We start from the raw sequence: 72,089 nt of genomic DNA on the forward strand, positions 1-72,089 counted from the left end.
ACCTGATAATTTGAATCGGACGGATTAAGAGGTTGTCTGAAATAACCTTCCTTGGGATAAGAATTGTCAGAAGTGGGAGAGGCCTCAGATCGGCGCTTCCGAACCGGGATATCAGGTAAACCGGCCGAAGTGACCTGTTGGCCACTATGCCGGGTTGTCCGGCGAGCTTCATGCTACTGCGCCTTCAAAATAAATGTTGGATCCAAGTAAGCAAGAGGATGAGAAAAGCTTACTTTCCGGACTGCTTGACGGGTTTTTTTGTGTTGGCATAGAGTCTGAACCGGAGGAAAGGGTAATTACCTCTACATCATTAGCATGGCTGCCTTCTACGTCCTCCTGATAAAGATCATTGTTAATGAGGTGCATGAAAAGGGAGCCAAGTGAGTCAAGTTCTACCTCAACTTCCGGATCATCTGCATCTTCATCAAGTTCCATGTTGATCCGGTCAGCCATTTTCCGCTTTGAGGTACGCTTGACGGCTTTGGTTTTGGGACCGGATGGCTTTGCCACTTTATCTGTGGATTTCCGCTTCCAGAAGGGATCATCACCCTGTTCATACACAAATAGAGGAAAGTTTATAAGTTGAACAATTTAAAGATATCAAAGATAAAAAGGAAGCATAGTCCTTAGAGCATGCGGTTTATTTTGCGTGTAGAAGGGGTTCAAGCCGGTTTGGCGACAGACTGATTCCGGTTCATTCAAAATTTTCTTAACGCCTTCAGTGACCTCTTCATCGGTTATCTGAATGTTGATGTGGCGTTGGGGGTCTTCTAACTAACTGGTATACTCATACATTAAACCGGGGTGGTGGCTTAGCGGCAAAACGCTCCAAGATATCCAGCAACGCACAAAATCAACGCCTGATAAACCGTTGGCCATAAAGGCCCGGAGCTTGGCGAGTTGAGGGGCATATTTGGCCCGTTCTGCAGAACTTAAACATTGCGGCATTGGATGAGTGTTGGAAAGCCGGTGATCACGGTAGCCTGGAAGAGGGTTCTCATCTTCAGGAGAGGTATCTATGCAGTAGAACCAAGTCTGGTTCCATTCCTTAGGGTGACTGTGCAGTTTGGCATGAGGGAATTCAACTTCCTCCCGCTTTTGAATAGAGACACCACCAAGTTCAGTGTTGGGACCATTTACAAATTCTGTACGCCGGTTCAGATGAAAAAAGTCCCGGAACAGCTCAGCAGTTGGTTCTTCTTGTAAGTACACATCACAGAAGACTTGGAAGTTGCATAGATTGGACACCGAGTTGGGTCCGATATCTTGAGGATGGAGTTGGAAACTGGCAAGAACATCTTGGAAAATTTTTGACCCGGGCGGTTTGAAACCACCGCCTATGTGGTCGACAAAGACCACTACCTCACCCTGCCTCAGGGTAGGAGGATTCTCTGTTCCTGGAACTCACCACCGAATTTCTGTTTTCTTGGGCAAAGTGCCGATACTGACCATTCCATTCAACTGTTCTTCGGTGATCCGGGAAGGAGCCCAGTTGCAAGCGGCAAACTGTTTGGCCATTGTGAAACGAAAAGCTGAAAAAGAAATGCCGGTTTACAAATCATTCATGGTGGTGCGCAGGATGCAATGGAATAAAGATATACAGATGTATGAAATTGCGTAAACCGGAGACTAATACAATAATGACTGACAAGGTCATTTCAAGGGTATACATGTGTTGTTAAACCGGATTGTTACAATGAATGTAAAGGGGGTTCGCCGGTTTACCAGGGGACTAATGGTATGAGATAGATTGTTTTTACATGGGTAAACCGCCTACATGGTAAAGAGGATACAGATCTAAGGCGAAAAAGGGCTAAGTAAGGTAAAACAGATTTCACAGTTTGGCATGGAAATTTCAGATCTGCCATGCGTTGGATAATCAAAATATATTCTGTTATAATTTCAAGTGCTCAAAAGGTTCAGTAAGTTCAGATGAGTTTGATATCAAGCAAGTTCCTTAACAAGAAGAAGGGAGTTTAAACTACAAAGGGCACTGAAAACGATCAGATCTAACTAGCCATTGGTGTTACTAAAGGAGGAACAGCTTCAGGTTATGAAGAACACCGAACCCTAATGACAGATCTGGGGTGAGGAGAAGGGAAACTTACTGGTACAGGAGGAAGCAACGGAGGATCACCATGTGTCTCTGGTAACGGTCAGGTTGATGCAGCGGCCTTTGTCGAAGCAGAAGTGAAGCTCGGTGACGGCAGCGGCGCTCAGGGGCAGAGGTGTCGTGAGGAGGAAGACGAAGTGAAGGAGACGAAGGGGAAAAAGGAGAAGGACACGTGCTCCTATTTATAAGGCGACGCGATAAAGAGACAAGTGTGGAAATCGAGGAGCTGGAAATGGATAATTATTAAAGGATGACGCCTCGAGGGTTGAAACAATCATTAATGAAGAGCATCTTCGGCTTCAACAGGTAGATGACATCATAACGATTGGCTGCGGATTTAAAGGATGATGTCACGGTGATTTACCAGATTTATACAAAGATGCCAGAGCAAGAATTTTTCTAAGTGTTGAAGATTGACATGAACAAGTTCAAACCAATCTGGGTCCTAATGTTGGGGATATTACTACTGGACGTAAACCGGCCAGGAGTAGCCAGATTAACTTTATGAAGATTAGAAGCCAATGAAGACGTGAGAATGATGGCGCTTTATGAAGGCCCAAGGCCCAAAGGCGAGTTAAAGCCTGTAGATGTAAACCGACCTTATTATGTAACTTGCATTGTAAGATAGGAAGTATAGAGACCGAACCGGACACATTTATGATCCGGCTTCGGGACTCTGTAAACCAGCGGGCGTCAACCTGTGTATATAAAGGGACGACCCGACGGCAGTTTAGGGAAAACACACAACAACTCGAGAACCAGTCAAAGCGGATTCGCTCCCTAGTCATCGAAACCCTAGCAATACCAATCACAACTAGACGTAGGCTTTTACCTTCATCGAAGGGGCCGAACTAGTATAAATTCCCCGTGACCCCTTGTCCGGTTTAACCCCTTTAAGCTAATCCGTTGCGATGGCTCCACGACTAAGTACTTTCACAAGGACATCTGTCGTGACAAACCCACGACAGCTTATGTAAGCGTGATCAGAAGCTTCATAAAAGGGCCGTGAACTCCATTGAACCGGCGGTACCTCGTTATCTGCGCTGGTCTGAATAGCCCATTCTGTGGAGTCGAGAGGATCATCCACCCCGGGTTGACAATCCGGGTCCTCCGGCCTTGGTGGTGGCACCTCAGGTTGGGGGGTATAAGTTTACCAAGGTGCTTATGGATGGAGGAAGCAGTATCAATATCCTTTACTATGAAACCTTCCGTCGCATGGGGTTAACAGATAAGAATCTTAAACCGTCGAACACCGTGTTTTGTGGTGTGGTTCCTGGTAAATCGGCATACCCGGTTGGCAAGATAGCTCTGGAGGTTGCTTTTGGAGATGATCATGATTCAAGATTAGAGGTGTTGACTTTTGAAGTGATGAAAATCAGGAGTCCATATCATGCCCTATTCGGACGGCTGGCCTATGCTAAGTTCATGGCAAGGCCTTGTTATGTGTATCTGCAGCTTAAGATGCCGGGTCATAAGGGGACCATCACAGTGCATGGGAGCCGGCAGATTGCTTTGGAATGTGAGGAAGGTGATGCGGCTTATGCTGAATCGATTTGTGCCACAGAGGAGCTGAATTTTTATAAGGACAATGTTGATCCGGCGGATATGACTTCTCTGAAAAAGCCAACTATAGAGCATGATCCGGCGCTGAAATTTAAATTGGCTGAGGAGACTAAGCTGGTTGACTTTGTCCTGGCGATTCATCCAAGCAGTTCAGCATCAGCGCTAACTTGGATCCGAAATAGGAAAGTGCACTCATCGAGTTCATTCATGAGAACCGGGACATCTTTGCATGGAAGACTTATGACATGCCAGGTGTACCGAGGGAACTTGCTGAGCACACTCTTAATATAGATCCTGAGTTTAAACCGGCCAGGCAGTTTCTCCGCCGCTTCAACGAAGAGAGGCGTAAAGCTATTGGTGAGGAGGTAGCCCGGCTCTTGGCAGCAGGGTTTATTGTGGAGGTATTTCACCCTGAGTGGCTAGCTAATCCGGTGCTAGTACTTAAGAAAAACGACACTTGGCGTATGTGTGTGGATTACACAGACTTAAACAAAGCCTATCCAGATGACCCCTTTGCTCTTCCTCGTATCGATCAAATCATTGATGCTACGGCAGGTTGTGACCGTTTGAGTTTTCTGGATGCTTATTTTGGTTATCATCGGATCAAAATGGCAGTTAAGGACCAGGAGAAGACAACTTTCATAAATACCTTTGGAGCCTTCGGTTATGTATCTATGCCTTTTGGGCTCAAGAGTGCCCAGTCGACTTATCAGCGCTGCTTCCAGAATTGCCTGCATAAACAGATTGGGCGCAATGTTCATGCATATGTGGATGATACTGTGGTGAAGTCCAGAAAGGAGGAAACATTGATAGTGACTTGAAGGAAACTTTTGATAACCTCCGGGTTTATAAGATGATGCTTAATCTGGCCAAATGTGTCTTTGGTGTACCGGAAGGCAAGCTCTTGGGTTTTCTGGTGTCTAAGTAACAGGGGCATTGAAGCTAATCTAGAGAAGATCACAGCTATCACATACTTGTCTAAACCGGCGTGTATCAACGATGTCTAGCATTTTGCGGGCCGGATTGCAGCCCTAAGCCGGTTTATCAGTCGCCTTGGGGGGAAGGCTATCCCTTTGTATCAGATGCTAAAGAAGACAGATGACTTCGTCTGGAGTGATGCTGCTGATAAAGCGTTTGAGGACTTGAAGAGACAGTTAGCCAAGCCACCTGTACTTGCGGCTCCGGTCGATAAAGAGCCCTTACTGCTATATGTGGCTGCTAATGCCCGGGCTGTTAGTGTGGCTATCGCGGTGGAGCGCAAGGAGGCCGGAAAAGAGTATCCGGTTCAACGGCCGGTTTATTATATCAGCGAGGTACTTACTGAGTCCAAACAGAGATACCCACATTGGAAGAAGCTGGTGTATGGAGTTTTCATGGCAAGTCGGAAACTCAAGCATTATTTTCAGGGTCATCCTATCACAGTGTTCAGTTCAGCCCCCTTGGGAGATATCATCCAAAACAGAGAAGCAATTGGCCGGATTGCTAAATGGGCTATTGAGCTTGGACCTCACGGGTTAAAGTATACGCCTCGCACATAAATCAAATCCCAAGCACTTGTGGACTTCATCAATGATTGGACGGAGTTGCAAGCACCAGAGGAAAAGCCAGACAACACTTATTGGACTATTCATTTTGATGGGTCCAGACAATTGGAGGGCTCGGGGGCTGGAGTCATATTAATTCCCCAAGAGGTGATAAGTTTTGTTATGTTCTCCGTTTAATGTTCCCTTGTACTAACAATGCAGCTGAGTATGAGGTCTTGCTCCATGGTCTTCGGATGGCTAAGGAAATGAATTTAAGCCAGGTTAAGTGTTTTGGTGACTCGGACCTGGTGGCTCAACAGGTATCTAGCACTTGGGATTCCAAGGATCCACTCATGGCAGCATATATATGAGAGGTGGATACGATGGCTGGTCATTTCAAGGGTTATCAGGTTGACCATATAGACCGGCGAAAAAATGAAGCGGCAGATGCTTTAAGTCGCATAGGCTCTAAACGTAAACCGATGCCACCCAATACCTTTCTAGATGTGCTACATAATCTGTCAATCAAGATACCTACGGAGAAGGATTTGGCTGTGCCTGACCCAGAGGCTCAATTGGTGGCGGATCTTCATGTTATTATGGATTGGGCGGTCCCGTACCTAGCATACATGAGCCGGGGCGAGTTACTAGACGATGAAACCTTGGCCCGGCAGATAATCCGGTGATCTAAGTCAAAGACCATTGTCAATGGGGAGCTACATCATTCCAGCGTCATAGGAGCGTTTCAACGTTGTGTGTCTCCTCAACAAGGTTGTTAGATTTTGCATGAGATCCACAAAGGAGATTGTGGTCACCACGCCAGTTCAAAATCCTTGGTGGCTAAGGCCTTTCGTCACGGCTTCTATTGGTTGACGGCTCATGCTGATGCTGAGGATTTGGTAAAGAGGTGTGACGGTTGTCAGAAGTTTGCACGCCGCGCTCATGTTCCGGCTCAAGAATTAAGAATGATTCCAATCACTTGGCCGTTTGCAACTTGGGGGCTAGATATGGTTGGACCCTTTAAGAGGTCCAAGGACAAGAAGACCCACCTGCTGGTGGCGGTTGATAAGTTTACCAAGTGGGTAGAGGCAGAGCCAGTCAGTAAGTGTGATGCGGCCATGGTGGTTCAATTCATTAAAAAGGTGATATTCCGGTTTGGTTTTCCACACAGCATTATAACTGATAATGGTACTAATCTGTCCAATGGTGCTATGGAAGAATTTTGTCAACGTGAGCACATCCAGCTTGACGTGTCATAAGTGGCTCACGCCCAATCTAATGGTCAAGCAGAGAGGGCCAATCAAGAGATTTTGAGAGGTATCAAACCCCGGCTTATGGTTCCTTTAAAGTGGACGCCGGGTTGTTGGGTGGAGGAGTTACCTTCCGTATTATGGAGTATCAACACCACACCGAACAAATCTATGGGTTACACGCCGTTCTTCATGGTTTACGGAGCAGAGGTAGTTCTCCCTAGTGATATCCGTCATGACTCGCCCCGCGTGACGGCTTATGTTGAAGCTGATAATGAGAAAGCACGTCAGGACTCACTAGACCTGTTAGATGAGGAGCGTGATCTTGCGGCGGCACGTTTGGCGATTTATCAACAAGATCTGCGACGTTATCACAGCCGCCGGGTTAAAACCAGAACTTTTCAAGAAGGCGATCTGGTGCTCCGGCTCATCCAGGATCAGACTGATATGCACAAGTTATCCCCACCTTGGGAAGGGCCTTTTGTGGTCAGCAAAAATTTGCACAATGGATCATACTACCTTATCGATGTTCGAGAGCACAAAGACTCACGTAAATCGGAGGAGGAGACCCAGCGGCCATGGAATATAGCTCATCTTCGGCCTTACGATATTTGAGCCATAGGCTCCTTTTATGTACATAATTATGACAATGTATATATTATGATCAATATAATAAACCGGAGCCTCAACTAAAGCAGGGTCTCTGTTGTTTTTACATCATGTGCGTTTACATGGGGGCTTCTATTCATAAAGTGGAGTTCTGTTGATCCGTCTTATAAAGCCACACATATAAAAGGAAATCACTAGGGGGCTTGGTCGTGTCCGAACCTTAGCTACGCCTCTTGATCGGCTTAAGGCCAAAAGGAAATCATTAGGGGGCTTGGTTGTATTCGCACCATAGCTACACCTCTTGATAGGCTTAAGGCCAAAAGGAACTTATGTGGGGCCAAAGAGAGTGTTGCACCAACACAGCTCAAACATAGGCACCCACCGAGTACAGCTCAAATGTTGCTTGGGGGCTCTTTGCTTCTCAAAGAACAAAGAGTTTGCACCCTTGCAATAGGCTATCAAGCCAGGCTTGGAAGCCAGATGTATTCACCTAAAACCCCGGGTTATCCTGCCTCTTTAAGTAAGCCACTCCGTCCAAGTAAACCTGGTATGGCCCGTCGAACGTTTGACAAGTCAATCTCATAGAACCTGAACTTATCAAAGTTAAAACGATGATTGGTTAAAGATTGAGGTCCATCTTAAAAGGCTTTGAAAAATGGTTTAACTCAGTGGCCTGGCAGCCCATGAAAAGCCTCGATTTAGGGCCTGGCCGCCCATGAAAAGCCTTGCATATTCTTCTTGTGTTTTTTGCAAAGTTTTTTCTCTATTGATAAGATTCATAAATATTTTCTGATAAACCAGCGTTTATTAAAACCCGGCGTGGCTTACAATGCTAAGTTGTCAGTACATGATCAACTATAATCCGGCGCTTATTTATCCGGTCTGGTTTTGACTACAAGTCACCAGTATTATACGGATAAAACCGGTGTTTATCATAACCCGATACGGTTTTATCATCAACCAGCAAACATGGAAGGAGTCATCAATACTCCAAATTGGTGTTATCACCCTTATTATAACAACTGTTGGTCAACCAACGAGGTAATGCTACCTCTTGAGCTTGTGTTGGTTTTCCCCAAAGAGGAAAGGATGATGCAGCAGAGTAGCGTAAGTATTTCCCTCAGTTTTTGAGAACCAAGGTATCAAACCAGTAGGAGGCCATGCGCAAGTCCCTCGTACCTACACAACACAAAGAGCTCAATGCAACCAACGCGATTAGGGGTTGTCAATCCCTTCACGGTCACTTACGGAAGTGATATCCGATAGATAATATTTTTGGTATTTTTGATATAAAGATGCAAAGTGAAAAGTAAAAGGCAAAGTAAAAACAAAGCAAGATTAAAGTGATGGAGATTGATATGATGAGAATAGACCCGGGGGCCATAGGTTTCACTAGTGGCTTCTCTCAAGAGAATAAGTTTTGTACGGTGGGTGAACAAATTACTGTTGAGCAATTGACAGAATTGAGCATAGTTATGAGAATATCTAGGCATGATCATGTATATAGGCATCACGTCCGTGACAAGTAGATCGAAACGATTCTGCATCTACTACTATTACTCCACTCATCGACCGCTATCCAGCATGCATCTAGAGTATTAAGTTAAAAACAGAGTAACGCTTTAAGCAAGATGAAATGATGTACAGAGATAAATTCATGCAATATGAAATAAACCCCATCTTGTTATCCTCGATGGCAATGATACAATACATGTCTTGCTGCCCCTTCTGTCACTGGGAAAGAACACCGCAAGATCGAACAAGCTAAGCACTTCTCCCATGGCAAGAACTACCAATCTAGTTGGCCAAACCAAACGGATAATTCGAAGAGACTTGCAAAGATAACCAATCATACATAAAAGAATTCAGAGAAGATTCAAATACTGTTCATAGATAGACTTGATCATAAACCCACAATTCATCGGTCTCAACAAACACACCGCAAAAGAAGAAGATTACATCGAATAGATCTCCACAAGAGAGGGGGAGAACATTGTATTGAGATCCAAAGAGAGAGAAGAAGCCATCTAGCTAATAACTATGGACCCGAAGGTCTGAGGTAAACTACTCACACTTCATCGGAGGGGCTATGATGATGTAGAAGCCCTCCGTGATGACGGCCCTCTCCAGCGGAGCTCCGGAACAGGCCCCAAGATGGGATCTCATGTATACAGAAAGTTGCGGCGGTGGAATTAGGTTTTTGGCTCCTGTTCTAATCGTTTGGGGGTACGTGGGTATATATAGGAGGAAGGAGTACGTCGGTGGAGCACTAAGGGGCCCACGAGGCAGGGGGGCGCGCCCTGTAGGGGGGGGGGGGCGCCCCCTACCCTCGTGACCGCCTCCGATACTTCTTGGAGTAGGGTCCAAGTCTCCTGGGTCTTATCCGAGAAGAAAATCACGTTCCAAAAAGGATTTTTCTGTTTGGACTCCGTTTGATATTCTGTTTCTTCGAAACACTGAAATAGGCAAAAAAACAACAATTCTGGGCTGGGCCTCCGGTTAATAGGTTAGTCCCAAAAATAATATAAAAGTTGAAAATAAAGCCCAATATAGTCAAAAACAGTAGATAATATAGCATGGAGCAATCAAAAATTATAGATACGTTGGAGACGTATCAGGCATCCCCAAGCTTAATTCTTGCTCGTCCTCGAGTAGGTAAATGATAAAAAGAGAATTTTTGATGCGGAGTGCTACTTGGCATAATTTCAATGCAAAATTTATTAATTGTGGTATGAATATTCAGATTACAAAGATTCAAGACAAAAGTTCATATTGACATAAAGAATAATAACACTTCAAGCAAACTAACAAAGCAATTATGTTTTCTCAAAGTAACATGGCCAAAGAAAGTTCATCCCTACAAAATCATATAGTTTAGTCATGCTCCATTTTCATCACACAAGATTGCTCTCATCATGCACAACTCCGATGACAAGCCAAGCAATTGTTTCATACCTTAATAATTTCAAACTCATAAACTTTCACGCAATACATGAGCGTGAGCCATGGATATAGCACTATGGGTGGAATAGAATATAATGATGGGGGTTGTGTGGAGAAGACAAAAAAAGGAGAAAGTCTCACATCAACGAGGCTAATCAATGGGCTAGGGAGATGCCCATCGATTGATGTTAATGCGAGGAGTAGGGATTGCCATGCAACGGATGCACTAGAGCTATAAATGTATGAAATCTCAACAAAAGAAACTAAGTGGGTGTGCATCCAACTTGCTTGCTCATGAAGACCTAGGGCACTTGAGGAGGCCCATTGTGGGAATATACAAGCCAAGTTCTATAATGAAAAATTCCCACTAGTATATGAAAGTGATAACTCAAGAGACTCTCTATAAGAAGAACATGGTGCTACTTTGAAGCACAATATATGAGACTCGCTATATCATGGTGCTACTTTGAAGCACAAGTGTGGAAAAAAGGATAGTAACATTGCCCCTTGTTTTGGGCCTTCTTTTTTTCTTTGGCCTTTCTATTTTTTTTGGGACAATGCTCTATTGAATGATGATCATCACACTTCTATTTATTTACAACTCAATGATTACAACTCGATACTGGAACAAAGTATGACTCTATAAGAATGCCTCCGGCGGTGTACCGGGATATGCAATGAATCAAGAGTGACAAGTAAAAATTATGAATGGTGGCTTTGCCACAAATACTATGTCAACTACATGATCATGCTAAGCAATATGACAATGATGAATGTGTCATGATAAACTGGATGGTGGAAAGTTGCATGGCAATATATCTCGGAATGGCTATGGAAATGCCATAATAGGTAGGTATGGTGGCTGTTTTGAGGAAGATATAAGGAGGTTTATGTGTGAAAGAGCGTATCATATCACGGGGTTTGGATGCACCGGCGAAGTTTGCACCAACTCTCAAAGTGAGAAAGGGCAATGCACGGTACCGTAGAGGCTAGCAATGATGGAAGGGTGAGAGTGTGTATAATCCATGGACTCAACATTAATCATAAAGAACTCATATACTTATTGCAAAAATCTACAAGCCATCAAAAACCAAAGTATTACGCGCATGCTCCTAGGGGGATAGATTGGTAGGAAAAGACCATCGCTCATCCCCGACCGCCACTCATAAGGAGGACAATCAAATAACACCTCATGTTTCAAATTTGTTGCATAATGTTAACCATACATGCATGCTACGGGACTTGCAAACTTTAACTCAAGCACTTATCAAATTCACAATTACTCTACTAGCATGACTTTGATATTACTACCTCCATATCTCAAAACAATTATCAATCATCCAACTTTTCTTAGTATTCAACGCACTCAAAAGAAAGTTTCACAAATCTTGAATACCAAGCAAGTTATTATTAAACAAATTACCATGCTATTACGACACTCAAAATAATTTAAGTGAAGCATGAGAGATCATAGTTTCTTTAAAACAAACCACCACCGTGCTCTAAAAGATCTAAGTGAAGCACCTAGAGCAAAATTTCAACGCTCAAAAGATATAAGTGAAGCACATAGAGCAAAACTACATAGCTCAAAAGATATAAGTGAAGCACATAGAGTATTCTATCAAATTTTAATTCATAGATGACTCTCTCAAAAGGTGTGTACAGCAAGGATGATTGTGGCACACTAACAAACAAAGACACAAATAATACAAGACGCTCCAAGCAAAACACATATCATATTGGTGAATAAAAATATAGCTCCAAGTAAATTACCGATGGAAGTGGACGAAAGAGGGGATGCCTTCCGGGGCATCCCCAAGCTTTGACTTTTTGGTGTCCTTGGATTATCTTGGGGGTGCCATGGGCATCCCCAGACTTAGGCTCTTGCCACTCCTTGTTCCATAATCCATCAAAAGAACTGACCCAAAACTTGAAAACTTCACAACACAAAACTCAATAGAAATCTCATGAGCTCCGTTAGAGAAAGAAAACATAAAACCACTTCAAGGTACTGTAATGAACTCATTCTTTATTTATTTTAGTGTTAAACCTACTGTATTCCAACTTCTCTATGGATTATAAACTATTTTACTAACCATAGATTCATCAAAATAAGCAAACAACACACGAAAAACAGAATCTGTCAAAAACAGAACAGTCTGTAGTAATCTGTAACTAACGCAAACTTCTGGAACTCCAAAAAATCTACCAAAATTAGACGACCTAGATAATTTGTTTATTGATCATCAGCAATTGGAATCAGTGTTTTATCACGTTCTGATGATTTTTAGTAATTCGGGCACTGAACGCAAAGTTTCTGGAAATTACAGCAAGATCAAATAACTATCATCCAAGAAGATCCAATAGGTCTAGCTTGGCACAAACACTAATTAAAACACAAAACCACATCCAAACAGAGGGTAGATGGGTTATTTATTACCTAACAGAAGAAAAACACAAAAAACAAAATAAAATAAAATTGGGTTGCCTCCCAATAAGCGCTATCGTTTAACGCCCATAGCTAGGCATAAAAGCGAGAATAGATCTAGGTATTGCCATCTTTGGAAGGCAATCCATAAGTGGCTCTCATGATGTTTTCATATGGCAATTTTATTTTCTTTCTTGGAAAGTGTTCCATGCCCCTTTTTAATGGAAATTGGAATCTAATATTCCCTTCCTTCATATCAATAATCGCACCAACCGTTCTAAGGAAAGGTCTACCAAGAATAATATGGCAAGAAGGATTGCAATCTATATCAAGAACAATGAAATCTACGGGCACATAATTCCTATTGGCAACAATAAGAACATCGTTAATCCTTCCCATAGGTTTCTTAATAGTAGAATCCGCGATATGTAAGTTTAAAGAGCAATCATCAAGATCGCGGAAATCTAGCAAATCACACAAAGTTTTGGGGATAGTGGAGACACTAGCACCCAAATCACACAAAGCATAAAACTCATGATCTTTAATTTTAATTTTGATAGTTGGTTCCCACTCATCATAGAGTTTTCTAGGGATAGAGACTTTCAACTCAAGTTTTTCTTCATAAGATTGCATCAAGGCATCAACAATATGTTCGGTGAAGGCTTTCTGTCGACTATAAGCATGCAGAGAGTTTAGCACGGATTGCAACAAGGAAATACAATCAATCAAAGAGCAACTTCCATAATTAAATTCATTGAAATCCAATATAGTGGGTTTAGCAACATCTAAATTTTTATTTCTTTCAATCCCACTTTCATCAATTTCATCATAAAGATCTAAATACTCCGAATTTTTGGAACGCCTTCTAGGTAAAGGAAGATCATATTCAGTTTCATCAAGATTCATATTGCAAAACAAAGATTTTATATGGGACACATCAATAAATTTTAAATCTTCATCTTGATTTTCATAGGTATTGGAAGAACACGCTTTAATAAAGGCATCTTTTGAAGCACGCATCCTAGTGGTTCTTTCCTTGCACTCATCAATGGAAATTCTCATAGCTTTGAGAGACTCATTGATATCATGCTTAGGAGGAATAGATCTAAGCTTTAAAGAATCAATCTCAAGAGAAATTCTATCAACGTTCCTAGCCAAATCATCAACTTTAAGCACTTTCTCTTCAAGCAAAGCATTAAAATTCTTTTGTGAATTCATAAACTCTTTAACACTATTCTCAAATTCAGAGGGCATCTTATTATAATTTCCATTAGAGTTGTTGTAGGAATTTCCATAATTATTAGAAGGATTACTAGGATATGGCCTAGGATTAAAATTCCCTCTATAAGCGTCGTTACCAAAATTATTCCTACCAACAAAATTCACATCCATAGATTCATTGTTATTCTCAATCAAGGTAGACAAAGGCATATCATTAGGATCAGAAGAAACACTCTTAGTAGCAAATAATTTCATAAGTTCATCCATCTTTCCACTCAAAACATTGATTTCTTCTATCGCATGCACTTTTTTATTAGAAGATCTTTCAGTATGCCATTGAGAATAATTAACCATAATATTATCTAGGAGTTTAGTAGCATCTCCTAAAGTGATTTCCATAAAAGTGCCTCCCGCGGCCGAATCTAAAAGATTTCTAGAAGCAAAATTCAATCCGGCATAAAAATTTTGTATAATCATCCACAAATTTAAACCATGAGTAGGGCAATTTCGTATCATTAATTTCATTCTCTCCCAAGCTTGTGCAACATGTTCATGATCAAGTTGCTTAAAATTCATAATATCGTTTCTAAGAGAGATGATCTTAGTGGGAGGAAAATACTTAGAGATAAAAGCATCTTTGCACTTGTTCCAAGAATCAATACTATTTTTAGGCAAAGACGAAAACCAAGCACGATCTCTAAGCGAAAAAGGAAATAGCTTCAAATTAATGACATCATTATCGACATCTTTTTTCTTTTGCATATCACATAAATCAACGAAGCTATTCAGATGAGTAGCGGCATCTTCACTAGGAAGGCCAGCGAATTGATCTTTCATAACAAGATTCAACAAAGCAGTATTGATTTCACAAGATTCAGTATTGGCAAGAGGAGCAATCGGAGTGCTAAGAAAATCATTATTGTTGGTATTGGTGAAGTCAGACAATTTGGTAGTATCTTGAGCCATCGTGACAAACAAGCAATCCAACACACGAGCAAACAAAAGGCAAGCGAGAAAAAGGCAAACGGAGAAGGAGAAGGGGAAGGAGAAAGAGAGGGCGAATAAAACGGCAAGGGTGAAGTGGGGGAGAGGAAAACGAGAGGCAAATGGCAACTAATGTAATGCGGGAGAGAGGGATTGTGATGGGTACTTGGTATGTTGACTTTTTGCGTAGACTCCCCGGCAACGGTGCCATAAATTCTTCTTGCTACCACTTGAGCTTGCGTTGGTTTTCCCCGAAGAGGAAAGGATGATGCAGCAGAGTAGCGTAAGTATTTCCCTAAGTTTTTGAGAACCAAGGTATCAATCCAGTAGGAGGCCACGCGCAAGTCCCTTATACCTACGCAACACAAAGAGCTCAACGCAACCAACACTACTAGGGGTTGTCAATCCCTTCACGGTCACTTACGGAAGTGAGATCCGATAGATAATATTTTTGGTATTTTTGATATAAAGATGCAAAGTGAAAAGTAAAAGGCAAAGTAAAAACAAAGCAAGATTAAAGTGATGGAGATTAATATGATGAGAATAGACCCGGGGGCCATAGGTTTCACTAGTGGCTTCTCTCAAGAGCATAAGTTTTGTACGGTGGGTGAACAAATTACTGTTGAGCAATTGACAGAATTGAGCATAGTTATGAGAATATCTAGGAATGATCATGTATATAGGCATCACGTCCGTGACAAGTAGATCGAAACGATTCTGCATCTACTACTATTACTCCACCCATCGACCGCTATCCAGCATGCATCTAGAGTATTAAGTTAAAAACAGAGTAACGCTTTAAGCAAGATGACATGATGTAGAGAGATAAATTCATGCAATATGAAATAAACCCCATCTTGTTATCCTCGATGGCAACGATACAATACGTGTCTTGCTTCCCCTTCTGTCACTGGGAAAGAACACCGCAAGATCGAACCCAAAGCTAAGCACTTCTCCCATGGAAAGAACTACCAATCTAGTTGGCCAAACCAAACGGATAATTCGAAGAGACTTGCAAAGATAACCAATCATACATAAAAGAATTCAGAGAAGATTCAAATACTGTTCTAGATAGACTTGATCATAAACCCACAATTCATTGGTCTCAACAAACACACCGCAAAAGAAGAAGATTACATCGAATAGATCTCCACAAGAGAGGGGGAGAACATTGTATTGAGATCCAAAAAGAGAGAAGAAGCCATCTAGCTAATAACTATGGACCCGAAGGTCTGAGGTAAACTACTCACACTTCATCGGAGGGGCTATGATGATGTAGAAGCCCTCCGTGATGACGATTCTCTCCGGCGGAGCTCCGGAACAGGACCTACGATGGGATCTCGTGGATACAGAAAGTTGCGGTGGTGGAATTAGTTTTTGGCTCCTATTCTGATCGTTTGGGGGTACGTGGGTATATATAGGAGGAAGGAGTACGTCGGTGGAGCACCGAGAGGCCCACGAGGCAGGGGGCGCGCCCTGTAGAGGGGGGGCCTACCCTCGTGACCGCCTCCGGTACTTCTAGGAGTAGGGTCCAAGTCTCCTGGGTCTTATCCGAGAAGAAAATCACGTTCCAAAAAGGATTTTTCTATTTGGACTCCGTTTGATATTCTGTTTCTTCGAAACACTGAAATAGGCAAAAAACAACAATTCTGGGCTGGGCCTCCGGTTAATAGGTTAGTCCCAAAAATAATATAAAAGTGGAAAATAAAGCCCAATATAGTCCAAAACAGTAGATAATATAGCATGGAGCAATCAAAAATTATAGATACGTTGGAGACGTATCAGGTAACAGGTATCATCTACTTTATATCTGGCTTGTTTTTAAATACAGCCTTGGCTCTACACCTAGGCTATATATTTAGGCATCATGACCCGTCCAGCGGTAAACCGCCAGGACACTTTCAATCTCTTGTATGCAGGAACAAATTAAAATACAACTGTCGGTGTCAAAACCGGCGGATCTCGGGTAGGGGGTCCCGAACTGTGCGTCTAGGCCGGATGGTAACAGGAGGCAAGGAACACGATGTTTTACCCAGGTTCGGGCCCTCTTGATGGAGGTAAAACCCTACGTCCCGCTTGATTAATATTGATGATATGGGTAGTACAAGAGTAGATCTACCACAAGATCGAGGAGGCTAAACGCTAGAAGCTAGCCTATGGTATGATTGTTGTATGATGAAGTTGTCCTACGGACTAAAACCCTCTGGTTTATATAGACACCGGAGAGGGTTAGGGTTACACAAAGTCGGTTACAATGGTAGGAGATCTTGAATATCCGCATTGCCAAGCTTGCCTTCCACGCCAAGGAAAGTCCCATCCGGACACGGGACGAAGTCTTCAATCTTGTATCTTCATAGTCCTGGAGTTCGGCTGAAGGTATAGTCCGGCTACCCGAACACCCCCTAATCCAGGACTCCCTTAGTAGCCCCTGAACCAGGCTTCAATGACGATGAGTCCGGCACGTAGATTGTCTTCGGCATTGCAAGGCGGGTTCCTCCTCCAAATTATTCATAAAAGTTTGTAAACACCAAGAGTAGTGTCCGGCTCTGCAAAATAAGTTTCCACGTATTGCCACAAAGATAATAATATTAACACAAATCTAATATGCTGATGTGTTCCACAGCGTGACATCACACTACGGCCAAGCCTTTATTCGAATCGTTTTCACTTTTCCACCTCAGCGTGTTTTGCGAGGCGGTTTCCTTGGCACGTCTTGTCAAAGCAGAGATCGTGTCCCCCATTTACGGGATTCTCATCAATACGGACGTGGGTAACCCAACCACGCCATTTATCATGGCGCTTGGGAGGCAAGCGAGTTTTACTAGGCTGGTGGGGACGCATAGTCGCATCCGCTCATATAAGGGGATAAGGATCCACCTTTTTACCTACGCCTTCTTCCTCTTTTGACTATTCATCTTCTGCGCACCCGAGCTCCAGCGCCCAAGCCCGCACTTCCTACCTCAACCTTCTCCAACAATGTCCAGAGCGGGAGGCAAGTGGATGGTCTCCTCCGTCACGGAGGGCCATGTCAAAAAGCTAAGGAAGGCCGGATACATGTCCAAAGACATCGCGCACCGGCTTCCTGAGGAGGGGCAGCTTCTCCCCACCCCAAGGCCCCATGAGAGGGTAGTATTTCTTCCCCACTTCCTCCGCGGACTGGATTTTCCTCTCCACCCATTTGTCCGCGGGCTCATGTTCTACTATGGCCTAGATTTCCACGATCTGGCCCCGAACTTCATCCTCAATATCTCGGCGTTTATCGTCGTGTGTGAGGCTTTCCTCTGCATCCGCCCCCATTTCGGCCTCTGGCTCAAGACCTTCAACGTCAAGCCAAAGGTGATGCGCAGCAACCAGGCGGAGTGTGGAGGTGCCATGGCGGGTAAAATAGCCAACGTCCTATGGCTCGAGGGCTCCTTTGTGGAGACCTTGAAGGGGTGGTAGTCAGGGTGGTTTTACATCACCGAGCCATGCGATCCGATGTGGATCGCAGCCCCTGAATTCTGATCCGGACCCCCTACGCAGCTCACGTCCTGGAAGGAGACGGGCTTGTCGTGGGGCGACGAAGAAGAGGTGACCGGACTGCAAAAATGCATCCAGTCCCTGGTGAACAAGCAGCTCAAGCTTGTCAACGTAGTCCAGGTCATGCTCGTCCGCCGGATCCTTCCGTGTCAAGAACAGGACTTCGATTTGTGGGAGTTGAACCCGGCGCAGCACCGAACTCTGAGCAGGCTCTTCGACACAACGTACGAAGATGTATGGAAGGGGCTAACCAAAGGCGCCGAGGCTCCCACATCCGCCTCTGAAGACCGCGGATTCAGCTTGCAGCGTCCTGCTGGCGAGGTAAAATATTTTCATCTTTTACAGGATGTTAAGTTTTCTTCATAGTTTGACTCTATGCGGGATCTAAACTCCCTCACCTTTGACAGGATTGGCAGGCGAAGTCCGGACTGATTAACTGTCCGGCTCCTTTGCCCGAAGACCCAGCCCCTGCTCTCCTCGTGAAGCTGCTGGTTCCGGCACCTTATGTGGTGCCGGAGAAGAAGGCCAAGAAGAAGAAGGCCACGGGGACTTGAAAGAGTTCCCGGCATATGGTGGTGTCGGACTCGTCGTCCGATGAGTCCGAGACGCACTCCTCCCGTGAAGACGAGGAGGAGGAAGAAGAGACCTCTCCCCCTCCAACGGGGGCAGGAAAGAAGAGGAAGGCCCCCCTAGTAGGGGAGGTCGAAGGGTCCAAGAAGAGGAAAACCCCTCCGCCGGACTACGCCCCCGACGCTGACGAGGAAGAAGAGGAGTGGCCGGACAGGGCCAAGCGTCCGGCGAAATCGTAAGTGTTCGGATACCAGAGTAACTCATGATATTCCTTTTGTTGCACAGCTTTCCCTAATGTCGAATATAATCATGCAGCCCGCCCAAGGACGGGCTCGAGGAGTCATCGAGCGGTTCCCTGGATTCATCAGACGTGAATTCAGTTCCGCCCGCTGCCTCCCCCTGTGCTGCAGATGACGCCGAAGTGGCGTCGCGACAAGCTCCGGGGCAAGAGGAGGTGGTCCAGGAGGAGCCGCGAGGCGACCTCCCGGACTCCAGGAGTAAAGGGGACAAGACCCCCCAGGGCTCCAAGTCCGGCTTTAAGCCAGACACCGCGCCGGAATCATCAACGGTTCTGGACCGCGGCAGGCGAACTCCTGCCAAGAGGAGCAAGCCTATTGAGCCGGCGTCCTCCGTCCAACCGGAGGCACCGAACAATCTGCTGGAGGTGCTTAAGGGCGCCTCCATCGACGAGGAGCACCGTACCATCATGAGTACGATGGTCCAGAAGGTTCGGTCTGCCAAAAGCGGACTTACTGAAGCTTGTGCTAGCCTTCTAACAGGCTTCGAGGTAAGTAGAAATATGTAAAAATATTACCGCATAGACAGTAGCCCCTGATGCTCTGTTTGGCGTTCGGAAAGAAAAGCCGAATAGAGGATCTATTAAATATCGCAGGAGTCTAACTAAAAAGGAGTCAATATACGTATGCAGGCTTCGCTGCTGGCCACCGCCGCACTGACTGCGGAGGTGGGTGCCCTGAAGCAGGGCCTCAAGTGGACCGAGCAAGAGCTCGGCCTTGCCAAACGACAGCTCGAGGAGAAAGAAGGTAAGAGATACCTTATAGAAAAAAATGCCTATAAGAAGACGCAATTGCAAAAAATGACAGGAGTATACTGCTTATTTTAGGGGCCACAACTGAGGTGGCGACCCTCAAGCAGGCGCTGTCCGAGGCCAAGAAGAGAGCGGCCACGGAGCGCACCGAGCGGGAGAAATTTGAGGCGCAGGTCGGCGAGGTGCAGCAAGAGCTTCAGGCTCTCATGAAAAAACATGAGAATTTGGAGCTCGACTCGAAGACGCGAGCGTCCGAGCTTGTTGCGGCCCTTAAAACTGCCAAATCTGCCAAGGCCGAAGCCCAGAAGGCCCTCCAGGAATAGGATGCGGTGAAAAAGATAGCGGCGGGTAAGGCATTCTCTATGCAAAGCAGACATATAAAAGTAAACTACTTGTTACTTACCCGAATCCGGAGCTCTCTAGGGGCATTCGCAGATCTTCCCCGCAGCGTATCCGATGCCGCCGCATTCTACCGAGCCGAGGAAGGTAGCTCGACGGAGAAGGTGTTCTGGTCTCAGTACGCTAAGGCCGGACACCCTGTGCCCTTGAGCGACTAGCTGAAGCAGCTGGTCGAGCTCCACAAGGCGGCCGAACAGGCCCTGAAGGGCTTCATAGTTCGATTGTGGCCTGGAGAGGCCCTGCCTGGGAGCTACTTCGGACTGGTGCGGCGGCTGGTGGAGGCTTGCCCAAGGCTTGAGGTCATCAAGCGCTCTGTCTGCATCGAAGGTGCCCGTAGGGCCCTTGCCCGTGCAAAGGTGCACTGGGGTAAGCTGGACGGTGAGAAGCTTGTGAGGGACGGGCCGCCACCAGGGAAGGAGCATCGCAAGCCCGAGAACTATTACAAGGATGTTCTGGCCGGTGCCCGCCTTATGGAGGATGAATGCACCAAGGATGTAATTTTTGAATGAACTCGCTCGTGTTATCCTGTGCCCTGAAAACTTTTTCATATGCGCTAAGCAATGCTTGAATTTAAAATATTACTTTCTATGCAGCCGTTTATCAAAAAATTGGGAGATGGCCAGTCGTCGGCTTCTTCCCCCATGCCACTAGTGCTGGGGTGTTCGGGATAAACCTGAGCGCTCTTTTTCCCATGATTGGGTCCGTCGAGGGAGGCGCTCAGCACAACGAACAAGGCGATCGGACTATAATGCTTGAACACTCTCACTTAGCCATAGAACTCTATAATTTTAAATTTCGGCGAAGCCCCTAGTATTCGGAAGACCGAGTTCGGGGCGCTATCCACGCCTTGGCCGGACAAAGCCGGTTCCTCGCTCGAAGCGGCATAAGTCTTTAAGGACTCGAAAAACCTCTCGAACAGCGACCGGTCTCTCGCCTCATCATGACAGTCATTTTTAGCTTTCTCTACTGAGGTGCTCAGCCCAGCTCAACTGGGGCACAATCGCAGTAGTTCTCCTAGTGCTACCTTAGCCGATATAGCAGAACGTAAGGCACCAAAACATAGGAGCCAGGCAAACCCAACTATTGACCCAAATCATGATTCGGAGCCGATGCATATAGTGCTATAAGTTCGGGGTGCCGCACTTGTGAAAGTGTATGGACTTCTCACGCCATATTAATGGGTACTGAAGCCCCTGGCGTATTTTTGCCGTACCACAGTGTACGGATGCAACATGTTATTGATAAACATATATATAAAAAGAGGATAATGCAAAAAGTAGACAAAAAGCTATGCATTGTTTATAGAAAGGCTGCTATGAAAGCGGAACGATACAAATAGTGCGATAAGCAAAAGAAATTGGACTATTTAACATGTCCTGGCCAGGGGCAGGCCGCGGAATTGTATTAAATAACAGGTATACTGCTCGCAATAGAGACCACCTGGGAGTTCCATAATGCGGCGTGGCTTGTCTGCTTTCCTGGATCTTGCATCGTTTGGTGCGGCAGTAGAATTGCTGAATGGGTCATCCGAAGTATGGAGTCCTGAGAGTAAGAGAAAAAAATAAAAAAAAAGGAATCCGGCAGCCCCTGGTGCGGTTTAAGCCGTATTTCGGGCGTGCCGTGATAGTGCCCCTTCCCCTGTGCCCATGGTATTTCAGGAGCGTAGTTATGTACGCGAAGCACTAGTTTCGCTATATCGCGAGGGCTAGGGTTGGGGCCGCATTGCTACGCTGGCTCAGAACGTGCCAGGCGGTCTTGTTGTAGGGTACTCCGGACGCGCTTGACAGTGTCCGGCCTTTTGAAGGCCGAACTGGAGAACTGCCTATAGAGGCTGCTTTGTACTTCTGCTGCGAGCACTGCCGTGTGCTCTTCCGTTCGGAGGGTGCATTCAGTGTTCCCATTGATCGTGATTACTCCTCTAGGGCCTGTCATCTTGAGCTTGAGGTATGCATAGTGCAGTACCGCGTTGAATTTTGCGAATGTGGTTCGCCCAAGCAGTGCGTGATAGCCACTATGGAACGGGACTATGTCGAAGATTAACTCCTCGCTTCGGAAGTTATCCGAAGATCCGAAGACCACTTCCAGTGTGACTGAGCCTGTATAGTTGGCTTCTACACCTGGTATGACGCCTTTAAAGGTCGTTTTGGTGGGCTTGATCCTCAAGGGATCTATGCCCATTTTTTGCACTGTATCCTGGTAAAGCAGGTTCAGGGTGTTGCCGCCGTCCATGAGGACTCTTGTGAGATGAAATTCGTCAATGATTGGGTCTAGAACCAATGCGACGAAACTGCTGTGACGGATGCTAGTGGGGTGGTCCCTTCGATCAAAGGTGATCGGGCAGGAGGACCATGGGTTGAACTTTGGGGCGACTGGCTCCATCACATATACGTCCCGTAACGCACGCTTCCGCTCCCTCTTGGGGATGTGGGTTGTGTATATCATGTTCAACATCCGCACTTGCGGGGGAAATCCCTTCTGTCCACCGTTGTTCGGCGGCCTGGGCTCCTCGTTGTCGCTATACAGCCCCTTGTCTTTGTTTTCGGCTCTTAACTTGCCTGCCTGCTTGAACACCCAACAATCCCTGTTGGTGTGATTGGCTGGCTTTTCGGGGGTGCCATGTATCTGGCACAAGTGGTCAAGTATTCGGTCCAAACTGGACGGGCCCTGAGTATTTCTTTTGAATGGCTTTTTCCGTTGACCGGATTTGTAGCCTCGGAATCCGGCATTAACTGCCGTATCCTCGTTGCTGTCGCTGTTAACGCAGCGCTTTTGTTTGTTCCGACGCGACCTGTCGCTTTTGTCCTTGGTATTTGAATTACCAGGGTTCTTGGTTAAATTGTTGCTACGAGCTAGCCAGCTGTCTTCTCCCGCGCAAAAGCGGGTCATGAGTGTGGTGAGGGCTGCCATAGATTTCGGCTTTTCCTGTCCCAGGTGCCGGGCAAGCCACTCGTCACAGATATTATGCTTGAAGGCCGCTAAGGCCTCTGCGTCCGGACAGTCGACTATCTGGTTTTTCTTTGTTAGGAACCGTGTCCAGAATTGCCTGGCCGATTCCTCTGGCTGCTGAATTATGTGGCTTAGGTCATCGGCGTCCGGTGGTCGCACATAAGTGCCCTGGAAGTTGTCAAGGAATGCGGCTTCGAGGTCCTCCCAAGAACCGATTGAGTCTGCTGGCAACCTGTTAAGCCAATGCCGGGCCGGTCCCTTAAGTTTGAGTGGGAGGTATTTGATGGCGTGCAGACCATCACCGCGGGCCATGTGGATATGAAGGAGATAATCCTCGATCCATACCGCAGGATCTGTTGTGCCATCGTACGATTCGATGTTTATGGGTTTGAAGCCCTCAGGGATTTTATGATCCATTACTTCATCTGTGAAGCATAGTGGGTGTGTAGCGCCTCTGTATTGGGCTATATCACGACGCAGCTCGAAGGAGATTTGTCTGTTGAGTTCGGCCCGGCCGGATTTATTGCATCCGGAGTGACGATCATCGTCACGTGCCATGGGGCACCTGCGCGATCCGTAGATCGATCTTGTTTGCCTTGCCTTGTCCTCCAGTATGTCGCGCAGGTCGGGCGCATTTTCCCGTGCCTTAGTATGCTTGACGCGGCGTCGGGGCATGGCTTGACTGGAGGGCCAAGAGCCCTCTCTGTCGCGGCCACGAGGTGGCCGGTCGGCCATGTCATGTGCTGGTGATGTAGGTGCTTCCTCCTCTAGTCGGGGTAGCAGCCTGCGCTTTGGGTAACTCTTGGAGGGGCGTTCGAGTTCATACTCTTCGGCCGCAAGGACTTCAGTCCATCTGTCAGCTAGAAAATCCTGATCAGCTCTAAGCTGTTGCTGCTTTTTCTTGAGGCTGCTTGCCGTGGCCATAAACCTGCGTTTAAAACGCTCTTGTTCGGCGAGATCCTCTGGCACGATGTACTCGTCGTCGTCGAGGCTTGCCTCGTCTTCGGAGGGAGGCGTATAATTATCGTCCTCAACCTCTTGGTCCGCCGCCCTCTCGTGAGGGCTGGCTTCTCTGTCCTCCTATGCTGAATCTTGCTGGAGGGGGTGTTCTTTGGCGCTATCCGGAGTAGTATTATCTCCCGTGCCGGAATCACCGTTATTGCTTTGGCGGGATTTAGAGCGGCGCCGCTGACGCCGATGCTTGGGCTGTCTCTTAGAGGTATCGTCCCCCGCTGTTCCATCGCCATCTCCATCCTTTGGAGTGTCCACCATATATATGTCATATGATGAGGCGGCCTTCCAGCGCCCTACAGGTGCTGGTTCTTGTTCGTCTCCTGCATCGTCGTCCATGCCGTCGATGTCTTTAGAGTCGAAGTCAAGCATGTCGGTTAAGTCGTCGACAGTGGCTACGAAGTGGGTGGTGGGTGGGTTTTGAATTTCTTCATCGTCCGTATCCCAACCTTGCTGACTGTAGTCCGGCCAGGGCTCTCCTTATAAAGAGAGAGACTTTAGAGAATTCAGGATGTCGCCGAAAGGCGAGTGCTGAAAGATGTCCGCGACGGTGAACTCCATTATCGGCGCCCAATCGGATTCGATCGGCAGGGGCGCGGGGGGCTCGGAGTTCGGAGAGGAATCCGGCTCCTCAGAGTCACGGGCCATGCAGAGTGTGGGGCTGGAGTTCAGCTCGATCGCCTCTGAGATCGCAGCCCCTGAGGCAGCGTCCAACCGCTGATCCTCGATCGGCGCAGTAGGCTCCGAATCAATGGTTGGAACCGATTCGTGTGCGGCCTCCAAGGTGCTGTTCGGCGGCAGAGCTATATCATGCCCATCGAGACAGTGCGGCGCGCTTGGCTGTGGCTCGAATCCGTCGAAGATCAAGTCCCCGCGGATGTCAGCTGTGTAGTTTAGGCTTCCAAACCTGACCTGGTGGCTAGGGGCGTAGCTTTCGATCTGCTCAAGGTGGCCAAGCGAATTGGCCCACAGTGCGAAGCCGCCAAAGACGAAGATCTGTCCGGGGGAAAAGTCTCACCCTGGACTGCATCGTTGTTGATGATCGAAGGAGCCATCGGGCCTAAAAGCGACGACACAGAGGAACTCTCAATGAAAGCACCAATGTCGGTGTCAAAACCGGCGGATCTCGGGTAGGGGGTCCCGAACTGTGCGTCTAGGCCGGATGGTAACAGGAGGCAAGGAACACGATGTTTTACCTAGGTTCGGGCCCTCTTGATGGAGGTAAAACCCTACGTCCTGCTTGATTAATATTGATGATATGGGTAGTACAAGAGTAGATCTACCACGAGATCAAGGAGGCTAAACCCTAGAATCTAGCTTATGGTATGATTGTTGTATGATGAAGTTGTCCTACGGACTAAAACCCTCTGGTTTATATAGACACCGGAGAGGGTTAGGGTTACACAAAGTCGGTTACAATGGTAGGAGATCTTGAATATCCGCATCGCCAAGCTTGCCTTCCACGCCAAGGAAAGTCCCATCCGGACACGGGACGAAGTCTTCAATCTTGTATCTTCATAGTCCTGGAGTCCGGCTGAAGGTATAGTCCGGCTACCCGAACACCCCCTAATCCAGGACTCCCTCAACAACCACTGCGGATTATACATATAATAGATCCCAAAAGCATGGCGAGTTAACAGTATCAAACAAAAAAGTATGCTCGACGGCATAGCAGATTAGTGTTCGAACTAGCCTATTCCAAGGCGTTTTCATGCCCACACAGAATAATTGTTTCAGCAAGAGTGGTAGACTGCCATAGGCTAAACCGGGCCCCGGTTTACGATTCATCACCAGGACGACTTGAAGATTGGGGTCATCTTGCGTTGGTGCATCTTCCTCCTCCCTACCCAGTGGCTGGAAATCAATGGTTGCCCAATCGATTTCAGGTAAGGCTTGGAACACGGCTTCTTCACTTATAAGGTTGGAAGGATCAATGTCAGGGGCATAGGTATGCATACGGATTGGTGGCGTAAGATCTTCTATGTCATGTGTCGGTGCAGGCAGTCTTTTGTGATCAGCATCATAAACTAGCTGGTAGTGGGCGAGATCTGTCTCTGCGGCCAACTTGCTTGCTATAGGGCGCATTTCTTTTGTCAGCCTCCTAAGATCATCTTTGTTAAACTCGGAGCCGTCCTCTTTTATGCTAGGATAGCCTCTGCCAATATCTGACGAGTCAAGATCCGGTATCCATGCCTTCGCCCAAATTAGTGCAGTCAGTGCACCGGCTCTTGCACTTGATCTCTTTAACCCATCCAGACGGGCAGGAAGCATTGACAGTTTCTCAATGGTCTCCTTTATTAAAGTTGGAGGCGGTTTGTTATGCGCAGCAGTGCAGATGGCCTGTTGAGCTCCGGAATATAACTGGTCTATCAGTGTATAGGCAGCTTTTAGCTTCATTCGCATATCAGAGCTCAGGTGGGTAATGCGGGTTCCTGTGTCATTGCAGGCATCAGTAAATCGGCAGCTGATGATATAATGTTTATTAAAAAGCTCCAGGAGAGATACTTACCAAAAACAACATAGGTCATTGCATTGATCTGCCATTTTAAACCGGTCAGCTCTTCGACCACCGGTTTAAGAGCTGCCTCTGCGTCTTCAGCTCTCTTTTGTAAAGAGGATCTCCGTGTGCCCCTGTCTGTCTGTTCCATCTTCAAAGTTTCCTTCAGCTTCTCCATGGCTGTTAAAGCGCTGGTCAATTCTTCTTTGGCCTTGGAGGTTTCTGCTTGCTGAGTTTTGATATTTTCTTGAAAGTCGGCGATTTGGGCTTCCTTTTTGCTCAGCCCAGCCTATAATAGAAAGACATATTATGAAGCGACAGTAAAATTTGGAAGTCCCAAGCACATAACAAGTTATACACTTGGCACTTGGGGGCTAATGCCTACTTGCTTCATTCTCAGAATTTTTTTTCAAGTCCCAAGTGTAATACAAGCATTATTCTTGGCACTTGGGGGCTAATGTACATTTGTTCAAAGTAACAGTGGTTAAAGTCCCGGTTCACCTTGGAAAGATAAACTGGCCCTTGGGGACTACACAGGTGAAAGTTACAGGATTACAATGCTAAAGTACCGGTTCATTTTTAAAGGATCAACCGACCCTTGGAGGATAAGTATGCAGAGTTGAGATATTACAAAGTCCCGATTTTTGATTGCCATCATAAATCAGCCCTTGGGGGCTACTAGAGTTGGTATTTACAATTGGACTTAAGAGAGAAAAGGTTATGCAATTACCTCATAACGCTCCTTCATCAGGTTCACTAAACCGGCTTCATAGTCACGGTTTGTGTACATGCGGTTTAAAAAACCAGAGTGGAGTTCCTGGGCATTGAGGTGGGCATTGCTTGATAAATCGGTGCTTCATTTGCCTTTTTCCATAGCAGAACGTTCCTCCTTGGCGCTATGTTTTGATAATGCAACAGGATGGCCAGGGGAGGTGTGGCCTATGCCAGTAATGATAACATCATCTTCCTTGTCACCAGCAGCCTTCACTGGAGTTGACTGAGTATCAGCAGCTTTAGCTGGGCTGGACAGCTTATCCTTAGCTGGGACTGGACTTGTCGGTTTATCAGCCTAAACTGCTGTATCAACTTCTACTTGTTCAGTAAATACATGATCTGGGGTTGGCAGGTCGTGAAGCGTGGCATCAGCATTTGCTCCTTCCGGTTCTGGAATTGTCTCCGGTTCAACAATCACATGGCCGTCAAACGGTTTATCTACACGACCCTTCTTGCTGGGTCTGGCCTTGGCTCTGAAAGTGAAAAGATGGCACGCCCTATAGGAGCCGACAGGATCCTCCGGAAATAGCTGAAACAAAAAAAGGTCCGATCCTAAAACTCCCCACCCTGATCCCCTACTCCCCGCACAACACACACATCCACCCCCAATTGGCGACGCGCCACCATCCCGCCCCCAACTGCCGACCGGAGACACCGCCACAGCCTCGCCACTAACCGCCGCCGACTGCCGCCACCACCAACCGCCGTCGACCGGCGACGCCGCTGCCACTTGTCGGCAACAGGAGACTCCGTCGCCACCTACCCTGCTCCCCAACACCTTAGATCCGGCCACCATCGCCTTCTTTCGCAAGCCGCCACCAAGGATCCAGTAACCACTACTGCCTCCTCGCGGCGCCGATGCGGTTCCAGTTACCACGATCACCCACGCGCGCGGATCCACCTAGGGCCGGCAAGCCCCACTCTCTCAATCCCCTGTCCATGATCCCCTATAGTGGCCTCTTCTTCCTAGCACTGCGCCCCTGCAACGTCCAACAACAACCGTCGTGCAGTCCAACATCGTCTCCGCGAGCAGTGCCTCCTCACCTGCTCGCTTGTGTAGATCCTTCATGGGACACCGTCTGTGTGCTACTCAGCTCTTCCTGCACCTCCTCCTACTACCAACCACTGCAATGCATGATCAGGAGTTCCATGACAGGCCATGGGTGCTACGGGAATAACTAGATTTTCACTTTAAATAGGGAGTTCCATGACAGGCCACGGATGCTGGTCGTCGGCCCATCCATCGTCGTCACCAACCTCCACACAAGTAGCCCTGCCCCTGCGTCTCCGGCCGAATCGACCTCCTGGTGAGGCCCACTACGACCTTCCCGAGGAAGGTTCATCCTTAGGGTGGCTACTGTAGAGGGCTGCTACAGAGAGCGGCCTCCGATCCAAGAGATGGGGGTGGGCTCCCATCCCGACGACCTGTTCTACATCAGAACGGTGATGAGCACAACAAGGTGCCCTCTGGACAGGTCTCCTCCTTTGTGCAATTCTCTGGCCTTCCTCTTGTGCGATACAAGCACAGTTTTCATCTCTAGACCTGAATTGCAACACATGCTTGAATTTAATTGCCTGCATGCAATCGTCTAGAGGTCAAACATCTATAAACCTGAGCTCTTGCTCTGTCCCGAAGAAATATTGAGATGCTGTCATTGTGCTGGTTACGTTGGATAGCATAGCGCAGTGGTGGAGGCTTTGCCAACATGTAGACTGGAAAAAGAGAGAAACAAAAACAAGGAAATGGTGTTGAGTTTAGAGAAGCGAAAGGATAAAATTTCGGCATCGTTATCCCCCGATGCACCCTGCATCCTCCATGTAGTAACACTACTTCTAATACTTTTGTTTTTCATTCGTGGGAAACAGTATACTACTTCAACGGTGTCCCATTTCTTCTCTAGTCAAAATTGACTTTTCTTCTGAACAAAGGTTTTTTCAAGTTCCTCTTCTCTTCTTCCATCGTAAGTGTGAGCTGTGTGAAAAAAATTAGCCTCGCCCTTCTGACCTACTAGCTTTATGTGCTACTTTTTATTAAACAATGATACTAGCAAATGATTGTAATTAGCATTACAATGTCCCAGTTTTTTGTATGATCAAGTTGTACTATATTGGAGCATTTATATTTTTTAGTGTGTATCTCCCAGAAAATTCAGTCATAAAAATACAGAAGTTCAGACTGTTCTGCAACTTAGAATGGCTGCAGGCCAATGTTTCTATTTTATGCAGATATTGTAGGACTGTAACCTTTTTTTGCAAGGCCCTCTGGTAGCTAGAAACTTGTTTTTTCTGTGGTTGTGATAATGCTACATAGAGTGGGGGAGAAAGTTCTACTTCTCCTGTGCCTGCACTGCTAATAGTATAAATATAAATATCAATTTAGGAATTCACATAAGTTTGGGATGCTTTAAAAAAGGATATTGAAGTTAATTTACCAAAACAAATGATTTGCTATGCAAAAGAACATGAGATGTTTAAAAAATAAAGGAAAATGAAAAGTATAAATATAACTATCGAAAAACCATCACAAAAGTTTGTGTGTTAAATGGCGTAGAGCGTTAGAGCAATAATTGTTAACATAGCCTCACCCATAAAATGTAACTCTAGAAGTTTTCAATAAACCAGAGAGTTTGAAAATAATGGGAAAAGAAAAAAGAGACACCTACTTGTTTGTATAGATTCACCCCCATGGATTTCCTCGTTACTAAACATATTTTTATGTATTCAAAAAAAATCTTGTGAACCATCGCGCGTATGAAAATATGACCAACATGGGAAAGTTGTGTGTTTTCAACAGCTTTCCATCGGTATATCATTTGCTCAATTCCGGTGGGTGGGTGGGGAGTTACGGGCAAAAAACAACACACGAAAAAAGAGTGAAGTTCAAATTGACATGGCCCAGAAGTTCAACTTCTGCACACAGTGCACCTCTGAACACTCTGTTTTGGCGATGAAAACAGAACGCATGATTTCATCATTTCCAAAATTTATAGAGAAAATGGAATTTCCCCGTTCTACAAAAAAACCTAGAGGTTCAAATTTAAATTCGGGAAGTTCAATGTTTATTACAATATCAAGAAGGTCAAATTGAAAAAATCAAGCAGTTCAAAAAGTTTATAAAAACAAAATTTTCCTTCTTTTAAAAATAAGACCTAGAAATTCAACTTTAAATAATTGAGCAATTCAATATTTGTTACATATGTACTCCCTCCATTCCAAAATATAGTGCGCTCGCGCTTCCCGAGGTCCAACTTTGACCATAAATTTAACCAACGAGATCAACTGCGGCGGGAGAAAAAAATTATATAATTGAAAACTTCTTTCGAATACGAATTCACTGATATTATTTTTGCTCCCGCCGCAATCGCTCTTGGTAGTTAAATTTACGGTCAAAGTTGAAGCACGTGGATAGAGGAAGCACTACATTGTGGAATGGAGGGAGTAGTACTTTTCCCGTTACTAATGAATAACACCAAGAAGTCCAAAATTTAAAAAATTGACGTTTTTTAATGTTTATAAAAATTCAGATTTTCCCCAATGCTAAAGATTAAAACCAAGAAGTTCAATTTAGAAAGACGGAGTAGTTCAATTTATATAAAAAACACTAGTTTTCACGTTACTAGTGAATAAAACTAAGAAGTTCAATTGAAAAAGGCGGAGCAGTTTGATATTTATTTGAAAAAATGGATTTTTCTAGTTACTAAAGAATGAAACCAATAAGTTCAATTTCAAATAACGAACACGTTTGATGTTTCTAAAACAACCTCTAATTTTCACATTTCTAAAAAAAATACACAATGAAGTTCAAAAAAAAGGGTAGAGCGGTTCAATGTCTATAAAAAACTCAAATATTTTTACATAACCGGGAGAAGTTTAGATTGATAATTGCCAGAAATTCACGTACTACACGGTGTGCATTTTGTATTAAAAAGGATAAAAGGCAATGTCCAAATCTTTTGTTGTTATAAGTTCAAGTCCTCCAAAAATTATTGTGAGAGAGGTTTGTACAAAAGGATTATCATTTGTGCAACACTGACGAATGGATTAGAAAAGTACAAACGAAAATACGTCACAGAAGTTCAATGTGAAAACAGCAACAAGTTCACCTACTATACTGAATGAATTTCAGATGAAAAACTTTCAAAATCGTTAGTAAAATCTGAGTTTTAATGTCATTGGTGCGGCGCAACTGGCTCAATGCTTGTTACAAACCCAAAGAAGGTCACTAAAAAAAGCATCTCAAACAATTTTATAACAAAGATTTTCTCTCTTAAAATAAACCTAGAAGTTAAAATTTTAAAATAGAACGGCTCAATGTCTATCAAAAAGTAGGATTTTTTCCGTTACTAAAAGAAATAAAACCAGGAAGTCCAATTTAAAAAGATGGAGAAGTTCGATGATTATAGAAAACTCATATTTTCCTTATTATTAAATAATGGAAATAAGAATTTCAAAAAATAAATAACAAGAAATTCACCTTTTAAAAATAGTGCGCTTCAAAATTTCATACAAAAGATTAAGAAAAAACCAGGAAGTCCATATTAAAAAGATGAAGAAGTTCGATGATTATAGAAAACTCAGATTTACCTCGTTATTAAAGAATGGAAACAAGGAGTTCAAACATAAAATAACAATAAGTTGAACTTTTAAAAATAGAGCTCTTGAGAATTTATTAAAAAATGATTAAGAAATTCAGATTAGTAATCAGAAAAAACTCAGATATTTTCACGTAACCGAGAGAAGCTCAGGTTGATAACTGCCAGAAGTTCACGTACTACATAGTGTGCATTTTGTATGAAAGAAAAAGAATGAAAAAGCAAAGGCTAAAAAAATGTTGCTAGAAGTTCAAGTGCTTTGTCCGGGGAAGTTCAAAAAATTTTGCGAGAGAGGTTCACCTTGTATTTCCATGTTCAAAAACACAAAAAAGAAATTGTTTTTTGCGTTTTAAAATAATTCTCTCAATCCACAAAGAAGTTCAGTTATTATTTGGGAGCAATTTGATTTCAAAAAGAAAATACAAAATTCAAATTATAAAAATGGAAAAAGTTCATGTACTACATGGTGTGTGTTTAATATGAGAAAAATAAATTAAAAGGCAAGGTCCATTTTTTTTGTTGTTATAAGTTCAAGTCCTCGGTCAGAGGAAGTTAAACAAATTATTGTGAGAGAGGTTTGAACAAAAGAAATATCATTTGTGCAGCACTAACGAATGGATGAGAAAATTACAAACGAAAATACGTCATAGAAGTTCAACGTGACAACAGCAGGAAGTTCAACTACTACACTGAATGAATTTCAAATGAAAAACTATTAAAACCGTAGTGAGTATGAAAAAACGATCAACACGGGAAAGTTGTGTGTTTACAACAGCTTTCCATCGTTATATCACTTGCTCAATTCCGATGAGTGGATGGAGAGCTACGAGTAGTGGATGGAGAGCTACGAGTAGTGGATGGAGAGCTACGGGCAGAAAAGCACGTGAAAAACAGAGTGAAGGTCAAGTAGACATGTCGAGAAGTTCAGGTTCTTCACGCGGTGCATTTTCGAAGAATCTGTTTCGAGATAAAGGCAGAACGAAGGATCTCGCCATTTTCGAAATTACTTGAAAACGGCAAGGAATCACAGAAAACCATCAACATGAAAAAGTTTCGAATTTTCTGTAGCTTTTCACCGGTATATTATTTGCCCCAATCCGATAAAGTTTGTAAAAATTACGGCAAAGATACGGTTTTAGCCATTTTCAAAACTGACATAAAACCGTAATGAATTAGGAGAAACAATATATACAAAAAAGTTTCGCATTTCTTCAAGCTTTCCAATGCCATATCATTTGCTGGATTTGAACATACGGTTAAAAATTAGCTCGAAAATACGAACTCGGTGGAACTTGTACCGTTTTCTAAATTACTTTTAAACCGTTCAAAATTAGAAAAAACTTTTAACATGAAAAATTAGCACATTTTCATAAGCTTTCCGACGCCATATTATTTGCCTCAATTGGATTAGCCGTTTATAAATGGCATCAAAAATACAAACTCGGGTGTTCCATTTGCGAAATTCTACAATTTTTCGAATTACTCTTTAACCGTAGGGAATTAGATAAAACTTTCAACATGTGGAAGGAGCGGTTTTTCAGCAGCTTTCCAACGCCATATTATTTGCCTCATTCCGATAAACGGTTTAAAAATCCGATCGAAAATACGATTCACGTTTTTTGTATGAAGAAAAAACGGTTTTCAAAACTGCTCTTAATCCGCTTACATTTTGCCAAAAATTTAACTTGGGTCATGATACTGATGTCCATAGCTTTCCAACGGTATGTCGCAAGCCCCATTTGGACACCTTTTAGCTGAAGTTCAACCTAGTACTCGGGGAAGGTCAGGCACGTTACTCGGGAAGTTCATGCTGTAATCAGAATATTATTCTGATCCCGTGATCAGAATAGTGTTTATATATATAGCACATAAGTATAAAGTGTCAAAAAGAGAAAGCTTAAGGTGTTTACCTAGGGATGGTCTTGAAGGGCGGAAGCTGTGTGGCAGTTGATTCGCCGGATGATGAAGGTGGCATTCCCTGATAATTTGAATCGGATGGATTAAGAGGCTGTCGGAAATAACCTGCCTTAGGGTAAGAAGTATCGGAAGTATTTGAGACCTCAGATCGGCGCTTCCAAACTGGCGTGTTTGGTAGACCGGCTGAAGTGACTACTTGGCCGCTATGTCGGGTTGTGCAGAGAGCTTCGTGTTGCTGCTTCTTCAAAAGAAAGTTTGGGTCCAAGTGAGCTAGGGGGTGAGAAAATCTTACTTTACGGACTGCTTGACGGATTTTTTGTGTTGGCAGAGGGTCTGAACCGGAGGAAAGGATAATTACCTCTGCGTCGTCAGCTTGGCTGCCCTCAGCGTCATCCTGATAAATAGCATTGTCAATGAGGTGTATGAAAAATGAACCAAGAGAGTCAAGTTCTACCTCTACGTCCGGTTCATCAGGGTCATCATCAAGATCTAAACCGATGGGTTCAGTTGCCTTCCTCTTGGCAGGTCTCTTAACAACCTTCGTCTTAGGTCGAGGGGCCTTAACCGTTTTCTCCTGTGGTTTCTTTTTCCAGAATGAGTCATCACCCTGTTTAGAAGATGGGCAGAGCGTATTAAAAGTTGCACAGTTTAGAATACCAGATATAAAGCGGAGGCAAGACAACTCTTACAGCTGGCGGTTTGTTCCGTGTGTAAAAGGGGCTTAACCCAGTCTTGCTATAGACAGCTTCCAGTTCATTCAGCATTTTCTTGACAGACTCAGTAACTTCATCATCTGTTAGCTGAATGTCAATATGACATTGATAGTCTTTTGAGTCACCAGTATACTCGCACATTAAACCGGAGTGGCGACTTAATGGCAAGATACTCCAGGATATCCAACAACGAACAAAGTCCACCCCTGTTAAACCGTTGGCCATGAAAGCTCTGAGCTTGGCGAGTTGTGGTGCATACGAGGCCCGTTCCTTGGCAGTCAGTCATTGTGGAAGTGGATGTGTGTTGGTAAGCCGGTGAGCACGGTAACCCGGCAGAGGGTTTTCATCTTCAGGGGAAGTATCCCTACAATAGAACCAAGTTTGGTTCCAATCCTTAGGATGACTGTGAAGTTTGGCGTGAGGGAAGCTAACATCCTTCCTTTTCTGAATGGAGACGCCACCAAGTTCAGTATTGGGCCCGTCTACGAATTCAGTGCGATGGTTTAAATGGAAGAAATCCCGGAACAGCTTGACAACCGATTCTTCTTGTAGGTAGGCTTCACAAAACACCTGAAAGTTGCAAATATTGGACACAGAGTTGGGTGCAATATCTTGAGGGTGGATCTGAAAGCTGGCAAGTACATCACGGAAGAACTTGGACCCAGGCGGTTTAAAGCCACGATTCATGTGATCAACAAACACTACTACTTCGCCATCTCTGGGGGTAGGAGGGTTTTCTGGACCGGGGACTCGCCACTGGATTTCACTCCGGTTCGGTAAATTGCCAATTTTGACGCATCCATCCAGTTGCTCCTCAGTAACCCGGGAAGGGACCTAGTTACAGGCATAGAATTCTTTGGCCATTGCAAGTGAAGAGCTGGAAAAGATTACTATCGGTTTATGATTCATGATTGACAAGGTATAAAGCGCAACAAGTTAAGAAAAAGGAATTTAAGCATGTAAGATCGTGAAACCGGAGGCTGATGCAGTTATAAATGGTAAAGCGACGAGCGGTTTGCAAGGGGACTAATGGCATATGATAAGATTATTTTCTACAAGGATAAACCGCCTACGCAGATAAGGAAGGTACAGATCTGAGGCAAAAAATGACTAACTGAGGAAAAACAAGTTTCACAAGATCACATTGGCATTTTGGATCTACCACAAGTCAGGAAAATAAAACGATTTAGACCTAAAAAAGTTGGTCCTGGAGCAGTTCACAAAAGTCCAGATCAGTTTTTATGCGTATAAGGCTTGGTTTGATAGCCAAGATAAAGACTATTATAGCTATCGCACAGAACACATCAAGGTTGAGGTCTGTTGTGTATGGACTGACAAAGAACGCTATGAACCCATGTGAACCCTAAGTGGATCTACAGAGGAAAGAGGGAAAGATCTACCGAAGTGGTTGAAGCAGCAGAGGTGCGCCGCGTTTTTCTGGTGCGATCAGGTTGATGCAGCGGCCGATGGTGAGGCAGAGGCGAAGCTCGACGACGGCGGCGGCGCTCGGGTGTAGAGGCATCGCGAGGTGGAAGAAGAGAGGAAGAGGCAATGGGAGGAAAAGGAAAGGGATCTTCAGCCCTATTTATAAGGCAAAGAGATAAGCGACAGGCACGGGAATCGAGGAGCCCAAAAATGGATATATAACAAGGTTGTCGCCTCGATTGTTGAATGCTCATTAATAAAGGGTATCTTCGGCTTTAATGAACAGGTGATGTCACGGTGGTTCACTACAAATCTGGAGGATGACGTCATGGCGGTTTACAAGATTTATGCGAAGGTGCAAAAGGAGGAATTTTTCGAAGTGTTGAAGATTGACATGAACAAGTTCAAATCAATCTGGGGCCTAATGTTGGGGATATTACTATTAAGTATAAAACGGCCATAAGGGGCCGGGTTATGTTCACAAGGAGTTAGTCATGTTTGAAGCCTATGAAGACAAAGATGGTGGCGTTTTATGAAGGCCCAAGGCCCAAAGGCGGGTTAAGGCCTGTAGACATAAACCGACATTAATATGTAAAGTTGTGTTGTAAGATAGAAAGAGTAGAGACCCAGCTGGACACGTTTCATGAGCCGGCCTCCGGATTCTGTAGACTCGCGGGCGTCGACCTATGTATATAAAGGGACGACCCGGCGGAGGTTTAGGGACAACACACAATAACTCGAGAGCCAGGAAAAGCGGATTCTCTCCCTGGTCATCGAAACCCAAGAAATTCCATCACAACTGGACGTAGGCTTTTACCTTCACGGAAAGGGGCCGAACCAGTATAACTCTTGCGTCCCTTGTCCGCTTTAACCCCTTTTAGCTAACCCGTCGCGATGGCTCCACGACTAAGTCCTTCCACGAGGACATCTGCCATGACAAAACCACGACAAAAAGCATTAGGAAAAGTAGATACGTTGGAGACGTATCAGGGCCATAGGTTTCACTAGAGGCTGCTCTCTTGAAAGAAAATAATACGGTGGGTGAACAAATTATTGTCGAGCAATTGATAGAAAAGCGCAAAGTTATGATGATATCCAAGGCAATGGTCATGAATATAGGCATCACGTCCGTGTCAAGTAGACCAACTCCTGCCTGCATCTACTACTATTACTCCACACATCGGCCGCTATCCAGCATGCATCTAGAGTATTAAGTTCATGAGAACGGAGTAACGCCTTAAGTAAGATAACATGATGTAGAGGGATAAACTCAAGCAATATGATGAAAACCCCATATTTTTACCCTTGATGGCAACAATACAATGCGTGCCTCGCTACCCCTACTGTATCACTAGGTGAGGACACCGCAAGATTGAACCAAAAACTAAGCACCTCTCCCATTGCAAGAAGAACCAATCTAGTTGGCCAAAACAAACCGATAATTCAAAGAGAAATACAAAGATATTTGATAATGCATATAAGAATTAAAAAAAGACTCAAATAATATTCATAGATAATCTGATCATAAATCCACAATTCATCGGATCTCGACAAACACACCGCAAAAGAATATTACAACGGATAGAACTCCAAGAACATCGAGGAGAAGATGGCATTGAAGATCATAGAGAGAGAGAAGAAGCCATCTAGCTACTAGCTATGGACCCATAGGTTTGTGGTAAACTAGTCACGCTTCATCGGAAGGGCAATAGAGGTTATGTAGATGCCCTCCGTCATCGAATCCCCCTTCGGCAGGGTGCCGGAAAAGGCCCCAAGATGGGATCTCACGGGAACAGAGGCTTGCGGTGGTATAAAAGTATTTTCATGGATGCTTCTGGTGTTGGGGGAATATTTGGGTATTTATGGAGCAAAGATTAGGGTTAGGAGGTCTACGGGGGGCCCACAAGCCTAGGGGTGCGCCCTAGGGCTTGTGGCCTCCCCGTAGGTCTTCTGGCCTCCTCTACAAGTCTCCTGGGTTTCTTCTGGTCCAAGAAAAATCACCATAAAGTTTTTTCCCGTTTGGACTCCGTTTGATATTCCTTTTCTATAAAACTCAAAAACAAGGGAAGAACAGAAACAGAAACTGGCACTGGGCTCTGGGTTAATAAGTTAGTCCCAAAATAATATAATATAATATAGAATAGAATATTAATGCATATAAAACATCCAAAACAGATAATATAATAGCATGGAACAATCAAAAATTATAGATACGTTGGAGACGTATCAATTATTCACTTTTCTATCAATTTCCCAACAGGAATTTGTTTACCCACCATATGGCCCCCATGTCTATCTTTATGATATATTAAAATCATAAAATACCTTGCTAAATTTTTTTTAATTTTTTAATTTCATGTTTTTTATCTCTATCACTATGAGATTTCATCCTTGCAATTAACCGCCAAGCGATTGAAAATCTCTTGTTTGCGTTGGGTGCAAGTATTTGTTATTTTGTGTTTAGGTGCTTCTAATGAGGTGTTGCGTGGTTCTCCTACTGGATTGATAACCTTGGTTCTTAACTGAAGGAAATACTTATCTCTACTGTACCGCATCATCGTCTCCTCTTTGGGGAAATCCCAACGCAACTCACAAGTAGCACAGAGCAACAGTAATAACTTGAACAAAGACATAGTATTAAAGCGTAGGCATGGAGTAGCGATGGATATTTTGATGAGATTCAATATGTAACTCTCACAACCTAGAGCAACACAAAATAGCTCCCATTCATCAATCATATGTAGGCATGTATTCCGTGTATAGTCATACGTGCTTGCGATAAGAACTAGCATAACATCTTTTTTCTACCCTCCTGTGGTAGCGGGGTCCTAGTGCAAACTAAGGGTAATTAATACGCTCCTTTTAGTAGGGAATCGGAACAAAACATTAATACATAGTGAATACATGAACTCCTCAAGTTAAAGTCATCCCCGTTGATATCCCAATTATTGTCACCTTGGTATCTAAGGCTCAGAATGATAACAGGTGCATACAACTTGCATGTAAGATCAGCATCTCAATTATATTCATGAAAGCATATATGTTCATATCTGAAATCATGGCACTCGAGCCCTAGTGAGAAGCATTAAGCAGAGCGACATCAATATCAGAGCATAGTGGATATTAGGGATTAAGCCCTAAAAAATTGACACAATTACATAGGAAATCTCATCCATCTTGGTCTACCTCTAGTATGACTACAAAGGAATTACTCACACATGGTGGTGAGCATCATAAAATTGTTGATGGAGAAGGGTTGGTGATCAAGAAGGCGACGAATCCCTCTCTCTGGAGCCATGAGCAGACTCTGGGTTAGGGGTCCCGACGAAGAATAGGAGGTGACAATGGCTCCATATCGTAAAACGCAATGAAACTTTCTCTCTTATTTTTTCCCGAGAAGGCGTAACTTATAGGATTGGAATCAGGCTAGGAGGATTTCCAGGGGTCCCACAGGCCGGACCAACGTGCGCCTGGGTAGCTCTCCTCTGGTAATTCTTGACACCAGTGGTTTTTATACATTCCGTAAAAAATATCTAAAGTTTCCTCCAATTTCGAGAACCTTTTATTTATGCACAAAAATAACACCAAAAAAGTCCCGCTGAAAACAGCGTTAGTCCGGGTTAGTTTCATTCAAATCATGCAAATTAGAGGTTAAAACAAGAGCAAAAGTGTTTGGAAAAGTAGACACGATGGAGACGTAACAGAGCACACCAACCACTCGGAGCCCAACAGGGTGCTTTTGCACAAGCTTAAGAAGATCGCCCTCCATCTCTCCAAGTGGAGTCGGGGACTCTTCTCCAAATCTAAGCTTCATCTCCACACCGCTCTCTTGGTTATCCTTAATCTTGAAATTGCCCAAGAGGGTTGCTCTCTCTTCGGGGAGGAGCTTGACCTTCGCTCGAGGCTCAAAAGAAGGGTCATTAGCTTGCCAGTGCTTGAGAGCTCTAAAAAGAAACAGTGTGCAAGAATGCCTTATTAAAAAGAAGGGGATGCAAAAACAATTCACCATCAGATAAATGCAAGGAGAAGAAAGAACTATATCCATAGGCTCAAGCACAACCATAGTTGAGTCACTGAGCACGAGCTAAAAGAAGAGATGATTTACGTATATTTATCAAATGTGATGGCTAAGGGGACCCTGAGTGATAGACTTTAATTGGGAGAATCTTGACATTGGCATGCAAGATTTGCATGAGCTCGTCGACCCCATCAACTAGGAGGAAGTGAGGGATGCCATCAGTGATATGCCTTGTGACAAGGCTCCCGAGCCCAATGATTTCATGGTGGCCTTTTTCAAGAAATATTGGGACATTATTAAAGATGACATCTTATGAGTAATCATCGGTTCAACTAACTCCATGCGGCCAACTTTCATTGGTTCAACTCTGCCAATGTCAATATTCTACCAAAGAAGGATGGGGAGAAATGGATCTCGAACTATAGGCCAATTAGCCTCATCCATGGGATTGCAAAAATCATTGCAATGGTCGTCGCCCACCAGCTCAGGCCCCATATGAACTTGCTTGTCTCCAATGCTCAAACTGCCTTTATCAAGAGGAAAAATATTAAAGATAATTTCATGTATGTGCTAAATTTTGCTTGTTTGCTTCACAAAAACAAGACCCCATCCTGCCTCTGCAAGTTTGGAATTGGGACGCGACACTTCTTGGCTCCTCCATCTCCTCGTGCATCATTGTGAATAGCATGTTCGACCCTCCTCCCTGATATGTCCATTTTGCATCATCCTTTTATTGTCGAGGAATGTAGTAATAATTCAAAATTTTCCTACGTGTCACCAAGATCAATCTAGCAAATGCTAGCAACGAGAGAGAGGGAGTGCATCTTCATACCCTTGAAGATCGCTAAGCGGAAGCGTTACAAGAACGCGGTTGATGGAGTCGTACTCGCGGCGATTCAAATCGCGGAAGATCCGATCAAGCGCCAAACGGACGACGCCTCCGCGTTCAACACATGTACAGACCGGGGACGTCTCCTCCTTCTTGATCCATCAAGGGGAGAGGAGAAGTTGAGGGAGAACTCCGGAAGCACGATGGCGTGGTGGTGATGGAGCTCGCGGTTCTCCGGCAAGGCTTCGCCAAGCACTACAGAGGAGGGGAGGTGTTGGAGAGGGGGAGGGCTGCGCTAGGGGAAGGGTGCAGCTGCCCTCCCACCCCCCCTCTATTTATATGGGGAAGGGAGAGGGGGCCGCCCCCCTAGATGCATCTAGAGGGGGGGCAAGGGGGGGACTTGCCCCCCAAGTTAGGTGGGAGGCGCCCCCACCCCCTAGGGTTTTCAACCCTAGGAGCCTTGTACCCTTGGGGGCGCACCAGCCCACCAGGGGCTGGTTCCCACCTTTTTTCAGCCCACTTGGCCCACCGGGGCAGGTGGCCCCACCCGGTGGACCCCAGACAGCTTTCCATGGTCCCGGTACAATACCGATAACCCCCGAAATTATTTCGGTGACTGAAACAGGACTTCCCATATATATTTCTTCACATCAGGACCATTCTGGAACTCCTCGTGATGTCCGGGATCTCATCCGGGACTCCGAACAACCTTCGGTAACCACATACTATTTCCCATAACAACTCTAGCGCACCGAACCATAAGTGTGTAGACCCTACGGGTTCGGGAACCATGCAGACATGACAGAGACATCTCTCCGGCCAATAACCAATAGCAGGATCTGGATACCCATGTTGCCTCCCACATGTTGCATGATGATCTCATCGAATGAACCATGAGGTCGGGGATTCAATTAATCCCGTATACAATTCCCTTTGTCCATTAGTATGTTACTTGCCAAAGATTCGGTGGTCGGTATCTGAAAGTGAAACTATCCCTGGGTGGTTTTGGTAATTCCTAACAACATATAGCTCATTGAGCTCATGCTATTCCAAGATGAATATTTTAGGAAAGCTCAATGGTTGGCATGGCATGGATTAGAAAGTGGACCCTTCAAAATGCTAAGGATAAAAGATTGGCTCAAGCTCAAAGCACAAGACTCTACCTTTTCTATTTTAGTGATCCAAGATCACATTGAGTCTATAGGAAAAGCCAATACTACTAAGAAGGGATGAGGTGTTGCTTCATGAGGTGCTTGCTAAAAATGCTTATTGATATGCTCCAAAACCCTTCACTACTTTCTCATATCCACATATGTCCCACACCAAATATCCAACTCGGCCCCACCAATTTTTTCTATCCGGCGCCACCAAGTTCAGTTGACATAGCTACTGCCAGAAACCCTAGTCTTTTCGGTCTCACCGATAGGGATCTCGGTCTAAACGAGATGGGGTTGTAATCTCTCTGTTTCCCTTTGTAACGTTTCAGTAAAACCGAGATGAGCGATCGGTCCCACCGAGATTGCAGTGGAAACTCTCTGTTTCCCTTTCGTAACACTTCGGTCCAACCGAGATGAGCGAATCGGTCCCACCGAGTTTGCCAGACCAACTCTCTGTTAGTCCATTACCAAAATCGGTCTCACCGAGTTTGTGTAATCGGTCTCATCGAGATTACATTATGCCCTAACCCTAACGAAATAGGTCCCACCGAGTTCACATGTCGGTCCGACTGAGAATCCTAATGTTCACATTTTGAACTAAATCGATCTGACCGAGTTCTCTGAATCGGTCCCACTGAGTTTGGTGATTTGTGTGTAACGGTTAGATTTTGTGTGGAGGCTATAAATAACCCTCCACCCACTCTTCATTTGTGGAGAGAGCCATCAGAACATGCCTACACTTCCAATACATATTTTCTAAGAGAGAGCCACCTACACTTGTGTTGAGGTCAAGATATTCCATTCCAACCACATAAATCTTGATCTCTAGCCTTCCCCAAGTTGCTTTCCACTCAAATCCTCTTTCTATCAAATCCAATCCTATGAGAGAGAGTTGAGTGGTGGCGAGACTATCATTTGAAGCACAAGAGCAAGGAGTTCATCATCAACACACCGTTTGTTACTTCTTGGAGAGTGGTGTCTCCTAGATTGGCTAGGTGTCACTTGGGAGCCTCCGACAATATTGTGGAGTTGAACCAAGGAGTTTGTAAGGGCAAGGAGATCGCCTACTTCGTGAAGATCTACCCTAGTGAGGCAAGTCCTTCGTGGGCGACAGCCATGGTGGGATAGACAAGGTTGCTTCTTCGTGGACCCTTCGTGGGTGGAGCCCTCCGTGGACTCGCGCAACCGTTACCCTTCGTGGGTTGAAGTCTCCATCAACGTGGATGTACGATAGCACCACCTATCGGAACCACGCCAAAAATCTGCGTGTCAACATTGCGTTTGCTCCCTCAAACTCCTCCCTTTACCTTCATATGCAATTGTTTTACATTCCGCTACTATACTCTTAGAATTGCATGTGTAGGTTGATTACTTGTTTGTGCTAAGTTGCTAAAATCTGCCAAGAACTAAAATTGGGAAAAGGCTAGATTTTTATTTGGTCAAGTAGTCTAATCACCCCCCTCCAGACATACTTTTGATCCTACAAGTGGTATCAGAGCTTTGGTCTCCATTTGCTTTGATTTCCATAGCTTTTGGTGGTCATAGCATTGGTTTCACAACCTAGGAGAGTATGGCGTCTAGCGAGGGAAATTACCACCATGGAGGTCCTTACTTTGATGGTACAAATTTTGCTAGTTGGAAGCATAAGATGAAAATGCATATTCTTGGACATAACCCTGCCGTTTGGGATATTGTGTGTGTTGGCTTGCAAGGTGAATTCTTTGATGGGAGAGAACCAAACCGTGAAGCTACCGCGGAAGATTTGAAGATGCTACAATACAATGCTCAAGGTTGTGATATACTCTTCAACGGATTGTGCCCCGAAGAATTCAACAAAATCAGCCGTCTTGAGAATGCAAAGAAAATTTGGGATACTTTGATTGATATGCACGAAGGTATCGACTCTGTCAAGGAATCAAAATTGGATGTGCTTCAAAGTCAAATTGACAAGTTCAAAATGAAGGATGGTGAAGGTGTCACTGAAATGTATTCTAGGCTTGCTCTCATCACAAATCAGATTGCCGGCTTAGGAAGTGAAGAGATGACCGACAAATTCATCATCAAGAAGATCCTAAGAGCCTTGGATGGAAAATATGATACCGTGTGCACATTGATCCAAATGATGCCCAATTACAAAGATCTCAAGCCAACGGAAGTCATTGGAACAATTGTTGCTCATGAGATGTCACTCAAGGATGAGGAAGATCTTCACAACAAGTCAAGTGGTGCTTACAAAGCCTCATGTGATGCTCCCACATCATCAAGCGAGGAACAAACCTTCAATGAAGAATTGAGCCTAATGGTAAAGAACTTCAATAAGTTCTACAAGAGTAGAAGCAAAGAAAGAAGTTCCAAGTCAAGGTCCTACAATGACAAAAGATCTTCAAGTCGTGAGCGTAATTGCTACAATTGTGGAAGACCCGGACACTGCTCCAATGAGTGTACGGCTCCCTACAAAAGAAGAGAAGATTCTCCCAAAAGAAGAAGTATAAGGGAAGAATCACCACCAAGAGAAAGGAGGAGTAGATATGATTGTTATGAATGAAAACCCTCTCGGAGAAGCAAGGATTCGGAAAGGAAAGAAAAATCATCAAGGAGGTACACAAAAAGAATACATCAAGCTCATGTTGGTGAACGGGTATCCGGCTCCGACTCCCACAATCAGTCCGAAAGAAGTTATCACTCTGAATCCGAATATACTCAAGATGAAGGTGTTGCTGGTCTAGCACTTGTGTCAACCAACTCCTACGACATCTTTGACTCACCAAATAAAGGAATTGGAAAGTGCTTCATGGCTAGAGGTCCAAAGGTAACACATCCCGAGTATGTTGATTTCAATAGTGATGAAGATGATTTGCTAGGTGATGACGATTTACTTGTTGACAACTCTAGTGGTGAAAACTATGATGAAATGTCAATTAATCATGCTAATCAAGATAAAACAAATGATGATGATAAGAAGGAGATTGAGCGTCTAACTAAAGAACTAAACATTCTTAAGTTAGCTCATGAAACTACCTTGGAAAATCATCGAGAACTTTTAAAGACTCATGATAAGCTACGCTTTGAGAAGCTCAACCTTGAGCAAGAGCATTAGTTTTAAAGGCAATCAATGATGATCTTCGCAAGAAAAGTTCTTCTTACATTGCCAAGCGTTTACTCTTGTCTACTTACATGCCACAAGTTAAATCTAGCAACAAGAGCAAGAAAGATTCTTCATCTAGTAGTAACAACAATCATGCTAAATCCAATATTGTTGCTTCTAGTAGTTCTCTTGATTCCACTAATGATTCTCTTAGCCAAGTTACACTTGAGCAAGAAAATAGCTTATTGAAGGGAATTATAGAGAATTGTGTTTACAAGAGCCTTGCCGGGAGTAAGCAATTTGAGGAAACTGTACGCAATCAAGGAAGACACCGGAAGAATCAAGGTGTTGGTTTTGAATGAAAGTTCAATGCCAATGGAGTTGAGTGGGAAGAAGATCAATACCCCAAGACGAAGTTTGTTCCTCAACAAGAGAAGTATGATCCTACTTCTTTTAAAGGGACACAAGCTCAAGATGATCTTCCACCACAAGACCACAAGCAAAAAGGCAAGGACAAGCTTCAAGAGGAGATTGATGCATTTGAAGAAGCACCCAAGGCTTTGGTCAAGTGGGTTCCCAAGACCACATCAAGTTCTACTTCTTCAAGTACAACTACAACTCCAAGGGTTCCCATCAAGATGGTGTGGATCCATAAGAAGAAGAACTAGAGAGTTCTTGAGGGTGACTCCGCCAACATACTTCACTCTTATCATTTTGGCGAGGACAAGTGCAAACAACTTCCATATCTTGTACTAGTTCAAGGAGTCACAAACCCTCTTGTTGGTAAGACAAGGGACAAGGTAACCTAATGTTTTCATGGGCATCATCTTGTGTATGCATCACTCTATGTCTATGGATATCCTTGTTTGTTCCTTGTGGGACTAACCCATGTAGGTATTGAAAGTGCAACTCACTCCAACGGATTGCTCCAAATGATCTACATCAACATTGAGCATCTACATCTTAAACACCTACATGAAGTCATCATCAATAAAACCCAAGGTTAGTTCATCCCTCTTAGGGGGGATATCACATCTAGGGGGAGCTTTGCTCTAACCAATTGAGCTAAAGCAACTCTAATGGTGTGAACACAACAATGCTTTATGTAAAAGTGGTAACCCCACTTGTGCTTAAAGGATGAGTATGACCTATGATCAAATGTTCTCATTTGATTCCTAAGTCAATATACTCATATATAGATGACCTAGTCATCGCCAAATTGCTTGATAGATGCTAGAGTGTTTGTGCATGCTTTGTCACATATTTCATTTGCCATTTTATTGTGTGAGCATGTTGGTTGCATATTTTACTCATTTGAGGACATCCATTTGTTTTTTTGATTGTTTGGCTCTTTCTCTTTTTCTAAATGGATGGACAAGAATGCTTAAGAACTCCCTCTAGCTATCTATGTTTTCTCATCTCAAACTTTATTCATGCTACATCACAAAGTTTGAATAAGTCAGATTCGAACCACTCTATGTGAGGAGCACTCGGAGTTCCCGATTCGTCATAGACTTAAACTTCCAAAACCTCTTTGTGTATCTCGGTCTGACTGATTCATCTTTTCGGTCCTACCGAGTCACTAAGTTGATCTAGGGTTGTCAATCTCAGTGCAACCGACTAGAACCTTTCGGTCACACCGAGTTGCAGTAACTTCCTGCAGTTTTGCATTTCGGTGCCACCGAGTCGTTCCACTTGGTCACACCGATAGGGCCATGTTATATATACCGACGGGCCAAAATTTGGAAAATTTTCTGAACCCCCTCGCCCGCGCATAAGCTACTCTACCTCCCCGGGTCTCCAGATCGTCCTCTCGTCGCCAGCGACCTCCCGCCACTGGTCTCCGTCGCCGTCAACAGAAATCTTCACCGCCGTTCCCGCCGTAGCAAGTTCATCGCCGAACTAGGGTACAAACTTGATCAATCTGGTAATCCTTAACTCCGATTCTTAGCACATTGTTTTTCCATGATTCTTGCCCCCAATGAAATCATCCTGTCCAGCGAAAACATCCCATAGATTAGTTTTGATTTCAAAATTTAGGGTTAGGTCTCCGCCGAATTCATCTCGGACCGACCGAGTTGTAGAAATCGGTCTCACCGATTTTGGCTTAGGCCAGAGCACACACGTTTTCGGTCTGACCGAAAATTGCAAATTGGTGTGACTGAGTTCAATTCTCTGTGAAACCCTAGCAGTCTCGGTGCCATCGAACTGTGACTCGGTCTGACCGAGTTCGCTAGTTTAGGTTCCAAAAACTGCTTCAGTATCACCGAGTTTACAAATCGGTAGATCCGAAATGCTTTCTGTGAAGAACTAAAACTAAGTTTTTGAGTCAATTATTTTGCAAAACTCCTGTACTTTCTGATGCTCATCTACTCTACCTCCTCTATAATCTATTCACAGGGTCTACTGACAGTTTTCCTGCATGATGTCTGACCAAAGTGATAGCCAGAACAAGTCTAAGGAGCAAGTTCAACTGAGTGATGGCACTAGTCTCTCTAGCACATCTGATGATGGCCAGGAGCACACCAAGTAACTTGCCAAAGGCAGCCACCAGAACAAGAAAGAAGAAGACCTCATATTCAGAGGATGAGGATTATGTGGTTGTTGAGGAAGAAGTCGGCTCCAAGAAAAAGGTGCTGAAAAAGGAGTATGGCTCAGCTGCTACAGTCAAGACAGGGATGCATAAGAAGGCACCAGCAAAGAGAGTCCCCATGTCTAAGGCCAGAGCATCCACTGCTGAAACCTCCAAGCCATCTGAAGAGGCAGTTGGAGAAGGCAAGAAAAGGAAGGAAAGGGTCAAGAAGACCATTGCCAGAGTGCTTGGCAGATCATCAATTATGAGAGATGATGTTGAAAAGGAAGAGGATGCTGCACCAGCAACTAAAGCTCAAAAGCTCATGGGAGATGCAATCAGATCAGGGGCTGCTCCATCTAAGCCCAAAGCTGCTCCCAAGGCATCTGCTCCAGCTCAGAAGCCCAACAGAAGCACTAGAAACATTTCTGCCGAGGAAAAGAACAAGGCCCCAGTGCCTGAAGCTGCTGAAGAAGATGAAACTCAAGTGCTAAGGAAGCTGAAACCCAAGATCCCTGACCACAATGATGCACATCCAGTTGCAGAAAACATGAAAATCAGGAAGGATGCAGGATTGAGGATATGGAGAGAGTCTGATCCATATGCTATCAGGAGAAGAACTGCTGTGGACTACATGTTTCACACTAAGGAATAGCAGGACTTCTATGAGACAGTGTTGCTTGACAAGAAGTCCATTGTGTGTGACATGAAATGGGTAGACTGGGAGTACATCCAGAAGAATGAAGATCACTATCCTGGAGTGTATGGCAGTTTTAAGGCATGTGGAGTTGATGAATTCGTTGCACAATAGCTCACCAAGTGGAATGATGAGCTGATCATGCAGTTCTACTCCACTGCCCATTTCTATCCAGATGGGAAGATTGTTTGGATGTCTGAGGGTACCAGGTACCAGTCGACTTTTGATGAATGGGCTCAGTTGATCAATGCCCCAAAAGAAAGTTAGGATGACTTGGATGTATATGCTGAGAAGAATAAAGACCACAACACTATGGCCAACATGTACAAGGAGATCCCAGATGCTGCTTTGGATACACATAACTTTGGATCTGTCCATTACCAGTTGTCTGGTCTGACTACCATAAACTGGATTCTGAGGCACACACTGCTACCCAAGTCAGGTGATCACAAGATGATCAGAGGACATGCTATAAACTTGCTTCACATATTTGATGTCCCACAGAAGTTCAAGGTTATGAGCCTGATTGTTGAGACAATCAAGAGGACTGTTGTTGACCAGAAGAGAAGTTGTGGGTATGCCCCACAAATTCAGGAGCTCGTTAACTCCAAGATGGGTACAAGAACATATCTTTTGGACAAGGAGCACCTGCCCATCTATCCTGAATTTGAAGACAACAATGTGGTGATGGATGAAAATGAACCATCTTCAGCTCAAGCACATGAGAAGAGAGAGAAGGCAAAGGCAGAGAAACTTACAAAGATGCCAACTGTTGAAGAGGCATCTCAAGTGTTCTTGAAATCCAAACAAGATCAACTTGGATATCTGATCCAATCCACCCTGAGGATTGAGAAGGGCTTGGCCACCCTGACTAAGAACCAGGAGAGTTTGGAGAGGATCATTGAGCAGAAGTTCTATGATCTGGATGTCAACGTAACTAAGATCCAAACTGCAGTTGAGCAGCTACAGGAGGAAGCAGAGGAGAGGAAGGGCAAGTCTACCACAGATGCTTTTGCCAGAGTGCCCAGAGGACAGAGATCTGCTGTAGTGCCAGTGACAGACACTAGAGCTACAGCATCAGCACCAGCAGCCATAGCTCCAGTGCCACCTCCATCCCGAGAGTCATTTAGCACTATGCATTTTTGAACTTTTTGGTAACTTGTTGCCAAAGGGGGAGAAAAATGTATAGATCATAGGCTTCGAGAGAGAGAGAGAGAGTGTGTTGGTTTTTATCTCTTTTGCTATTTTGTTTGAAACTTTATTGTGTGCTTGTGTGAGCTACTTGTGAGATACTTGTTGATCATGTGTTTGATCATATGCTACCCTTAATGTTTGGTTAAATGATGCTATCTTTTATATATCTTATATGATCAATCACCTGCTTGGTGATGAGTGCATGCTTTTAATCTCTATCATTTTGAGCGCTCAAGCAAGATGTATGTGACATGGAAGAGTAACCCATGGTCCTAATCGATTGTGCATTTGCATTCAAAAGCAAATTTTAAATAATGCACAAATTTAGGGGGAGCTCTTGTTATCACATACTTCTCAAAGCGACGATGTCTTTTCAATCTTATTAATCATTTGCCGAAGATTTGATCTATATGTTGTCATCAATTACCAAAAAGGGGGAGATTGAAAGTGCAACTATCCCTAGGTGGTTTTGGTAATTCCTAACAACATATAGCTCATTGAGCTAATGCTATTCCAAGATGAATATTTCAGGAAAGCTCAATGGTTGGCATGGCATGGATTAGAAAGTGGACCCTTCAAAATGCTAAGGATAAAAGATTGGCTCAAGCTCAAAGCACAAGACTCTAATTTTTCTATTTTAGTGATCCAAGATCACATTGAGTCTATAGGAAAAGCCAATACTATTAAGAAGGGATGAGGTGTTGCTTAATGAGGTTCTTGCTCAAAATGCTTATTGATATGCTCCAAAACCCTTCACTACTTTCTCATATCCACATATGTCCCACACCAAATATCCAACTCGGCCCCACCGATTTTTTCTATCCGGCGCCACCGAGTTCAGTTGACATAGCCACTGCCAGAAACCCTAGTCTTTTCGGTCTCACCGATAGGGATCTCGGTCTCACCAAGATGGGGTTGTAATCCCTCTGTTTCCCTTCATAACATTTCGGTAAAACCAAGATGAGCGATCGGTCCCACTGAGATTGCAATGTAAACTCTCTGTTTCCCTTTCGTAACACTTTGGTCCAACCGAGATGAGCGAGTCGGTCCCACCGAGTTTGCCTGACCAACTCTCTGTTAGTCCATTAACAAAATCGGTCTCACCGAGTTTGTGTAATCGGTCTCACCGAGATTACGTTATGCCCTAACCCTAACGAAATCGGTCCCACCAAGTTGACATGTCGGTCCCACCGAGAATCCTAACTTCACATTTTGAACTAAATTGGTCTGACCGAGTTCTCTGAATCGGTCCCACCGAGTTTGGCGATTTGTGTGTAACGGTTAGATTTTGTGTGGAGGCTATAAATACCACTCCACCAACTCTTCATTCGCGGAGAGAGCCATCAGAACATGCCTACACTTCCAGTACATATTTTCTGAGAGAGAACCACCTACACTTGTGTTGACGTCAAGATATTCCATTCCAACCACATAAATCTTGATCTCTAGCCTTTCCCAAGTTGCTTTCCACTCAAATCCTATTTCTACCAAATTCAATCCTATGAGAGAGAGTTGAGTGTTGGGAGACTATCATTTGAAGCACAAGAGCAAGGAGTTCATCATCAACACACCGTTTGTTACTTCTTGGTGAGTGGTGTCTCCTGGATTGGCTAGGTGTCACTTGGGAGCCTCCGACAAGATTGTGGAGTTGAACCAAGGAGTTTGTAAGGGCAAGGAGATTGCCTACTTCGTGAAGATCTACCCTAGTGAGGCAAGTCCTTTGTGGGCGACGACCACAGTGGGATAGACAAGGTTGCTTCTTCATGGACCCTTCATGGGTGGAGCCCTCCGTGGACTCGTGCAACCGTTACACTTCCTGGGTTGAAGTCTCCATCAACGTGGATGTACGATAGCACCACCTATCGGAATCACGCCAAAAATCTGCGTGTCAACATTGCGTTTGCTCCCTCAAACTCCTCCCTTTACCTTCATATGCAATTGTTTTACATTCCGCTTCTATACTCTTAGAATTGCATGTGTAGGTTGATTACTTGTTTGTGCTAAGTTGCTAAAATCTGCCAAGAACTAAAATTGGGAAAAGGCTAGATTTTTATTTGGTCAAGTAGTCTAATCACCCCTCCTCTAGACATTCTTTCGATCCTACAGTATCTCTATACCCCATTCAATATCGTTACCGACTAGTCTCTTTACTCATTCCGTAACGCATGATCCCGTGGCTAACTCCTTAGTCACATTGAGCTCATTATGATGATGCATTACCGAGCGGGCCCAGAGATACCTCTTCGTCATACGGAGTGACAAATCCCTGTCTTGATTCGTGCCACCCCAACAGACACTTTCAGAGATACCTGTAGTGCACCTTTATAGTCACCCAGATACGTTGTGACGTTTGATACACCCAAAGCATTCCTACGGTATCCTAGAGTTGCACAATCTCATGGTCTAATGAAATGATACTTGACATTAGAAAAGCCTTTAGCAAACGAACTGCACGATCTTGTGCTATGCTTAGGATTGGGTCTTGTCCATCACATCATTCTCCTAATGATGTGATCCCGTTATCAACGACATCCAGTGTCCATGGTCAGGAAACCATGACCATCTATTGATCAACGAGCTAGTTAACTAGAGGCTTACTAGGGACATATTACGATCTATGTATTCACACACGTATTACGGTTTCCGGTTAATACAATTATAGCATGAACAATAGACAATTATTATGAACAAGGAAAGATAATAATAACCACTTTATTATTGCCTCTAGGGCATATTCCCAACCGTCTCCCACTTGCACTAGAGTCAATAATCTAGCTACATTGTGATGAATCGAACACCCATAGAGTTCTGGTGTTGATCATGTTTTTCTCGTGGTAGAGTTTAGTCAACGGATCTGCGACATTCAGATCCGTATGCACTTTACAAATATCTATGTCTCCATCTTGAATATATTCACGAATGGAGTTGAAGCGACGCTTGATATGCCTGGTCTTCTTGTGAAACCTGGGCTCCTTGGCAAGGGAATAGCTCCAGTGTTGTCAAAGAAGAGAGTCATCGGGCCCGACGCATTGGGAATGACTCCTAGGTGGTGATGAACTCCTTCATCCAGACTGCTTCCTATGCTGCCTCCGAGGCAGCTATGTACTCTGCTTCACATGTAGATCCCACCACGATGCTTTGCTTGCAACTGCACCAGCTGACTGCCCCACCATTCAAAATATACATATATCCGGTTTGTGACTTGGAGTCATCCAGATCTGTGTCGAAGCTAGCATCGATGTAACCCTTTACGACGAGCTCTTCGTAACCTCCATAAACGAGAAACATATCCTTAGTCCTTTTCAGGTACTTCAGGATATTCTTGACTGTTGTCCAGTGTTCCATACCGAGATCACTTTGGTACCTCCCTACCAAACTTACGGCAAGGATCACATCAAGTCTGGTACACAGCATGGCATACATAATAGACCCTATGGCTGAGGCATAGGGGATGACACTCATCTTTTCTCTGTCTTCTGCCGAGGTCGGGCATTGAGCCGTGCTCAATCTCACACCTTGCAATACATGCAAGAACCCCTTCTTGGACTGATCCATATTGAACTTCTTCAATATCTTGTCAAGGTATGTGCTTTGCGAAAGACCAATGAGGCATCTCGATCTATCTCTATAGATCTTGATGCCTAATATGTAAGCAGCTTCTCAAAGGTCCTTCATTGAAAAACACTTACTCAAGTATGCTTTCCAAAAGTTCTATATCATTTCCAATCAATAGTATGTCATCCACATATAATATGAGAAATGCTACAGAGCTCCCACTCACTTTCTTGTAAACACATACTTCTCTATAAGTCTGCATAAACCCAAATGCTTTGATAATTTCATCAAAGCGAATGTTCCAACTCCGAGATGCTTGCACCAGCCCATAAATGGAGCGCTGGAGCTTGAATACCTTGTCAGCATTCTTAGGGTCGACAAAACCTTCTAGTTGCATCATATATAATTCTTCCTTAAGGGAACCATTAAGGAATGCCGTTTTGACGTCCATTTGCCATATCTCATAATCATAGAATGTGGCAATTGCTAACATGATTCGGACGGACTTCAGCTTCGCTACGGGTGAGAAGGTCTCATCATAGTCAACCCCTTGAACTTGTCGATAACCTTTAGCGACAAGCCGAGCCTTATAGATGGTCACACTACCATCCACGTCAGTTCTCTTCTTAAAGATCCATTTATTCTCTATGGCTTGCCGATCATCGGGCAAGTGTGTCAAAGTCCATACTTCGTTTTCCTACATGGATCCTATCTCGGATTTCATGGCTTCAAGCCATTTGTTGGAATCCGGGCCCGCCATCGCTTCTTCATAGTTCGAAGGTTCACCGTTGTCTAGCAACATGATTTCTAGGATAGGGTTGCCGTACCACTCTGGTGCGGAACGTGTCCTTGTGGACCTACGAAGTTCAATAGAAACTTGATCCGAAGTTTCATGATCATCATCATTAACTTCTTCTCTAGTCGGTGCAGGCACCACAAAAACATCTTCCTGAGCTGCGCTACTCTTCGGTTCAAGAGGCAGTACCTCATCAAGTTCTACTTTCCTCCCACTTACTTCTTTCAAGAGAAACTTTTTCTCTAGAAAGGATCCATTCTTGGCAGCAAAGATCTTGCCTTCGGATCTGAGGTAGAAGGTATACCCAATAGTTTCCTTAGGGTATCATATGAAGACGCATTTTCCGACTTGGGTTCGAGCTTTTCAGGTTGAAGTTTCTTGACATAAGCATCGCATCCCCAACCTTTCAGAAACGATAGCTTAGGTTTCTTTCCAAACCATAATTCATACGGTGTCGTCTCAACGGATTTCGATGGAGCCCTATTTAAAGTGAATGCGGCAGTCTCTAAAGCATAACCCCAAAATAATAGCGGTAGATCGGTAAGAGACATCATAGATCAAACCATATCCAATAGAGTGCGATTACGACGTTCGGACACACCATTTCGCTGATGTGTTCCAGGCGGCGTGAGTTGTGAAACAATTCCACATTTCCTTAGGTGTGTGCCAAACTCGTGACTCAAGTATTCTCCTCCACAATCTGATCGTAAGAACTTTATTTTCCTGTCACATTGATTCTCTTCCTCACTCTGAAATTCCTTGAACTTTTCAAAGGTCTCAGACTTGTGTTTCATTAAGTATACATACCCATATCTACTTAAGTCATCAATGAGGGTGAGAACATAACGATAGCCACCACGAGCATCAACGCTCATTGGACTGCACACATCAGTATGTATGATTTCCAATAAGTTGGTTGCTCACTCCATTGTTCCAGAGAACGGAGTCTTGGTCATTTTGCCCATGAGGCATGGTTCGCACGTGTCAAATGATTCATAGTCAAGAGACTCCAAAAGTCCATCTGCATGGAGTTTCTTCATGCATTTGACACCAATGTGACCAAGGCGGTAGTGCCACAAGTATGTGGGACTATCATTATCAACCGTACATCTTTTGGCATTCACACTATGAATATGTGTAACATCACGTTCGAGATTAAACAAAAATAAACCATTGACCAGCGGGGCATGACCATAAAACATATCTCTCATATAAATGGAACAACCATTATTTTCGGATTTAAATGAGTAGCCATCTCACATTAAATGAGATCTAGATACAATGTTCATGCTCAAAGCTGGCACTAAATAACAGTTATTGAGGTTTAAAACTAATCCCGTGGGTAGATGTAGAGGTAGTGTGCCGACGACGATCACATCGACCATGGAACCATTCCCGACGCGCATCGTCACCTTTTCCTTCGCCAGTCCCCGCTTATTCCGCAGCTCCTGTTTTGAGTTACAAATATGAGCAACTGCACCAGTATCAAATACCCAGGAGCTACTACAAGCGCTAGTACGGTACACATCAATAACATGTATATCACATATACCTTTGGCGTTGCCGGCCTTCTTATCTGCTAAGTACGTGGGGCAGTTTCGCTTCCAGTGACCATTTCCCTTGCAATAAAAGCAATGAGTCTCGGGCTTGGGTCCATTCTTTGGCTTCTTCTCGGCAACTGATTTACCGGGCAAGGCAACTCCCTTGCCGTCCTTCTTGAAGTTCTTTCCCTTGCCTTTCTTGATATGAATGGTTTTATTCACCATCAAAACTTGATGTTCCTTTTTGATTCCCACCTCCGCTGATTTCAGCATTGAATATAACTCAGGAATGGACTTCTCCATCGCTTGCATATTGTAGTTCATGACAAAGATCTTGTAGCTAGGTGGAAGCGACTAGAGGATCATGTCAATGACCGAGTCATCTGGAAGATTAACTCCCAGCTAAGACAAGCGGTTGTGCAACCCAGACATTTTGAGTATATGCTCGCTGACAGAACTGTTTTCCTCCATCTTACAACTGTAGAACTTGTCAGAGACTTCATATCTCTCGACCCGGGCATGAGCTTGGAAAACCATTTTCAGCTCTTGGAACATCTCATATGCTCTGTGCTGCTCAAAATGCTTTTGGAGCCCCGGTTCTAAGCTTTAAAGCATGCCGCACTGAACCAGGGAGTAATCATCACTACACGACTATGAGGTGTTCATAACGTCTTGAGTTGTTGGGAAAATGGGTGCGTCACCTAGCAGTGCTTCAAGGACATATGCTTTCTTGGCAGCTATGAGGATGATCCTCAAGTTACGGACCCAATCCGTATAGTTGCTACCATCGTCTTTCAGCTTGGTTTTCTCTAGGAACGCGTTGAAGTTGAAGGCAACATTAGCGTGGGCCATTTGATCTACAAGACATATTGTAAATACATTTTAGACTATGTTCATGATAATTAAGTTCATCTAATCAAATTATTTAACGAACTCCCACTCAGATAGACATCCCTCTAGTCATCTAAGTGATACATGATCCGAATCGACTAGGCCGTGTCCGATCATCACGTGAGACGGACTAGTCATCAATGGTGAACATCTCCATGTTGATCGTATCTACTATACGACTCATGTTCGACCTTTCGGTCTCTCGTGTTCCGAGGCCATGTCTGTACATGCTAGGCTCGTCAAGTCAACCTAAGTATTTTGCATGTGTAAATCTGGCTTACATCCGTTGTATGCGAACGTTAGAATCTATCACACTCAATCATCACGTGGTGCTTCAAACAACAAACCTTCGCAATGGTACACAGTTAGGGGGAACACTTTTCTTGAAATTTTAGTGAGGGATCATCTTATTTATGCTACCGTCGTTCTAAGCAAATAAGATGTAAACATGACAAACATCACATGCAAATCATAAAGTGACATGATATGGCCAATATCATCTTGCGCCTTTGATCTCCATATTCGAGGCGCGGCATGATCACCATCGTCACTGGCATGACACCATGATCTCCATCATCGTGTCTTCATGAAGTTGTCTCGCGAACTATTACTTCTACTACTATGGCTCATGGTTAGCAATAAAGTAAAGTAATTACATGGTGTTTTCATTGACACGCATGTCATACAATAAATTAAGACAACTCCTATGGCTCCTGTCGGTTGTCATACTCACCGACATGAAAGTCGTGATTCCTATTACAAGAACATGATCAATCTCATACACCACATATATCATTCATCACATCCTTTTGCCATATCACATCACATAGCATACCCTACAAAAACAAGTTAGACGTCCTCTAATTGTTGTTGCATGTTTTACGTGGCTGCTATGGGTTTCTAGCAAGAAAGTTTCTTACGTACGTAAAAACCACAACGGTGATATGCCAATTGCTATTTACCCTTCATAAGGACCCTTTTCATTGAATCCGATCCGACTAAAGTGGGAGAGACAGACACCCGCTAGCCACCTTATGCATCAAGTGCATGTCAGTCGGTGGAACCAGTCTCACGTAAGCGTACGTGTAAGGTCGGTCCGGGCCGCTTCATCCCACAATTTCGCCGAATCAAGATAAGACTAGTAAAGGTAAGCAAATTGAACAAATCATCGCCCACAACTACATTCTATTCTACTCGTGCATAGAATCTACGCATAGACCTAGATCATGATGCCAATGTTGGGGAACGTAGTAATAATTCAAAATTTTCCTATGTGTCACCAAGATCAATCTAGGATATGCTAGCAACGAGAGAGAGGGAGTGCATATTCATACCCTTGAAGGTCGCTAAGCGCAAGCGTTACAAGAACGCAGTTGATGGAGTCGTACTCGCGGCGATTCAAATCGCGGAAGATCCGATCAAGCGCTGAACGGACGGCGCCTCCCGCGTTCAACACACATAGAACCCGGGGACGTCTCCTCCTTGATCCAGCAAGGGGAGAGGAGAAGTTGAGGGAGAACTCCGGCAGCACGACGGCATGGGTGATGGAGCTCGTGGTTCTCCGACAGGGTTTCGCCAAGCACTACGGAGCAGGAGGTGTTGGAGAGGGGGAGGGCTGCGCCAGGGGAAGGGTGCAGCTGCCCTCCCACCCCCTCTATTTATAGGGTGAAGGGAGAGGGGGCCGCCCCCCCTTGATGCATCTAGAGGGGGGCGGCGGCCAACGGGGGGACTTGCCCCCCCAAGTTAGGTGGGAGGCGCCCCCACCCCTTAGGGTTTTCAACCCTAGGCGCCTTGTACCCTTGGGGGAGCACACCGGCCCACCAGGGGCTGGTTCCCACCTTTGTTCAGCCCACTTGGCCCATCGAGGCAGGTGGCCCCACCCGGTGGACCCCCGGACACCTTTCGGTGGTCTCGGTACAATAACGATAACCCCCGAAATTATTCCAGCGACTGAAACTGGACTTCCCATATATAATTCTTCACCTCCGGACCATTCCGGAACTCCTCATGACGTCTGGGATCTCATCCGGGACTCCAAATAACCTTCAGTAACCACATACTATTTCCCATAACAACTCTAGTGTCACCAAACCTTAAGTGTGTAGACCCTACAGGTTCGGGAACCATGCATACATGACCAAGACATCTCTTGGCCAATAACCAAGAGCGGGATCTAGATACCCATGTTGGCTCCCACATGTTCCACGATGATCTCATCGGATGAACCACGCTGTCGGGGATTCAATTGATCCCGTATACAATTCCCTTTGTCCATCGGTAGGTTACTTGCCCGAGATTCGATCGTTGGTATCTCTATACCTCATTCAATCTCGTTACCGGCAAGTCTCTTTACTCGTTCTGTAACGCATCATCACGTGGCTAACTCCTTAGTCACATTGAGCTCGTTATGATGATGCATTACCGAGCGGGCCCAGAGATACCTCTCCATCATACGGAGTGACAAATCCCAGTCTCGATTCGTGCCAATCCAACAGATACTTTCGGAGATACCTGTAGTGCACCTTTATAGTCAACCAGTTACGTTGTGACGTTTGGTACATCCAAAGAATTCCTACGGTATCCGGGAGTTGCACAATCTCATGGTCTAAGGAAATGATACTTGACATTAGAAAAGCCTTTAGCAAACGAACTACACGATCTTGTGCTATGCTCAGGATTGGGTCTTGTCCATCACATCATTCTCCTAATGATGTGATCCCGTTATCAACGACATCCAATGTCCATGGCCAGGAAACCATGACCATCTATTGATCAACGAGCTAGTTAACTAGAGGCTTACTAGGGACATATTACGATCTATGTACTCACACATGTATTACGGTTTCCGGTTAATACAATTATAGCATGAACAAGGAAATATAATAATAACCACTTTATTATTACCTCAAGGGCATATTTCCAACATTTATATCAATATTTATTGCATTATGGGCTGTTATTACACATTATATCAAACTACTTGTGCCTTTTCTCTCTTATTTTATAAGGTTTACATGAAGAGGGAGAATGCCGGTAGTTAGAATTCTGAACAGGAAAAGGAGCAAATATTGGAGACCTATTCTGCACAGCTCCAAAAGTCCTGAAACTTCACGAAGAATATTTTTGAAATATATATAAAATATTGGGCAAAGAAAGCACCAGAGGGGGCCACCAGCCAGCCACAAGGGTGGAGGGCGCGCGCCCCATCCTTGTGCCCCCCCTGACAGTCCTTCGAAGTCCATCTTGTTCTATATGGTGTGTTTTGACCAGGAAAAAATCAGAAGGAAGCTTTCGGGACGAAGCGCCGCCGTCTTGAGGCGGAACCTAGGCAGAACCAATCTAGGGCTCCGGCGGAGCTGTTCTGTCGGGGAAACATCCCTCCCGGAGGTGGAAATCGAAGCCATCATCACGACCAATGATCCTCTGATCGAGAGGGGGTCAATCTCCATCAACATCTTCGCCCGCACCATCTCCTCTCAAACCCTAGTTCATCTCGTGTATTTGATTTTGGTCCCAAAACCTCAGAGTGGTACCCATGGGTTGCTAGTAGTGTAGATTACTCCTTAATGATGATTATTCGGTGGAAGATCATATGTTCAGATCCTTAATGATGATTAATACTCCTCTGATTATGAGTATGAATATGCTTTGTGAGTAGTTACGTTTGTTCCTGAGGACATGGGAGACGTCTTGTTATAAGTAATCATGTGAATTTGGTATTCGTTCGATATTTTGATGAGATGTATGTTGTCTTTCCTCTAGTGGTGTCATGTGAACGTCGACTACATGACACTTCACCATTATTTGGGCCTAGGTGAAGGCATTGGGAAGTAATAAGTAGATGATAGGTTGCTAGAGTGACAGAAGCTTAAACCCTAGTTTATGCGTTTCTTCGTAAGGGGCCGATTTGGATCCATATGTTTCATGCTATGGTTTGGTTTACCTTAATTCTTCTTTCGTAGTTGCGGATGCTTGCGAGAGGGGTTAATCATAAGTGGGAGGCTTGTCCAAGGAAGGGCAGCACCCAAGCACCGGTCCACCCACATATCAAATTATCAAAGTAATGAACGTGAATCTGATGAGCATGATGAAAACTAACTTGACAATACTTTTGTTACTTGTTACCCGTTATGAATTATCTTATCACACAACTATCTGTTACCGATAATTTCAGTGCTTGAAGAGAATACCTTGTTGAAAACCACTTGTCATTTCCTTCCACTCCTCGTTGGGTTCAACACTCTTACTTATCGAAAGGACTACGATAGATCCCCTATAGTTGTGGGTCATCAAGACTCTTTTCTGGTGCCGTTACCGAGGAGTGAAGCGCCTTTGGTAAGTGGAATTTAGTAAGGAAACATTTATATAGTGTGCTGAAATTTACTGTCACTTGTTACTATGGAAAATAATCCTTTGAGGGGCTTGTTCGGGGTATCTTCACCTCGACCGGAAGAGCAAAGAGTTACTCCTCAACCTACTGCACCTACTAAAAATATTTATTACAAAATTCCTTCGGGTATGATAGACAAACTGCTAGCTAATCCTTATGCATGAGATGGAACATTACATCCCGATATGCACCTAATCTATGTCGATGAAGTTTGTGGATTATTTAAGCTTGCAGCTATGCCCGAGGATGTTGTCAAGAAGAAAGTCTACCCTTTATCTTTGAAGGGAAAGGCATTTACATGGTATAGGCTATGTGATGATATTGGATCATGGAACTACAATGGATTGAAATTGGAATATCATCAGAAGTTTTATCCTATGCATCTAGTTCATCGTGATTGGAATTATATATATAATTTTTGGCCTTGTGAAGGAGAAAGTATCGCTCAAGCTTGGGGGAGGCTTAATTCAATGTTATATTCATGCCCCAATCATGAGCTCTCAAGAGAAACTATTATTCAGAATTTTTATGCTCGCCTTTCTCATAATGATCGATCCATGCTCGATACTTCCTGTACCGGTTCTTTTATGAAGAAGGATATTGAATTCAAATGGGATTTATTGGAAAGAATTAAACGCAATTCTAAAGATTGGGAACTCGATGAAGGTAAGGAGTCAGGTATAAATCTTAATTTTGATTGTGTTAAATCTTTTATGGATACCAATGCTTTTCATGATTTTAGCACTAAATATGGACTTGACTCTAAGATAGTAGCTTCTTTCTATGAATCCTTTGCTAATCATGTTGATCTCCCTAAGGAGAAGTGGTTTAAATACCATCCTCCCATTGAAGTTAAAGTAGTAGAACCTATTAAAGTTGAAGAAGAAACTATTACTTATAATGTTGATCCTATTGTTCCTACTGCTTATATTGAGAGACCACCTTTTCCTGTTAGAATAAAGGATCATGCTAAAGCTTAAACTATGGTTCGTAAGAGTTATACTAGAACACCTACACCCCCTGAGCAAATTAAAGTTGAACCTAGTATTGCTATGGTTAAAGATCTCTTGGTTGATAATATTGATGGGCATGTTATTTATTTCTATGAAGAAGCTGCTAGGATTGCTAAACCTGATATTAAAGATAAACACCTGTTGTTGGCACGCCTATTGTTTCTATTAAAATAGGAGATCATTGTTATCATGGCTTATGTGATGTGGGTGCTAGTGTGAGTGCAATTCCTTATACCTTGTATGAAGAAATTATGAATGATATTGCACCTGCTAAGATAGAAGATATTGATGTTACTATTAAGCTTATCAACAGAGATACTATATCACCAATTGGGATTGTAAGAGATGTTGAAGTCCTGTGTTGGAAAATAAAATGCCCTACCGATTTTCTTGTTCTTGCTTCCACACAAGATAATTTTTCTCCTATCATATTTGGTAGACCTTTCTTGAATACTATTAATGCTAAGATAGATTCCGAGAAAGATATTGTTACTGTTGGTTTAGGGGATATGTCTCATGATTTAAATTTCTCTAAATTTCAAAGACAACGCCATGATAAATAATTGCCTAGTAAGGATGAAATTATTGGTATTGCTTCTATTGCCATGCCTCCTACTGATCCTTTAGAACAATATTTGCTAGACCATGAAAATGATATGTTTAAGAATGAAAGAAGGGAAATAGATGAAGTATTCTTTAATCAAGGGCCTATTTTGAAAGACAATTTTCCTATTGAAATCCTTGGGGATTCTCCTCCACCCAAGGGTGATCCTGTGTTTGAGCTTAAACAATTACCTGATACTCTGAAATATGCTTATCTTGATGAAAAGAAGATATATCCTGTTATTATTAATGCTAACCTTTCAGATCATGAAGAAAAGAAATTATTGAAAACTCTGAGGAAGCACCGGGCCGCAATTGGATATACTCTTGATGATCTTAAGGGCATTAGTCCCACTCTATGCCAGCACAAAATTAAATTGGAGAATGATGCTAAACCAGTTGTTGATCATCAATGACGGTTAAATCCTAAGATGAAAGAAGTGGTAAGAAATGAAATACTAAAGCTTGTGGGCAGGTATAATTTATCCTATTGCTAATAGTAAATGGGTAAGTCATGTTCATTGTGTCCCTAAGGGGGGAGGTATTACTGTTGTTCCTAATGATAAGAATGAATTGATCCCACAAAGAATTGTTACAGGTTATAGAATGGTAATTGACTTCCTTAAATTGAATAAAGCTACTAGAAAAGATTATTACCCTCTACCTTTTATTGATCACATGCTAGAAAGACTGTCCAAACATACACATTTTTGCTTTCTAGATGGTTATTCTGGTTTTTCTCAAATACCTTTGTCGAAAGATGATCAGGAGAAGACCACTTTTACATGCCCTTTCGGTACCTTTGCTTATAGACGTATGCCTTTTAGTTTATGCAATGCACCCGCTACCTTTCAAAGATATATGACTGCTATATTATCTGATTTTTATGAATTGAGGTTTTCAAGGATGATTTCTCCGTTTACGTGTAACATCACAATTTTCAATTTGGATGTTAATCATTAGGTCATCACATGAATCCATAATTTGATCATCATTTAATTTGGTTTATTTTGACATTTTGATCCTAGAGACCTTAAGCAACTCAAAGACCATTTGAGAGAGTTGGAGTTTTTCATAAAATTTCATTTTTTGAATTTTCAAAATTGGTAATTTGGATCAATGTGATCTTTATTCGAAATTATTTTTCCAATTATTTCAAAATAAATAAAATAATGAGAGAAGATAATATGACTTCTTCAAAACAGCAAGGAAATAATGGAAATTTAATTTGAGTTTTTATTCGGTTAAATTAGGGAAAATATGCATTTTTAAAAATTGCATTTAGCCCAGAAAAATGTTCACTTTGTCCTAAATATTAGGAGAGGACCGTGAAAATTACTTTTGGGATTTTAAGATTTTTATTTTATTTTATTTTGGAATTTTTTTGCATCAAATTATTATTTTAAAAAATCGCGTGTGCCGACTAGGCCGGCCCAGCCGTAGCCAAGCCAAGGCCCAGCCCCGCCGACCACCTTCCCCGCTCGCGCCGCCGCCCGTGCCCTCGCCGGACTCCGGCTAGGAGTCCGGGTCGGAGCCGCCGCCGCTGACCCCCTCCCCAACTCGACCAACGACCCCCTTACTTTATAAGCTGACCCCGCCACCCCTCCTCCTCCCAAGTCACCGCCGCCCCGAGACGCCACCGCCAGCGCCGCGCCGCCGCTCGCCGCTGCCGCAGCACCGTTGTTGTCGCACTGCCGTCGTCGCCGCCGCGCCAGTCCGCGCCGTCGCCGCCGCACCACCCCGCTACCGCCCCGCATCACCGGAACCCCGCCGGAGTTTGCCGCCGCTGCCGGTTTTTTTCCCAAACTGGTATAACCGCTAAAACCCGCCCCGGTTTTTATTTAGTTCGGTTTTATTTTTTAGATCGGTTTATTTATTAGGTTAAGTTATTTAGTGAGCGTTCGCCCATTTGGTTCTGTTAACGAATGAATTCGTTCGTTAGTCTCTATTAGCGGACGTTTGTCCGATAGATTTTTCCTTTTTAGTTTATTTTCGGCCGGGGACCTATCCACGATTAGTTTTCTTATAGATTAGTCCCTGATCTTTAAATCCTCACTATTTTTTGCTCGTTTATCCAAATCCACTGAAACCAACGCCAAAATCTTCTTCTTGTTCCCCTCTGTCTAGCTAAACAACTTGAACATGATTTTGAAAATTTAAAATTTGGTTTCAAGAAGATTTGAATTTGAACTTCTTTTGACCGTAGTTTGTGTTTCGTAACTCCGATTCAATTGATTCTTTTTGCAAATCGAAGACCTTCACTTGAAATTTTTGTTTAGATCTTTTCTTTTGGTTTTTACCTTTGCATCTTATGCTTGAGTGCTTATGTATACTATTGTTTGTTCACGATAGAGTTTCCGGAGTGCGAGGCTTGCTACTACGAATCTCTAGGGCTTTCCGATTGTCAGCAAGGCAAGTAACACTTTGATCATATCCCTTTATTAGCCAGTTTTATGCATTAGTTTCAACCCTCAAACATTGCATGAGTAGGTTTTGATAACATGTGGGTGCGGGAAGTAGTTGTTGAGGTAGGAACCTATTGTCTGATATCAAACCCCGGGTATTATACGTTATGCTTATACTACTTTGCTATGCTCGTAGACGTGGATTGGTATGTGAGATTCATGAAAGTTGTGAGAGTTATATTTAACTCAGGGAAACTTAAGGTGGCTACTTTAATACACATATGGGCGGATTGATTTTGGGCACCTAGGGAATCCAGTGTTGTCCTAGGAGATCCCGGGGTACCCGTGTGATCATACTATGGAATGCCACCCAGGCTCAAAGGGATCATAATATTATTCATGCTAGAAACTTCTGTGTGTAGCCACATGCCATTATGGGCTCTGGCATAGTTGAGTAAGTTGTGGGAATCCTTTCCGTGATGGGCTAGCAGATGTAGGGGATTGTAGGTGTGCCGGCCTATCTATCGGTTAAGGGGACCTCTTCGGAAAGGCTGTGTCTTGATCATCTGTTTCTCAAACATCACGCAGTGCGAGAAATACAACGGAGGACATCTAGTCTTGTGGGGAAAAGTGCGCAAACCTCTGCAGAGTGTATAAACTAATCATGGTTAGCCGTGTCCCCGGCTATGGACATCTTGAGTATCTGGTACTTGAATTATTGTTTGATCTCATCACTTTACTTAGATGAATTTGTTGGGTTATTATCATTATATTGGGATTGAGTTGGGGGTACCTTCTCAATAATGACATAAACTTTGTAGTTAAATAAAATCTAATCCTTTGTTTTACGAAAAAATAGCTTTACGCAAATGATAACCATAGAGCCTCCACCAGCCAAATATGCATGTAGTGATAGCTGTTATTTGTTCATTGCTCTATAGTGTTATCTTGCCAGCATATTCCATGTGCTGACCTATACGGCTGCAACGTATCATGTTGCAGAGTTTTCAGATGAAGAGTAAGGTGTGATAAGTCATTGTCATGCACTCAGTTTTGCCGTGGAGTTGGATGGACTCATTTATCTTCGAAGCTTCCACAGTTATCTTATTTAGATGGCCTTTAGCCATATTGTTGTAATAAGTACTCTATTTGAGACACTCGATGTAATAAGTGTGTGATTGAACTCTGCAATAAATCCTCGAGTACTGTATGTGTCAGCAATACTGATCCAGGGATGACACTTAAGCACAAAGACTACGGTCCAATGGGATCGGGTCGCTACAAGATGGTATCAGAGCACATGCTGCCTATACGATGCGACCACTAGGAAAAGCCACGGGATACTCTACTCTACTCATTTCTAACTCTTCTCCATTTCTACTCTATAGATGGCGGACCCAAGGAACAAGTTCACTCAACCGGATGACGACACCCCTTTCGGACAACACTTGAAGGAAGTCACTAGATACTTGAACATTGGCATACCAAGCTTCACTGGAGCCTACACCGCCTCTTTACTAGAAGAGGAGCGCTGGACAATTCAAGTTCGTGTTCCAGGAAGGACTTTTACACCAATTACCGAGCCCATCAAGTTTTCCTTTGATGCACCAACCTGGAGTTTAGGAAAGAGCATGGCCGCCCACATCACCATTGGACGCATAGGCGAAGTGTACAACCAGGATCTTAAGGACACCATCTACCAGATATGTGGACGCCGAGATGAGCAATGGGATATGATTCACACCAGGAAGGATAAATCCATTGCAGCCTACATACAGGAGTTGAACCAACACATTCGGTGTTATGAGAACCAGATGTGCGCCAACATGATAGACACGAAGAAAGTGGTGACCCGGAACATGGAGCTAGAAGAGGAACTCAAATCTACATGCGATGGATATGAAGAAGAAATTGTTGTACTACTGGAGCAGAATGAAGCCTGAAGAAGAAGCTAAGAATATTCATGGGGGATCCTGAACCTGGAGTGGACATTCGTTCAAAATATTACATCATACTAGACGACACAGACTCTGACCCCGACAGCGATCATGATTATGAAGACGAAGCTGGAGTAGATATTATGGAGTCTTCCACCGATCAAAATTTCTAGTCGACCACCATGTTACCATTAGAGTACTTCCATGTATATAGTAATAGTCCACGAGATTCTGTAAGGTAGCTTAGATCGATTGTATGAATCTTGTTTGATATTGAGTGGTGTGGAATGAATATGTTTGTCTCATGTGCATATGGGTAGTGAAATCCCTCTTTAGACCTCATTCTATTCTGTTCTCACCCCTCTAAAACCTATCAGATGCCTCCGAGACATAACACCGCATTTGCCTTCCCACCAGAGCTCACTCAGTTGATCCAACAACAGAATGCCTTGATGCAGTTGCTAGTCCAGAACCAAGGCAACAACAACACTACCCCACCGCCACCACCCCTAGTTGACAACTTAGCCCACTTTCTAAGGTTGAATCCGCCGGTGTTCTCTAGTAGCACCGAGCCGATTGTTGCTGATGACTAGCTCCGCAAGATTGGAAGGGAGCTGACCACCGCAGGTTGCACAGATGCTGAGAAGGTGCGCTTTGTCGCACATCAGGATGGACCCACAGCCTCATGGTGGGAGAACTACACAACCACTTTCCCCGTGGCCAATGTCACTTGGGATCAGTTTCTACAAGCCTTCTGCACTGCATATGTCATAGCTGGAGCTATGAGTATGAAGAAGCATGAGTTCCGCAACTTACGCAAGGGAAATGATACTATGGCGTAGTACGTGGATGAGTTCAGCAAGTTAGCTCGCTATGCCCCAGATGATGTGGCCACAGATGCCGCAAAGCAGGAGAAGTTTATGGAGGGGCTGAATGATGAGCTGAGTATGCAGTTGATGGTGGCACCATTCACCAACTATCAGGTGCTGGTAGACAGGGCTCTCCTGATTGAAGGCAAGCAACAACAGATAGAGAGCCGCAAATGGAAGTATGGACAGGGGAAGTACAACTCTGGAGCTCAGCAGAAGCCTCGTTTTACCCCGAAGTCAAGAAGACATACCCATCATAACCATGGAGGCCATTATCACAATGGAGGAGGTTCACATAACCACAGTGGCCCTAAGAATGGAAATGGGAATGGAGGAAACAGCAGCCAGAGCCGTTCCAACCCAGAAACTCCCGCCAAGAAGGATCTGAGTCACGTTACCTATTTCAAGTGCAGGAAGACTGGATGATACGTCTCCATCGTATCTATAATTTTTGATTGTTCCATGCCATTATTCTACAACTTTCATATACTTTTGGTAAATTTTTATACTATTTTTGGGACTTACATATTGATCCAGTGCCAGTGCCAGTTCCTGTTTGTTGCATGTTTTTTGTCTCACAGAAAATCCATATCAAATAGAGTCCAAACGGAATAAAAACGGACGGAGAATATTTTTGGAATATATGTGAAATATGGGAAGAAACTCTTCGCGAGACGGTGCCCGAGGGAGCCACGAGGCAGGGGGCGCCCCCACCCCCCTGGGCGCGCCCCTCACCCTTTAGGGCCCCCCGTAAGGCGGTTACTGCTCTTCTTTGGCTGCAAGAAAGCTATTTTTTAGAAAAAAACGGAGCAAAGGTTTCAATCCAATCGGAGTTACGGATCTCCGGATATATAAGAAACGGTGAAAGGGTAGAATCCCAGAACGCAGAAACAGAGAGAGACAGGGAGACAGATCCAATCTCGGAGGGGCTCTCGCCCCTCCCATGCCATGGAGGCCGTGGACCAGAGGGGAAACACTTCTCCCATCAAGGGAGAAGGTCAAGGAAGAAGAAGAAGGAGGGGGGCTCTCTCCCCCTCACTTCCGATGGCGTCGGAACGCCGTCGGGGCCCATCATCATCACCGCGATCTTCACCAACACCTCCGCCATGTTCACCAACATCTCCATCACCTTCCCCCATCTATCTACAGCGGTCCACTCTCCCGCAACCTGATGTACCCTCTACTTGAACATGGTGCTTTATGCTTCATATTATTATCCAATGATGTGTTGCCATCCTATGATGTCTCAGTAGATTTTCGTTGTCCTATCGGTGGTTGATGAATTTCTATGATTGATTTAATTTGCTTGTGGTTATGTTGCTGTCCTTTGGTGCCCATCATATGAGTGCGCGCATGGATCACACCATAGGGTTAGTTGTATGTTGATAGGACTATGTATTGGAGGGCAAGAGTGACAGAAACTTCAGCCTAGCATAGAAATTGATGCATACGGGATTGAAGGGGGACCAATATATCTTAATGCTATGGTTGGGTTTTACCTTAATGAACGTTAGTAGTTTGTGGATGCTTGCTAATAGATCCAATCATAAGTGCATAGAATTCCAAGTCAGGGATGACATGCTAGCAGTGGCCTCTCCCACATAAAAATTGCTATCGGTCTAGTAACATAGTCAATTTCTTAGGGACAATTTCGCAACTCCAACCACCATTTTTCCACACTCGCTATACTAACTTTATTGTTTCTTTATCTAAACAGCCCCTACTTTTTATTTACGCGGTCTTCATTATCTTGCAATCCTATCCAAAAACACCTACAAAGTGCTTCTAGTTTCATACTTGTTCTCGGTAAAGCGAACGTTAAGCGTGCGTAGAGTAGTATCGGTGGTCGATAGAACTTGAGGAAATATTTGTTCTACCTTTAGCTCCTCATTAGGTTCGACACTCTTACTTATCGAAAGAGGCTACAATTGATTCCCTATAATTGTGGGTTATCAAGACCTTTTTCTGGCGCCGTTGCCGGGGAGCCATAGTGTGGGGTGAATATTCTCGTGCGAGCTTGTTTGCTTTATCACTAAGTAATTTTTATTTGCTGTTCTAAGTTGTTCTCTATCTTTAGTTATGGATATGGAAAACAAAATACCAAAAAAAATTAGGTGTACATGCTACTCATGGAGATGGGTGTGGTTGTCCTGGATTAGGGGGTCTCCGGACAGCCGGACTATCTCCATTGGCCGGACTGTTGGACTATGAAGATACAAGATTGAAGACTTCGTCTCGTGTCTGGATGGGACTCTACTTGGCGTGGAAGGCAAGCTAGGCAATACGTATATGGATATCTCCTCCTTTGTAACCGACCTTGTGTAAACCTAACCCTCTCCGGTGTCTATATAAACCGAAGGGTTTTAGTCCGTAGGACAACAATCACAACATACAATCATACCATAAACTAGCTTCTAGGGTTTAGCCTCTCTGATCTCGTGGTAGATCTACTCTTGTAACACCCATAGCATCAATATTAATCAAGCAGGACGTAGGGTTTTACCTCCATCAAGAGGGCCCGAACCTGGGTTAAACTTTGTGTCCCTTGCCTCCTGTTACCATCTGGCCTAGACGCACAGTTCGGGACCCCCTACCCGAGATCCGCTGGTTTTGACACCGACATTGGTGCTTTCATTGAGAGTTCCTCTGTGTCGTCGCCGTTAGGCTTGATGGCTCCTACTATCATTGATAGCGATGCGGTCCAGGGTGAGACTTTTCTCCCCTGACAGATCTTCGTATTCGGCGGCTTTGCACTGCGGGCTAATTCGCTTGGCCATCTGGAGCAGATTGAAAGCTACGCCCCTGGCCATTAGGTCAGATTTGGAAGTTTGAATTACACGGCCAATATCCGTGGGGACTTGATCTTCGACGGATTCGAGCCACAGCCGGGCGCGCCGCACTGTCGCGATGGGTATGACCTAGCTCCGCCACCGGACGGTACTCCAGAGGCCGCGCCCGCATTAGCTCCGACCGTTAGCTCGGAGCCAACGGTGCCAATCGAGGATGAGTGGCTAGACACCGCCTCAGGGGCTGCAGTCTCGACGGCGATCGAGCCAAACACCAGTATAATTCTCTACACAGCCCGTGACTCCAAGGTGCCGGACTCTCTTCCGGAACCCGAACCATCCGCGCCCCTGCCAATCGAATCCGAGTGGGCGCCGATCATGGAATTCACCGCTGCGGATATCTTTCAGCACTCGCCCTTCGGCGACATTTTGAATTCACTAAGGTCTCTCTCTTTGTCAGGAGGGCCCTGGCCGGATTATGGCCAACAGGATTGGGATGCGGACGACGAAGAAATTCGACGCCCACCCACCACCCACTTTGTAGCCACTGTCGATGATTTAACCGACATGCTCGACTTCGACTCCGAAGACATCGACGGTATGGACGACGATGTAGGAGACGAACATGAACCAGCACCTACAGGGCACTGGACATCCACCTCGTTGTATGACATATACATGGTGGATACACCCAATGAAGGCAATGGCGATGAGATAACGGAGGATGACCCCTCCAAGAAGCAACCCAAGCGCCGACATCAGCGGCGCCGCTCTAAGTCCCGCCAAAGCAAAATTGGTGATACCGGCACAGGAGATAATAACACTCCGGATAGCGCCGAAGACAACAACAATCCCCTCCAGCAGGATTTAGAGCAGGAGGATGAAGGAGCCATCTCTGTTGAGAGAGCAGCTGGCAGAGAGCAGGAGGATGACAATTACATGCCCCCCTCCAAAGACGAGGCAAGCCTCGTCGACGATGAATTCGCCGTACTAGAGGATCCCGTCGAACAAGAGCGCTTCAAGCGCAGGCTTATGGCCACGGCAAATAGCCTGAAGAAAAAGCAGCATCAGCTTCAAGCTGATCAAGATCTGGTAGCTGAAAAATGGACCGAAGTCCTCGGGGCCGAGCAATATAAACTCAAGCGTCCCTCCAAGAGTTATCCAAGGCGCAGGTTACTTCCCCGACTGGAGGAAGAAGCGTATGAAGCGGCTGATCGGCCACCTCATGGCCGCGATAGAGAGGCATTCCAGCCAAAAGCTCAGCCTCCACCCCAACGCCATTCAAATAAAAAGGCATGGGGAGATACGCCAGACCTGCGAGACATATTGGAGGACAAAGCAAAGCATTCAAGATTGATCTACGGATCACGAGGGCGCACCACTCTATGAGACGATAAACGTCACGCCAGATACAGTAAAAGAAAATCCGGCCGGGCTGAACACAACGGGCAGGACCCATTCAAGCTGCGTTGTGATATAGCCCAATACAGAGGCGCCGCACACCCCTTATGCTTCACAGACGAAGTAATGGAACATCAATTCCTAGAAGGTTTCAAACCTGTCAACATTGAATCATACGACGGCACTACAGACCCCACGGTATGGATTGAGGACTTCCTCCTCCACATCCACATGGCCCGTGGTGATGACTTACATGCCATAAAGTACCTCCCACTAAAACTCAAAGGACCAGCGCGGCATTATCT

The sequence above is a fragment of the Triticum urartu genome, chromosome 6 (assembly GCF_003073215.2).
Source record: "Triticum urartu cultivar G1812 chromosome 6, Tu2.1, whole genome shotgun sequence".
NCBI lineage: Eukaryota > Viridiplantae > Streptophyta > Magnoliopsida > Poales > Poaceae > Triticum > Triticum urartu.